We start from the raw sequence: 72089 nt of genomic DNA on the forward strand, positions 1-72089 counted from the left end.
ATGGGATAAAGATATGAGTAGACATTTTTTCAAGGAGCAAATACAGATGGTTAAAAAACACATGGAGAGATGCTCATTTTCATTAGTTTATAAGGAAAATGCAGATCAAGACTACAATGAGATACCACCTCAACACCTGTAAGAATGGCTGCTATTAAACAGGAAACTACAAATGTTGGAGAGGATATGGAGAAATTGGAACACTTATGCAGTGCTTATGGCAATGTGTGATGGTACAGCCTCTATGGAAGACAGTTTGGTGGTTCCTTAGAAAATGAAATATTAAGTTGTCCTTTGACCCGCAAATACCACTACTTGATATATATCCAGAAAAGCTGAAAGCAGTGTCACACACTGGTGTTAATAGCAGCATTATTCACAATTACCAAAAGATAGAAAGAATCCAAGTGTCAAGAATCCAAGTGTCAAGAATCCAAGAATCAACTGATGAGTGGATAAACAAAATATGGTATATGCCTATGATGGAATACTATGCAGCAGTAAAATGGAATGAGTTCCTGAAGCATATGACATCATGCATGAACTGTGAGGCCATAATGTTGAGTGAAATAAGCCAGTCACAAAGGGATAGATACTGTAAGATCTCGCTATTATGACCTCAGTTTATAATATAGAATATAGGGAACCTAGAGATACACAGATGCTAGCGATGGGTGAACAGTTAGCTAATGAGGTTGAATTTAAATGTAAGGGAATGGATAGAAGTGAAGGCAGTTCATTATTGGATTTATAAGTAATATTGCCATATTGAAGGTGAACATGACTGAAAGGGGTTGTGTAGAGCCATGTATTCCATTGATTAACACTACAAATACAAATAAGTTCTTGCATGAACTACTTCAAAGGTAAGAATCTTGTATATAGAGTCAATAATAAGGAGGTACAGTGGGAAAACTACTATTGCATGCTATGGTCTATATTTAAAGGAACACATCAACAGTACCACAGCAATACCAGGGGTATTGCAAGAATTACCAAAATGTGACACAGAAACATGACATGAGCACATTCTATTGAAAATATGATGCTGATTGACTTGTTTGACACAGATTGTCACAAACCTTCAATTTTTAAAGACACAGTATCTGAAAAGCATAGTAAAGGGAAGTGCAATAAAACGAGGTTTGCCTGTCTGTACCTGTATGTGGTTGGGCCTTGCTGAACCACAGCTTCTGCAGAATTAATACAGCCTGAACCCAGGGATCCATCTACAGGTAGGTGTTTTTTTTTTTTTTCATGATAATTTAAAATTCAAGTTCATATTACTAAAATGGAAGAGAGAAGAATATCTTGCTGTGAAAAAGTGTTCATTCTATTTGAAGCTGAAAGCATCGCTGAGATTCTGGCTAACAAGCTAGGCTTTTCCATTTACCCAGTTTGCCTTTCATCTTTGTAGAAAACTCATATTTTCATTTTACTATTCAGAGTGATTTTTAAATTACATACCACCTGTCCAAAGGCAGAGAGACTGTAGTAGAGATGGGAAGTATCATACTTTATAGAAAAGTAACAGCTCAACAATCACCCACCAGACAGCCACAGTGAACCCAAATATGCCTGAATCTAACCAAGCAGGAACTCACAATTGTAGAATGATGTTTTGGGTTATTTTCATCAGCAGCAGAGAGGTTGGTTCTTTGCCTTTGGAAGATAACTTACTCATTTATATTACAGCATAAAGTAATTTTCTGATAAGAGAGTAAATGAAAAGCTTAAGTCCACGTGTCAGTAGGAGCAGAATGCACATAAGGCATAGGGTGTAATCCAGCATCTGGACTGACTGGGTGGGAGCAGTTTTGAGAGAGAAGGATTTAATTAAGTCTCATATCCCCACCCACCCCCGCCCCAATCCTCTTTGCTGAGATTTCTAAAAGCATGTTTTTTGAAGCACAAATCTACACAGAAAGAGAGCAAGATAAATTTTGGAAACACAGTTTGTTGTCATCCCTTTCTTAGAGATTCATCATGTTCATAATACAGACTGAAAAGACTCAAACAGTAGAGAAATCTGTCAATTTTATTTCACCTAGCATTTATTTCTCACAAAATTGTAAGAAATTAGCATTAAATGAAATGCATGTTGTAAAACACTCTTTTTTTGCCCACTTGATTTTGTTAAATAGAAAGCTTTAATTAATTTACAGTACATTCTCTGGCAGTTACTCTGTTAACCTCAGGTCATGAGCTTAACCTGACTCTTACTCTTCGTTTTAACCATCATAGAAAATATTTCCGTTCTGATCCTTTTTGTATTTTATACCCATCACCAGAAGCCACTCCTGTCATAATTCTTAAACTCCTTCCAAACATCTGACACCTTTGCATCTACTTAATATATTTTCGGATGATGATTTTCTTGTCCTTAGAAAAGAACATTTTAGAGTTCACAGAGAATAAATCTTTGGGCACAGTATTTAAGTCAATTTGTAATATAAAATCTGGGTTGAAGGGATCATAAAAATACTTTCAAATCCACTTTCATGTGGCAGCCCTCTGACTACCTCTCTACTCATGCAATCTTATTGATCATAGGTCCATTGGCTTTTGTGGCCAGTAGAGAACTCATGGTGAGCTGGTCCAGAGGCTTGTGAAAGTGCTGAGGGTCTGTCTTACCCCCACATCACTCTTCTACCCATATCTGTGGCCACGTGTTTCCAACCTTCAGGTTCAACTGTTGCTCCGAGTATCGTCACCCTAGGATATACATTTTTAAAACACTGTAAAAATTTAAACAAAAACAGAATAAAGCAACCACACGAAAAACAACGTCTAGCTGACACTAGTTAAATGAGTATCTCTGGGAAGTAGAGACTGAACAATATGTTTTGCTTTTTAAAGTTCCCTAGGTGATTTTTAACAAGCAGTGAAGGTTGAGAAGCTTTGAGTTAGATAATCAGTTTAATACTTAATCAGGGCCAATTAGCCATCCCTGAGGTACAGTGTGCTACGGAAATCAACATCCAGTAACTCTGCTTTTCTTCTTGTTCCTTTGTCCAAGCTCTGATACACTCTCTTCTGCCATACCTCTGTGACTCAGGTTGTACTCGCCACCCCCAACCCAGTGGTCCTCCTGAGACCTGACTCCATGCGGTGATAACCTTCCCAGGAACTGACCTCTCCTGACCTGGGTTATTGTCTTGCTTTTCAGTTTTCCCGAAATGTCAAGTTCTGTGCAGGAACACGACTAACCCAGCACATTCTGCTTGTCCTGTCCATGCCTCTCCCCTCTCCACTGATCTGGGGAGGAAGGTGACCTTTCCTTTAGTGCGTTACAGAACTGGTCTTGCCAAAGGCCTTTGCCGTGTGTTACTCATCTTTGCATCCCTATCTTTCTTATAATTCTTTTCCATTTTAGATAATTGCAAAGATTTTGGACCAGTGAATGATTTAATAATAGATAATTCTTTTATGAAAAAACTGCGGATTAATTGAAATTGCTATAGGAATTAGACATAGGAAATCTAATGTCTAGTTCTGCCACTGCCACTAGCTAAAATCTGTGCTTCAGGTTCCTCATCTGTTACATTCACAAGACTTGTCAGAAAGAAAACGAGGTACTCGGTGTATAACTGTGTTGGAAAAGTTATGAATACTATAATATGGAAGCTAGTTTTCTTGGCATTGTATCTCCAACTCCAGTATTCCTTGGCTTCTGTGTGAACTAAAAGTTTCTATATTACCATAGCATCAAATGCCAAGGCCATATGATTGGGTACCATATGATAATACAAACACAACCAGCCCTCAGAAGAGTAGTGAAGAAAATTCTGTGTGTCACTCTACTCTTTTGTTGGATTCTTCCTATATGGGCAGTTTCCTCTCTTGGAAGGAAGCAATTTGAAAGCTTTATATGAAGGAAATAACTAGGAATTCAGTGTACTGCCCTTATTTCATGAAGAAAGCAATTGTTAACCGGAAAATAAATTATTAAAAGTAGAATTCCAGCCATTGACAAGGTGTTGAAGAGGGCTGGAGAAAGCTCATTAGCTTTCTTACCTAGATATCTCTTTTATTACATGTTAACACATTTTACACCACTATTTAACACTCCCATTTTACACATAAGGAAACAGACTTATTAAAGTTGACTTGCTCTGGCCACAAAGATTACTTGACAAAGAACCAGGATGTGATATCTGTCTGACATAAAACCCACGTTCTCTCCCCCATATTCCATGACATAGTGAGTGTTCAGGGCCACAAACTCTCATACTGCCAGATAATTAAAGATGCAAATGATTTGGTGAATTCTTCGTTCTTCATTTAGTTGTGAGTTGTCAAGAAATCAGAATGTGCTTGACTCATGTAAAGTACTGTCCAGTACAAATGAAATGTGGGTTCTAATAAAGAATATCAGAAGATATAGTCATAGAGCATTTATGAGCAAGGGCTATGTAGAAGAGTGCTCTACTCTGGACTCTGTAAATTATTAACTGTGTATCTTGAGCAAGTTATTTCAACTTACTATGCCTCAGTTTCCCATCTGTAAAATGGGGATAATGATAGTACCTACCTTTTAGCTTTGTATCAGGATATAAATTAAAACATTTCACTTGTCACTTGTTCTGTCACAGTTGGTTTGGAAATTGGAATTTGGCCTAATGAGATTGCTGTATCAGGGAACATTTTGAGCATTAAATTTTGCATTTGCTTATGCATGATTTCATCCATGAGAAACACAAGATGTATGCAGAAAATTGCACTCAGCTGGACCAGGCAAGAATAAACAGAACATGCATGCAACATATTTACACACACATACCCCTTGAATAACTACCAGCTACCTCAGTTCACCCCATGTGTTCTGAGTCACACACATCCACATCTGGTGTTTTAACTTGCAGTCCCATTTCAGATAATCCCCCTCCCACCGCTTCACAATGTCTCACAAGCTGTAACCCTGCCAACACCCACTTCCACCAGCAAACTTCAGGCTTTTTGGTTGTTGTTGTTTTAAGATAAAGTGCCACAGTTATTGTAACATTATGTGTTTCTTTACCATCACGAAAACTGTGCTACTGGTTTCATTAGGTTCCTTTCTTTTTAAAAATGTGTCACTACCAAAGTTTTTACTGTACTTTCAAGCTCATTTTTCCCCCCACAAGTCACTTTTATTGCACAATTCTGAATAGAATGCTCATTTTTTGGATGCAAATGTCATGTAACAGAGAACTGTTTTTAGAACAGTGCCTGGTATATGATAAAATGTGCAATAAATCATAGCTGTTATTATGCTAAACAAGACCAAGTCTTAAATCTCTGTTTCCTATGAAGCTGAGATGCTAACATATTTAAAATCATAGTTAGCGTTCAATCACTTCATATTCATTAAACAAATAGTAGCCATCACCTCCTAGGTGGATTCAAAACTAGGTGAAAAAGCCTCAGTCAGTGTCCTCGCAGCACTAAAGGGCTAACCCAGGGGACAAACAATTAAACCAAGCAGGTAGACATGGGTGCTGTGTTAGCTAGTACAGTATAGGAATAATTAACTTAGTCTAAGAAGATGTCCTAGAGGAAATTAACACTAAAATCAAGCACAAAAGAATAAGAAGGGCTTTTCCAGAGACTATGGGAAGGGATGTGGGTTTGGTCTAAGTATAGCAGCACCTAATATGAAGCCCTGAGAAAAGATATACCGGCACACTTCTGAGGAACTGAGTGACATTCTATGACTTTTGTGCAATGTAGAGCTGGGACTGGTTATAAAGGAAGAAGACTCAAGGAGAAGGTAGACACATATTAAGAAGTGCCAAGTAAAATCTGCTAAAAAATTTGAACACTATTCTAAAGGCAAGGGGAGAGCTTTGAAAAGTTTTAAGCAGGGGATTCCAATGATCAAATCTGACTTTTAAAAATATCTCTCTGACCATAGGTGAACAATGGATTGAGGAGGGGTAAGGCTCAGGACAGATATATTAGTTTTAGGAGGCTATTACACAAATATAAACACAAAATAATGGCTAGACGGGCTACAATAATTATTGCAGTGAGAAATATTAAAAAAATAGTTGGTGGGAAAACAGGAGTTGGTGAGGCAGAAAGGAGATGAGTGAAAAGGAAGTCAGGGACGACTCTCAGATTTTGGGTGCGGCAATGTGAGAAAGGAAGTGTCGTTTTCTGAGAAAAGGAAACTAAAAGAGAAAAATGGATATGGAATGGAAGATGAGTTTTGAGTAGACTGGGCTTGAATTATTATGTAGAATTACTACGGAGCCATAGAACCACACAGGATGGAAAGGTTTAGGTCCATCAATTCCCCAGAGCTCAGGCGGGACAATGAATTTCAGCTAGAATTAAAATCCAGTGTATTTAAATTCAATTACATTTGACAAAACATGGCTTTATACTTCTAAGGAGAAGACATCTGGTAGAATCTGCAGAAAGAATGTGGAATCCAAGTGTCTTTTACAAACAAGAGTGGTTCAGTTTTATTTTAGTCGATCCGGAGTCAAGATGTGAAAAGTTTGATGAGAATAAGTGTAAATGAATCTGATGTAAGTGTTTACACTGGTCATTTAAAAAAGGCAAAGAAAAAGAGTTTAGGATGAGGTACAATCTGAGTTTCTCTGAACCTAAAATATTTTTACAAAGAGTGTGAAATGTGTGAAGGTAGCCAAACTGACGTCCATCCATCTTGCATTGTAACCAGAGTCGTACCTTAAAAGAAATCAAAGCACATAATTCACCTTACTTCCTTGAATGGCAATGAAAACTCTTCCTTTTATCTGCTTTCAGCCTTAGTGGGCATCAAGTTGTCCAGGGATGGAAATTACAGCAATTTAATTTCTTTTAGAGATCATTATTGTTTCTGTGGTTTCATTTCTAACTGGGCTATATTTGTAGAACGAACTGGTAGGCTCTGACTCCACTTAGCTCCAGTTTTCAACTGGATAGCAAATAAACGAGTGAAAGCAACATTGCTATAATTATGGTCTCTAAATGTGTATGGTTTTAATTATGGTATCTAAATGTGTATCATTATACAGTATGTGAAAGCTGAAATAAACAGGGATTTCTGAACACAAGATCTTACAAAACAAGTAATTGCAATGTAATTTTGTTCTACTTGTGGGGTTTGTCTTAGAATATGCCAACGGACTTCTTATCTATATAAAGATCCTTTAAAAAAATTTACTTTTGCCATGTCTGAAAAGAATACAGTAGCCACATAAAGGTATAGTTCAGCTAACTGCATTTAATTTATTAGTATGTGTGTAGAGAAGAACTGCTAAGGATCAGAGATATACAAATATTAAAACGATTTCCCATCTTTAGGAATTGTCCATATTCATGATTTTAAGTGAAAAAAAAAAAAGACACCACAACATATGTTTCTGATTTGTGGGTAAGGGGAGTCATGGGTGGCACATTACCAAAGCATTCACAAGGGCAGACTAGGACAGACAAGAAAACCTGCCCCAAACACTTGAGCAGAGGTGGGCAGAAGGTTGTATCCTCACCAACCACTCAAATACAGCTACAGGCGAGACTGCCTCTAGGAGAATTGTTCCATGTAAACCTTACCATATTTGAAGTGCTGGAGACTCTGTTTCTCATCAATGGTTCTCCTCTGGAAATGAGAAATTGTTAGTCCTTGTTCAACCACTCTTGTCTCATGTGGAGAGAACTCGAGCCCTAAGTGTCAGGGTGTGTGTGTGTGCACATCTGCATGTGTGTGAGCACGTGTATGCATATTGTGCATGCACGTGTGTGTGCATATGTGAGTATGTGTGCCTGCATGCGTGTGTGTGTGCGCTAAGGTGGAAATGGTGGAGGGATGAGAGGGCAGGTGAAGTGCAATGCCGCAGGTTTTGAGAAGGGTTCTTTATAAAAAATGCCAATGAATATATACACACTCAGATGTAGGAAGAACATAGTTAAGTTTGTAGCCCAGACTCCTAGGCCTGGGTGGATAAAATTATGTGTTTACATCATGACATACCCAAACATCACCACTTCAAAGAGCTCCAAGAGACCCCTGAGTTGAGAAAACACAAGACTTGTACTGGGGCCACAGGGCAGAGAGGTCCCCCCAGTGCTGTCAGGGCCATAATATAGTGGGTTTATATTGATTTAATTATAATAAACTTAGAACACTGATCAGTTTTATTGTTTGCATGATAATGGCTAACATTTACATGGCATTTGGCAGTTTTCAAAACACTTCTCACTTAATCCCCCCTCAAACCCTGAGAGGTAAATAGTATCATGTTCCCCATTTTACTGACAAGGAAGTAAAGGCCCAGAGAGGTTTTAAGCATGCCTAAAATCACACATTTAGTAAACTTAAGAGTTGGGTCTTGAATCCAGGTCCCTAGCTCTATCTTATACTGTCCATTCTTGCTACACCAAGATGGTCCAGTAGTTCAAGACTCCAAGCCTTAAGGAGAGACCAGATTCCCAGTCACCAAAGAGCAGATACTTCCTAGATGGAAACACCTCTTACCTTCCAAGCTCTGTCCTCTCTCCATCCACCCATCCTCTCACTGCCCTTCTTATATGGCCAGGGCGACCAAATAACATGGAAGGAGGAGATAGAATCCATGAATATCATTTATTTTCTTATTTTTTAAAAGCCACAATAAAAATATTTTGATAATTTCAGATCAAATGTATTTTTATATTGATGAAAACCAAAGGAAATAGAAAAAAAAATTGCAAATGCCACAGGATATGCAAGTAAAGGCAGCTAGCTTTCACTTGGGATTCGCTGTTACATGGGAAGGCACGCAGTGACACCTGCTGGCCTTCTCTCCTGGCTTCTGGGTTCCAACGGCTTTCCCTGGGGTGGTTCCTCTGTGCATCTCCAAACATCTGGGCTGAGCTGCCAAGTGCTGAGATGAGGAATGCTGAGCTGCTGAGCTCTCTTAAGCTTCCAGCTAATTAAATGAAACCTCACTCATTGTGGAAGGCACTCCCCTCAGCCCGCTGCAACTGTAATTAGCCATAGATGAATTTCACATACTGATGATTTAAGTCCACAGAAACAGAACAACAGGGCATCACCACTTGGCCAAGTTGACCCCTGAACCTGACTATCATAAGCCTCATCTGTGAGATTTGATGTCATGATTTCTTTATTTACTAAATAGTCTGTAACTACAGTTTTTATTTCTGTTTTTACATTTGTTATTAAAATAATTCATGATTTATTTATTTAAATTTTTGCATATTTCTGTGCTCAGAGAATATGGCATGTGCAAATTCTGAGTGGTATATACTGAACTTGTGACTTAGTATAACAACGATAGTTAACATTTATGAAAAATTTACTATTTAATGATACTTTAAAAAAGCCCTTTATTTGCATGTTTTAATTCTCACAACAATCATATTGTGTAGGTATCATTATTATCCTAACTGTAAAGAGGAGGACACCAAAGTTTAGAGGGGTTGAGTGACTTATCCAGGGTCACCAAGTTTAAGAGCCAGGAGGTAAGCACAGGTCTGCCTAAATTCAAAACAGAGCCATAGCCAACTGATACAATGATGTCCTTAGGAAAATAGTGAATGACTCAGGGTAACAAGGTAGAAAGGGTGATCAATGTTTATAGAAATAAATTGAAAATAGGTTTCCAGGTAAGTCAGATTTCCTAGCAGACCTTCTTAAGTAATTGATACTGCATCAGCAAAATGGACAGGGCTTTGCAACACAAAACAAATGAGCAAAACTCCCCTCCAAGGCTGTTTTGTCTTTTTTTTTTTTTTTTTTGCAACAGGCATATATGCAAGTTATTGGATCCAACAATGGGCAGTACAAACTATCTCTGGAATTGGCTAGTTGGTTTGTGCCTGATACTGGCCACTGCGTTAGATAAAATTCTGAAATCAAATGTAATGAATTGAATAGCACTCCCCCCAAAATCCATGTCCAACTGGAACCTCAGAATGTGACCTTATTTTGAAATAAAGTCTTTGCAGATGTAATTAAATTAGAATGGGTCATGCAAAATTAGAGTGGGCCTTAAATCCAATGAGACTGTCCTTATAAGAGAAAAAAAAAGACATCGAAACATTGGAAAGAAGACCATATGAAGACAGCAAAAGATATTGGAGATATGCTGCCACAGGCCAAGGGACTCCAGGACCCTCCAGAAGCTGAAAGAGAAAAGGAGGGAGTCTCCCACAGAACCTTCGCAGGGAGAGAGAGGGGTGGATGTAGATCTGTCAGTGCCTTGATTTTGGACTTGCAGCCTTCAGAACTGTGAGAGAAGCCACCCAGTTTTGGGTAATTTTTTTTACAGCAGCCATAGGAAACTAAGACCCCCAGTAAGTAAAGAACTTTGAAGTGCCACTCCCATTCTAACACTGAGGAAAAAGTTGAACAAATTAAACACAACTCTTACTAGATCAGTCATTGGATTGAGGTCACAGGGCAAGTCGCTGGCCTGAAAACTGAACAGAGGCAGGTAAAGAGAATCACAGCTCACTTGAGAAGAAGTCCAGGAGCGGAGTCCTCTGCTGGAGTCAGTATCCATAGCAACACAAACTCCAGGTGAAGAATTGCTGGAGGCTCAGTGAGGACTAGCTTGAGAGTTAAAAACTCCTGGGGACCCACTACGGGTGTGCCTACATGTTCGTGTGCTTTACCTTCAAAAACACCACAAGCTTCCCACTTTCTTAAATTGGAGGAAAATGCCCTTGTGTTTTCAGCAGGAGGAGGGAAAATGACCATTTTGAAATATGCCCAGAACATTCTGTTCTCCCTAACAAGAGCCTGTCCTCAAGGGAAACTAGTTTACCAAGGAGGGTTTTATTAGTGCCTAACCAATTTGGAGGATGGGAAATACCCAACTCTACCCCTCATCTAGGCTTCTTGTCTCACATATAAGGAGAGAAAAAAAAAAAAAAAAGCTGAGAAACACTTGTGAAGGTGAGAGCCTAGGGGCAAAGGTTCACTAAAGACTCAGACCTTTAGTGAAACTTTGGTCTCACTAAAGAGACCTGTTTGGACTCCAACAGGATTATAGTATATTCCTCTTTCCCCACATCTTTCTATCACATCAGCAGAGCTCTTGTGGGATAACAGAATACAACTGAAAGAACTGCAAGGCTCAACATTATTTAACAAAATAATGTCTAGGGAAACCCAAAGGAAAGGGGAAGAAAACCAGGGCAAACAAACAAACAAACACCAGAGTAACTTTTAGCCTTTGATGTTTACAGCTACAGTCAACAGTAAACACAACCTAACTCCTAGCCAGAAAACAAACAAACAGCTTCACACTAACGTCCTGTTTATCTTTTACCTCATACATCAATTTTGGCTTGCAACAAAAATTACAAGGCATGCTAAAAAGCAAAAAACCACAGTCTGAAGAGATAGAGCAAGCATCAGAACCAGGCTCAGATATGGCAGAGATTTTGGAATTATCAGACAAGGAATTTAAAATAACTATCATTAATATGTAGAATGTTACCTTTCATGTGGGAAACTGGGTTCAATTCCAGAACTGTACACCCCCTGAAAAAAGAATGGAAAAGTAAATGGATGAAAAGGTAAACCATGAAAAACTTAAGTATAAGAACTCTGGAATGGTTATACTTATATTAGATAAAATAGATTTCCGGACAAGGGGTGTCACCAGTGATAAAGATAGGAGTTTTATAATGATAACAGGATCGACTGAACAAGAAGACATAAAATTGGCAATGTATATAAACACAATAATCAAACAAAAACTGACAAGACCTAAATAGAGAAATAGACTCCACAATTACAATTATTGAATTACTATATGGCTCAGCAATATGGTACTACTAGGTATATTCCCAAAAGAATTGAAAGCAGGAACACAGATATATGTACACTGATATTCATAGCAGGTTGCATAAAATGGAAGCAACCCAAGTGTCCATCAACCAATGAAAGGGTAAACAAAATGTGGCATATATGTACCATGGAATAGTATTCAGCACTGAAATGGATGAAGCTCTGATTTATGCAACAACATGGATGAACCTTGAACACATCATGTTAAGAGAAATAAACCAGATGCAAAAGGACAAATATTGTATGATCTCACTGATATGAAATAATTAGAATAAGCAAACTCATGGAGTAAGAATCTAGAATATAGGTTTCCAGGAGACAGGGTGGAGTCAGAAATTAGGGAATTAATGCTTAAATGTTACAGAATTTCTATCAAAATTGAAAAGTTTTGGTAATGGGTGGTGGTAATGGTAGCATGATATTGTGAGCGTAATTAACAGGCATGATTTATACATGTTGTTCTAGTTTGCTAGCTGCTGGAATGCAACACACCAGAAACAGATTGGCATTTAATAAAAGGGGATTCATTTTGTTAGTTCTTCAGAGGAAAGGCAGTTAAGTTTCCACTGAGCTTCTTTCTTACTTGGGAAGGCACAGGATGGTCTCTGCTGGCCTTCTCTCCAGGCCTTTGGGTTTCAATCAACTTTCCCTGGGGTGATTCCTTTCTGCATCTCCAAAGGCCTGGACTGAGCTGTGAGTGCTGAGATGAGGAATGCTGAACTGTTTGGGCTGTACTACGTTGCGCTCTCTCATTTAAGCACCAGCCAATTAAGTCAAACATCATTCATTGCAGCAGGCATGCCTCCTAGCTGACTGCAGATGTAAATCAGCAACAGATGAGGTTCATGTACCATTGGCTCATATCCACAACAACAGAACTAGGTGCCTTCACCTGGCCAAGCTGACAACTGAGTCTAACTACCACACCTGCCATGCCAGAGACCCAGGTTCGATTCCCAGTGACTGCCCATGCAGGAAAAAAAAAAAAAAGTTAAGGAGAAATCTTTTCATTGGCAAATAACAATTGAGAGAATTTGTGACCACCTGCCTTGCAAGAAGGACTAAATTAAGCTCTCTCGGGAGTGCAAAGGGAGTTCTTTCCCACCATGTGGGAGACGTGGGTTTGATTCCCAGTCCATGCACTTCCTGCAAAACAAACAAACAAACAAAAATTCAACAAATGGTGCTGTAATAACCCTCATACAGCATACAAAAAAAATGAAGTTCTCCAGAGAGACAGAAAATGATATAGGTAAGAAATATGGATCTATATAAAGAAAGATAGAGTTTTCTAGAAGATAAATAAAGGTAAAATAAAATCATTTTTCTTTTTCTTAGTTGATCTAAAAGATAACAATCTGTTCAAAATGTTAATAACAACATTGTGTTGGATGATTGTACTTTATGGATAAGTGAGAAGAATGAAACAGCGTTATAATGTATGAGAGGGAGAAAGTGGGAATACTCTGCTATAGTGTACTTAGACTACCCACAGAATGTTATTAGTTGAAAGTGGATTTAGTTTAGTTGTAAATATCTTTTGCAAGCTCTGGGACAACCACTAAAAAGTTGTGAAAAGAAGTATAAATTATATGCTAAGAAAGAAGGAAAAAATGAAATCATGCAAAATTCTCAATTAAAATCACAGAAGGCAGAAAAAGAGTGGAAGACTAAAAAGAAACAAAGAACAAGAATAATGAACAGAAAATGGCTGGAAATACGGTAGATATTAATCCAGTTATATCAATACTCACTTTAAATGTGAGTGGTCTACCCAGCCCACGCACTTCCCCCCCAAAAACAAACAAGCAAACAAAAGAAAGAAAAAACAAAAAATAAACAAAAACTTAACAAGTAGTGCTGCAACAGCAGGATACTCACACAGAAAAAGAATGAAATGTGATCACCGTCATACAGCATACAGAAAAAAAAAAAAGTGAATGGTCCAATTGTGCCATTTAAAAGATAGAGACCATCTGTTCTAGTTTGCCAGATGCCAGAATGCAATATCCCAGAAACAGAATGGCATTTAAAAAGGGGAGTTTAATAAGTTGCTAGTTTACAGTTCTAAGGCTGAGAAAATATCCTAATTAAAACAAACCTATAGAAATGTCCAATCTAAGGCATCCAGGGAAAGATACCTTGGTTCAAGAAGGCTGACGAAGTTCAGGGTTTCTCTCTCAAGTGAGAAGGCACATGGCAAACACAGTCAGGGTTCCTTTCTCATCTGGAAGGGCACATGTTGAACACGGTCAGGGTTCCTCTTTCATCTGGAAGGGCACACAGTGAACATGGCATCATCTGCTAGCTTTCTCTCCTGGCTTCCTGCTTCATGAAGCTCCCTGGGAAGCATTTTCCTTTTTCATCTCCATAGGTCGCTGACTGATAAACTCTCTGCTTCTCATGGCTTTGTCATTCTTTACTCTTTCAGAAATCTCTCTCATTCTCCAAAATGTTTCCTCTTTTATAGGGCTCCAGAAACTAATCAAGACCCACCAAATGGGTGGAGACACGCTTCCACCTAATCCAGCTAAACAACCATTCTTGATTAAATCACATCTCCAGGGAAATGATCTAATTACAGTTTCAAACATTGATGCTGAAGAGTGATTAGAAGAAATGACTCCCTTTACAAAATGGGATTAGGATTAAAACATGGCTTTTCTAGGGTACATACATCATTTCAAACCAGCACACTATCTTAGTGGAGAATAAAAAAACCCAACTATATGTTCTCTACAAATATAAAAATGCAAATAGATTAAAAGATGGAAACTATATACCATGCTACTACTAATCAAAAGAAAGCTGAATTAGGTATATTAATTTCAGACAGAGTAAATTTCATAATAAGAAAAATTATCAGGGATAAAGTGGGTATAATGATAAAGGACTTAATTATCCAAGAAGACATAGTAATCTGTACTGTGTATGTGCCTAACAAAAGAGCATCAAAATACATAACACAAAAACTGATAGAACTGCAAAGAGAAATAAACAAATTCATTATTATTGTTGGAGATTTCAGTAATTGACAGACCCAGTAGGCAGAAGATCAGTTAAGGATATAGCAAAATTGAACAGCATCATTAATCTATGCCCACAAATTGGATCTAACTGACATTTATAGAATACTTTAGTTAACAACAGCAGAATACATATTCTTCTCAAACTCACCTGGAATTCACCAAGGTAGACCCCATCCTGCTTATAAAACACACTTGAACAAATTTAAATGAATAGAAATTTTAAAAATACTCTCCAACCAAAATGGAATAAAACTGGAAATCAATAGCAGAAATACACTTGGAAAATCCCAAAAGATCTGAAGATTAAACAACACACTTCCAAAGAACACATGGATCAAATAAGATGTCTCAGGAGAAATTAAAAATATTTTGAACTAAATGAAAATGAAAAGATTTGACCAAAATCCGTGGGAGGTAGCAGAAAGCAGTGTTTACAGGGAAATTTGTAGTGTTGAATGGATAGATCAGAAATGAAGAAAGGTCTAAAATCAAAACCTAAGCTTCCAATTTGGGAAACTAGAAAAAGAGCAGTAAATTAAATCCGAAGTAAGCAAAAGAAAGGAAATGATAAAAACTAGAGTAACAATGAAATTAGAAACAGGAAAACAATAGAGAAACCAAAAGCTGTTTCCTTGGAAAGAGCAATGAAGTTGATAAACCTCAAGGGAAAAAGAGAGAAGCCACACTAATATTGGAAATGAAGGAAGGACTATCATTACTAGTCCCATGGACATTAAAAGGATAATAAAGGAATATTAAGAACAACTCTGTGCCCAGAAATTTGATAGCAGATGAAATTTGAAAGACACAATCAACCAAACTTAGAACAGGAGAAATAGAACATCTGAATAGGTCTATATCTATTAAATAAATTGAATCAACAATTAATAACCTTCCAAAGGAAGACACCAGGCCCAGATGGTTTCACAAGTGAATTCCACCAAACATTTAAAGAAGAAATGATACCTATTCTCTACAGTCTTTTCCTGAAAATAGAAGCTGAGAGAGCACTTCCTAACTTATTTTAGGAGACCAGCATTGCCTTAATACCAAAATCAGACAAAGAATTTACAAGAAAGGAAAATTAACAAACTATCTCTCACATACATGATGTGAACATCCTCCACATAAAATGTTAGTATATTATTTGTCAATATTTATTAAATAGTGAATCTAACAATGTATAAGAAGAACTATACACTATGACCAGGTGGAATTTGTTCCAAGTATGCAAGACTGAGTCAACATTTGAAATCAGTTAATGTGATCTGTCACATCGATAGGCTACAGAGAAAAAATATGATTATATCAATAAAGGCAGAAAAAGAATATGACAAAATCTAACACACCTTCATGATAAGAACTTTCAGCTAACTAAAAAATGAGGGGAACTTTCTCAATTCGATAAAGAACATCTATGAAAAACCTGTGCTAACATCCTATTTAATGGTGAGAAACTAGATCCCTAAAATTGGGAACAGGACAAATGGCTCTGAACAACTGGTAGTAAGACACTTACCTTACAAATCTCATGAAAATTAACTCAAAATGGATAATAGTTAAATAATTTGTAGTTGAAAAAATTGATAAGCTGAATTTCATTAAAATAAAACATATCTGTTCTGCAAAAGATCCTGTTAAGAAATGAAGGGACAAGTCACAGACTGGGAAAATATTTGCAAAACACACATCTGACAAAGACTGTGCATCCAAAATATACAAAGAACTCTTAAAAGCTCACAAAAAGAAAACATAGAAGTCAATTACAAATTGGCCAAAAATCCGAGCAGACAGCTCTCCAAAGAAAACATGCATATGGCAAATAAGCATATAGAAAAATGTTTAGCATCACAATTATTAGGAAATCAAAACATAAAATGAGATACCACTGAACGCATATTTGAATGGTTAAAATAAAAACAATGAAAACACCACATGTTGACCAAGATGTGTGGGTAACAAGAATTCTTATTCACTGCTAATGGGAAAGCAAAATGATAGCTTGGTAGTTTCTTACAAAGTCAAACATATGATCCAGGAACTATGCTCCTAGGTATTTACCCAAATGAGTTAAAAATTTATATCCACACAAAAACCTGCATATGAATGGTTCTTGCAGCTTTATTCATAATTGCCAAAATTGGAAACAACCAGGATGTACTTGGATGATTGGTAAATGAATAAACAAACTATTGTTTACTTGAATAGTATGGCATAACTATTCAAGGGACTATTATTAATTGATAAGAAAAACTGAGCTATCAGGCCATGAAAAGATACAGAGGAATCTTTGATGCATATTGCTAAATGAAAGGAGTCAGTCTGAAAAAGCCAAATACTGTATGATCCAACTATATGACATTCTGGAGGAGGTAAAACTTTAGAGGCAGAAAAAAGATCAGTGCTTGCTAAGCGTTCCAGGGGTGGTTTTGGTGGTGGCAGTCAACAGCTATAGTATAATCTAGTTTTAGGGCAGTGAAACTATTCTATATGATAGTGTAATGGTGAATACATGCCACTATGGATTTGTTAAAACCCATAGGATGGGCGGTCCATGGTGGCTCAGCAGACGAGTTCTTGCTTGTCATACCGAAGACCCGGGTTCAGTTCCCAGCGCCTGCCCAAGCAAAACAAACAAACAAACAACAACAACAACAACAAAAAACCAGAACTGTGCAGCACAAGTGAACCCTCAGGTAAAACATGGGTTTCAGATAATCATCATGTATAGATATTGGTTCATCAATTGTAACAAATATACCATGCTAAGTGTAACAAATATACCATGCTGGTATAACAAATATACCACCTAGTTTGCTAGCTGCTGGAATGCGACCACCAGAAATGGAGTGGCTTTTAAAAAGAGGAATTTAATATATTGCTAGTTTAAAGTTCTAAGGCCAAGAAAATATCCTAATTAAAACAACTCTGTAGAAATGTCCAATCTAAGGCATCCAGTGAAAGATAACTTGGTTCAAGAAGGCTGATGAACTTCACGGTTTCTCTTTCAAGTGGAAGGGCACATGGCAAACACAGTCAGAGTTTCTCTCTCATCTGGAAAGGCACATAGTGAACATGGACAGGGTTCTTCTCTTATCTGGAAGGGCACATGGCGCCTGGAAGCATCATCTGCTAGCTGCTTCTCCTGGTTTCCTGTTTCATGAAGCTCCTGGGGAGGCATTTTCCTTCTTCATCTCCAAAGGTTGCTGGCTGGTGGACTCTGCTTCTTGTGGCTGTGTCGTTCTGTTCTGCTCTCTCTGAATTGCTTCATTCTCCAAAATGTTTCCTCTTTTATAGGACTTCAGAAACTAATCAAGATCGACCCAAATGGGTGGAGATATGTCGTCACCTAATCCAGCTTAACAACCACTCTTGATTTGGTTACATCTCCAGGGAGATTATCTAATTACATACAGTGCTGAATAGGGATTATTCTGCCTTTATGAAATGGAATTTTGATTAAAACATGGCTTTTCTAGGGGACATACATCCTTTCAAATCAGCACACTAAAGCAAGATATTAATAGGAGAAAAGGAAAGTGGGGAAACAGGGTATATGAGAACTTTTTTGGTTTTCTGCATAATTTTCTGTAAAAATGTAGTCAATTATAAAAAACAATGAATGCAGTATATACCTAGTGGAAATGCACACATTTGTTCACCAAAAGGCAGACCTTGGAGTTTTCATAATAGCATACTTGCAGACTGGAAACATACTGAATGTTGTCAACAAAACAGTGAATAAATAGTATGATGACTATCACAAGCAAAGGATCCCAGACATAAAAGAGTACACATTGTGTGATTTCATTCATATAAGTATCAAAACAGGGACAACTTGTTGGACATCAAGAGAGCAGTTATCCTTGGGTGACTGTTGTGATTAGAAGGGACAATGGGGCAGTGGAGGGTGGTTCTGGGGTGTTAATTATTTGATATATTCAAGTTTATGTCATTTCATTAATCTATACTCTCATGACATGTGCAAGGAAAAGACATAAAAAGGATTCAAGGGAACATGTCAAATATTGAAGATAAACAAAGTAGATTTAACAAACAAATAATAGTTCCTGAAGAGGAAAACCAATGCATCGAAACAGAACCAATATTTAAAATTTAAGAAAAGTTTCCTAAAGCTAAAAAAAAACAAAAAACAAAATGAGTTTGAAAATATATATTGAAGAGCAGATATTGACTGAAATGACCAACACCAAATTTCATCCCGTTAAAATGATTGGACTTTAAAGAAAAAGTAGGCAACATTTTGGGGATTGTATTAGTTTCTGGGGTGCTGCTATACAAATTACCACACACTGGTGGCTTAAAGAAATAAAAAAAATTTCTCTGGAAAATTTCTAGGCCTACCAACCAGCTGTTGGCAGAGTTGATTTTTTCTGGAGGTTCTGAGGGAGGATCCATGCCATGCCTTTCCTAACTTCTTATGGCTGACAGCCATCCTTGGCATTCCTTGGCTTGTAGGTGCACCATCCAATCTCTGCCTGCATCTCCACATGGCCTTGTCCTCTTCTCTTCTAACGACACTTACCAATGGATGTAGGACCCACCCTGATCCAGGATGATCTCATTTTGGGATCCTCACCATAATCATATCTGCAAAGAGCCTTTTTCCAAATAAAGCCCCATTTCCAAGTCTGGGGTTTTGTCTTTTAGGAGGCCCCATTCAATGCACCACAAGTACCTAGGCAAAAAGAGCAAGAAATGTATATGGGAAGCAAATAAAAAGTTAGACATTTGGCAGCAACACTTTATATTAGAAGAAAATAGAGCCATATATTGAAGATACTCAAGAATAGAAAATACGAACCAAGGATTTTATATATGGAAAAACTGACTTCCAAGAACAAAAGTTATTAACAAAATGTTATTAATCTAAACTAGCTCTCTTCTCATGGTTCCTGCCCATAGAATCTTGCAATGAACTTCAGACAACTGAAATGATCACAGACACTTTAGTATAAGGACTGGCAGACATCATCAAATAAATAGTTACTTGAAGAAATAAGACTAGTTAAATTAAAAATGGGAGAATATAGTATGTAATATAGTATATAATGCTGTCTGTTCAGATAGCATGTGGGGAAGACAGGCAGTCTATATGCAGAGAGTAATAATATTTTAAACTGTTTTTAGATTATATTTGTGACAAAAGTTTGGTATTTGCTATTCAGAACGGGTTGTGTGTGATTTGAGGAAAAGTAAATGAGTAATTGCAGGATTTTCTTATTCTGTTAGCCCCTGGGTCTTTGAGTACCAAGATTTTTATAAAGAGAGAAGAAAATAGTTCATATAAAATAAGTTACTTATGGAGATTAACTGGAAAATAAGTATTAACCCATGAGACATTTCATCTAAAAATATAGTTAAAACAGCTATAATATAAATAAATGATGTATTATGTAAATTACATATCATACGGGTGATTGCAGGTAACATACATATATATATATCTATATTTATTTATTTATAGAATGCTGTATGGCAGCGTCCCATTTCATTCTTTTTCCATGTGAGTATCCATTCATTGCATCACAGTTTGTTGAATTTTTGTTTGTTTGTTTGTTTTGGGAAGTGCATGGGTCAAGAATCAAACCTGGGCCTCCTGCATGGCAAGTGAGAATTTACTACTGAACTGTCTTTGCACCCCCAATATATATTATTTTTAAGATGAAATACTTTATGAGTTCATTACTGACTTTAAAATTCAAATAAATAATATAAAAAGGCATAAATTCTACATAATATATAATTACATATTATGTAGATGTCAAATTATATTTTAGGTCTTGAAATATCATTTTCTCTTGGAACTTCTTAGGGGAATGGTTGATGCTAGTCTAGGGCAAGAAATGTACAAGTGGGCTTAGAAGATTTTGCCATAAAAAATATGAGAAAGTGTTGAATAGTTACTTGGATTTGTTTAAAAAGACTCAGGAATCAACGCAAAGAGGCTCCCACTTGCCAAAGATGGGACAATTTGCGTTTCAAAACAGACAATAATTTCAATTGGTAGAAACCCATCAAAAATATTTAAAAATCATGAATTCAATATTTAAAAAACAGGCAAACAAGAAAATAAAAGAAATGGTCATTCATCATATGAAATAGGGAATCAATTCATTATATGAAAACTGGTAAAAAGTAAGGAAAAGGGAAAGAACCATGCATTTATCCTGACTTCCTTTTATGAACTCTAATGCTGAGTAGCCAAATAGTAGAAGAGGGAAAGCATCTCTTTATAAGAGCATTTTAACTAGTAAATCAGAAAAGAATGATGAAATTGGAGGATCACCGTTTCTCAACCAGTGATGAATGAATGGGTCTAGGTATCGGATAGTAACATCTGCTAAAATCCCAAAAAGAGAGTCAACCAGTCAGGAGCCTCCTGATAAAAGTCTAAACCACCCCATAGTTGTGCTGAAGAGAATGGCTTTCAGTCCAATCAAGCCTCTGGATATGCTGACAATTTGCAGTAAATACAGAAGAACTGCAGATGAGTATATGATAAACAGAAGCAAGACTTTGGAATGTTCTATAGGTCAAATCCTCTGGATTCCTCAATACATTGTAGGAAAATAAAAGGGGTGCAGAGGAAACATGTAGGTCAAATAGGCTTAAAATATATTTCTTAAAAAATAAGCAAGGTTACACTGTAGTCTCTAGGGAATGATTTTTGGATGATCTCTGTAAAGTCAGGATGATACTTACCTTTAGGGGAGGAGCGGGGGTTGGGATTGGGATGGGCCACATATCATCATGTGGTGACGATTATAAAAACTCATTAAGCTGTATATGTGGTTGATAGGGCTTTCCATATTTGTGTTTTGTCTTATGATAGAAAAGTATTAAAAGTCAATAAAAATACAGTATTACAGTTTCCTTATTGTTCTTTGAAAATAGGACATCTTGATTATTGGCCTGAATTCATCTTTTCTTTTTTTTTGTTAAGTCATTTCCATATACAGAATGTGCTTTTGCTGTTTTTCAAAAGCAATTTTTGAATTTTACCCTGGCTTGTGAGAAAACTCCATGAGCAGCATGCTGATTTTGTTGTTTAGTAAATGGTAATTGATCTAAAATATCTTCCAGGTGTTAAATGCCACTTAATTCAGCAGTACTTGAAATCTTTTTGCGTATTAATGTTTGTCATCCATCACATTTAAAACTTGCAAATAGGAAATCATTATGTCTGTACAAGAAGGAGGCAGCTAATTAACAAAGGAAAAAAAGGACTTAGAGCAGTTACTTCCGTTAACATCTATTGCTGGAGCAGCTGAAGACATTCCATATCCGCTAGCACTAGATTCCTAGGGAATGGAATGTTACCTGTGGTTGTTATGACTTATGACTCTTGAGAGAATGGGGGGCGGGTGTTTATTAGGTTACAAATTTTCAGTTCTAAGCCCATGAAAATGTCCAAATTAAGGCATGAAGAGCAGGATATCTTCTCTGGGAAAAGGCTGCTGGCATCCAGAAAGGCACACCGTGACATCTGCTAGTTCTGCACTCCTGGGCTCTGGTTTCAACAGTTTCTCTCTCAGCTCCCCTGGGGGCTTTTCCTCTCTTAGCGTCTCTGTGGAAAGCTCTGGATTTTATCTCTTAGCTTCTCTGAACTTGCTCCAAAATGTCTCTGCCTTTTATCCTCTCATGAAGGGCTCCAGCAAGGGGACTAAGACTCACCTTGAATGAGCTGGGTCACGTCTCCATGAAAACAACCTAAGCAAAAGGTCCCACCTGATAATAGGTTTACCCCACAGGGATGGAGTAAAGGAAGATAGGCTGTTCTGGGGTCCATAACACATTCAAACCAGCACGCTCTCCATTCTGGATCCATCTTATTTTGCTTTCAAAATTATTTATTTATTTTTTACAATAGAGAGACAACTCACATATCATAAAATTCACCCTTTTTATTGTTCAATTCGGTGGCTTTTAGTGCATTCATGCTGTTATGCAATGATCACCACTATCTAATTCCAGAGCATTTTCATCACCATAAAAAGAAACTCCCTACATATCAGAGTCACTCCTCGTTACCCCTTTCCCAACCCCTTGGCAACCACTAATCTATTTTCTGTTTCTATGAACTTGTAGCATACACAAAAACAGTTTATAATTTATGCCACCAGGAAAAATTAAATTTCCCAAAGCAAAAACCGCATAACCAACCATTTCTTAGAACAGTATAATAGAATGAGAACTTACAAACCAAAGGTGATGAAAATACTCTAAACAAAAGTCATCTTCTAGTGCAGCAGGCTGGCTGGGCAGAGGAGACATAATAGGCAAGAAGAGTTGCAGAGCAGCTCGGGTGGTGTGTTTGTTTCCTTGGGTTGCTCTAATAAATTACCACAAATGTGGTGGCCTAAAACTACAGAAACTCATTTTCTCAAAGTTCTGGAGGATAGCAATTCAAAATCAAGGTGTGGGTAGGGCTATGCTCTCTCCAGTGACTCTAGGGAAGGAATCCTTCCTTGTTCTTCCAGACTTTTGTTGGTGGCTGGCAATCCTTGCAGCTGTAACACTCTAGTCTCTGTCTCCTTCTTCAGTTGGCCTTCTCTCCTATGTCTCTTCTTCTCTTCTTATAAAGACCGTGGTTATATTGGATTCGGGACCTGCCCTACTTCGGTATGAACATTTTAATTTAACTAATTCTATCTACAAAGACCCTATTTCAAAAAAAAAAAAAAGTCACATTCTGAAGTCCTGAGAGCTAAGACTTCAACATGTCTTTTTCGGGGACACAATTCAACTCAGAATGGGAGGTGTTTGCAAGAGCTGCTCAAGGGCTGCTGAAAAGAACGCGTCAACTCTAAATTCCTGCTATTCCAAGTGTCCTCCCTGGGTCAGGAGTACTGGGCATACTTGGCGCTTGTTAGAAATGCAGAATGTCGGGCCCTGCTACAGTCTCATTGAATCAGAATGTGTATTTTAACAACATGTTCCAGGGACTCATATGAACATTGCAGTTTGTGTAGCACAGTTCTAAATAACCACACAAATAACATGCACTTTCCTGCATGAGCCACTCTCCCCTCAAAAAGGGATGGAAACTCTGGCCACTGAGGTCTGAAATGCCCTCAGGTCATGTTAGGGTTAGTGAGAATAGGCCCAAACTTAACATATTGAAATGAAAGTGGCCACTGAAGCAGTTTACATCCCCCCCAAACTATTTTTCGTTAAAATGAGTAATTATCAGAAAAAAAGAAAGGGTGATATGTCCTTTACATATAAAAAAGGAGCAAGGAACACGTGAATTAAAACCAAAAGACAAATAAAACAAAGCAGGAGGCAAATTTGGCACCAAAAGAGAAGAAAGTCTGAAAAATACATGAGTTGAGAGCAATTAAGGCAATGTGGCTCTTTGAAACGGGTTAAAAGGAGAGGTACAACAGATCAAGAGAGATATAATAAACCAATGAAAGACTATTAAAAAAATGAGTTGGCAGAGTTCAGGAGAAAAATGAAAGAGAAAAACAAAACATTATGTAAATTAAAATCACATTTTAAGGAGCAAAATTAGAATAAGAAGGTGAAGTTCAGAGCACAATAAAATTGAAAGGATTAAAACTAGAATTTGCTCGAATCTCAATACTGAAGGGGTGCAGGATGTCCTAGGAAAAATGTAAACAGGATGATGCAGCACAGAGCCGTGGTCAGGTTTCTGGACATTGAGGGTGAAATAAAAATCTTACTGACACTCAGTGGAAATGGGTAAGCCCTGTTCAAGAAATGGCCTCAGACTTAGTCCCAGATATCATGCAAGGCCAGAGGGCACTGGAACGATGGGAGGAAGAGAAAGTTGGGAGGAAGAGAAAGTATAACCCAAGGATCATCCTCGGATATGTAAGAGCTGAGGATTGGTGCACACATCAATCCTTCTTTACAACAATTATAAAAAGTCAAAATCCAAGCACACCAAGAAGTGAATAAGAGTTAAGAACTCAGAAATGTCAAGATCTGGTAAAGAATGGTTATGTCCATTTAACTCATTCAATTTAGAATTAAAGCTAAACTGCTGTGGGAATTATGATTGCCAGACAGAATCATAAATGTTTTAAACCCTGACAGTGTAGAAAACTAATATATTCAAATAAGCAGAAGGGGACACGGGAAGAGTAGGTGCATAGGGAAAGCTTCCTCCACCCCCTTCCCCAAGCAGCATTTATTTCCCTCCATCATTTCTCCCAATAACTCTCCTTCTGAATACCATGTTTTATAGTCCACAAGACAATGAACTTATAGTTTTCTGTTTATTTGGTAATTACCAGACTCTCCCACCCTAAACAAAGTTCCATGACACAGGGGACTTTGTCTGCCTTGTTCATCATTGTTTCCCCAGATTCTAGTAACAGTGCCTGGCACATAGTTGGTGCTCGTTCTAGTTTGCTACCTGCCTGAATGCAATATACCAGACACAGAATGGCTTTTAAAAAGGGGAATTTAATAAGTTGCTGGTTTACAGTTCTAAGGCCGAGAAAATATCCCAGTTAAAACAAGTCTATAGAAATGTCCAATTTAAGGCATCCAGGGAAAGATACCTTGGTTCAAGAAGGCCGATGACATTCAACGTTTCTCTCTCAGCTGGAAGGGCACACGTCGAACTTGGTGGAGTCTGCTGGCTTTCTCACGGCTCTACCAAAAGGGACTCTCTCCAAAATGTTTCCTCTTTTAAAGGATTCCGATAAGCAACTCCACCTTCAATGGGTGGAGACACATCTCCATGGAAATTATCTAATCAAAAGTTACCACCCACAATTGGGTGGGTCATATCTCCATGGAAACAATCAAAATGCCCCCACCCAGCAATATTGAATGAAGATTAAAAGACTTGGCTTTTCTGGGGTCCACTATAGATTCAAACTGGCATAGTGCTCAATAAATATTGTGAAATATTGTTGAAAAATGGACAAAGGGCATGGACATGCAATTCATAGAAAAGGAAATCCAAAGTGCTTTTGAAAATATAAAACTATGTTCAACCTCATTCATAATTAAAGAAATGCAGATTTAAAAATTGTGAGAGCACTCTTCACTTGTCAGGGAAGATGAAAAACTGAGACGTGACACAATGTTGTTGAGGAGATGGAGAAATGGTCTCATGAACAGTGAGGGAACAGTGACTTTCTCTTTTGACAACTATTTGGCCATTGTCAAAATATATACACTTTTGATGCAGTCACCTGATTTCTAGGACTAGTTTATATAGAACTGTGTTTAGTTCCATGTTTTATATAGAACTTTTACAGGTTCAAAAATCTATTTACCAAGATGCTTGTTGCAGCCTTACTTGAGATTGCAAAATTAAAATTGTAGATGGAAAAATTAAAGAATCATAGCACCCACTGTCGAAAAGTGTATGGAAAAAACAATCTCAAATACTGTCAATGTGAATATAAATTGATAAAGCTGTTTAGAAATGAAGATCCATTGAAGTATATCTGGTTTTCAATACAGTAATTCCATTTTAAGAAATGTATTCTATGAAATCCTTCACAAAAAATATGTCTATAAGCATCCTCATTATGGCAATGGAAGGTAGAAAAGATTGGAAGCAAGCTGCATAGTCTTCAAAGGGTAGAGCTGAGATAAATAATAGCTTAAACATATGGTGAAATGCAATACAGCTGTTGAGAAGAACTGGGGAAATCTATATGAACTGTCATAGAACTGCTTCCAGGGTAAATAGGTGAGAGAAAAAAAACAAGTTGCAAAATAGTCTATGTAATGTGTCATCTTTGGCAAACAAATTAAGGCAATAGAATAGAACTCAGAAACATTTACAAATGACTATAAGAATTTTATGTTCAATACAAAATTTCAGATCAATAAAGACTGGTCAATTAAAGAAATGATATTGATACAAAGGGCTTAACAAATAAGAAAAAACAGAATTGTCTTTTCTTGAAACCATACATACAAATCAATTGCTTTGATATTTAAATGAGAGGGAAATACCATGGAAATAGCAGACAAATGTAAGTGAATATTTGTGTCATCTTGGCAAGGGAGGGATCTTCTTAAGTATGGAAACCAAAAATTATACTATGTAAGAATGTGCCATTAGATTTGACCATGCACAAATGATGAATAAAAATAGCAGCCAACATTGACTGAGTCTTTGTTATATGCCAGGCACCAAGTTAGGTTTCCATGACGTATCACATTTATTATTCCCAATGAGCCTCTTAGGTAACAGTATTTCTTTTATAAGTGAAGAGAGAGAAGTAGAGAAGCTAAGTAACTTTTCCAAGGCCACGCATCTGGTGGGATTCTGAACCAAATTCAGAGAATCTGACTTTACAACTATGTACGTAAAAATCAGTGCTCTTCCTCCCTCCCTCCCTCCCTTCTTTCCTTCCTTTCTTTCTTCTTCACTCTCTTCTCTTTTTTCTCTTTCTCCTTCTCCTTTTCTTTTCTTTTTGGAGGGAGGGGGCGCATGGTCTAGGAAGCAAACTCACATCTCCCACATGTTCCTTTTCTTTTCAACAGAACTAAATTCCTTTATCTGACACGTATTACCTATTTCATCTGCAGAGAAAGCTTTTCGATTTTAACTATTCTTTCACTTCCTTGAACTGCCAGATCATTCATTAGATTCTTCATCATCTAAACCAGTTGTCTTCAAAATAGCTCACACTTACCTTAGAGAATGTGACAAAGAGCTCTTTGTAGGTAAGATGATATCAAAACCACCATGTAAATTCATTGTTATGTATCTTTTACATTTCTGTTTGGTTTTCTATTAAATGCATACAGATATATTCTATACATATTGTATATAATGTAAAATCTTGAAAACCACTGACATAAAGTTAGCTGCTGAATTAAGTTTATTTCATAAGAGCAGCCATCAGAATTTACCCTGGGTATCTGAGCCAGTGCAAATTTATCATCATTTCCTCCATAATTACAAGTGGAAGAATGAAAACAAAACAAATTTTGCTACCCCTAGATCATGCATTTGGGAGGAGATTTTCTTCAGCTTTTTTTATGCTTGGTTTTTATGCTCCTCTCCATAATTCTTTTCATTACTATCTGGGATATCATCTTCGGGCTGGGAATTTTCCATAGGCAATACAGTTGCTTTACCTTCTTCATCCTCATCTTTCCTGAAGGATATTCATCAGTCACTTCTCACAGCTTTCAAAATGTTATCGAAATGCAATACAGGTGGCACACCACTTGGTTTCTGATTTAGGCTGTTGCTTTGTTTGTTTACATTTGCCTTTTGGCCTTGAACATCTGAACGTATTCAAATGCATTTTAAATCTAAAAATATTTTCGTTATGAATTTTAAACACAGAGCAAGCACTGGAGCTAATATAATCAACACCTGGGTATCCACTAGGCAGCCTTAGCATTTGTCTTTTATGTTTCAGAGCTTTAAAGAAAGGAAAGGAAAATAAAAGAAAAGAAGAGAAGAGAAAAGAAAAGAAAACAAAAAAAAGAAAGGAGAAGATCAGAAAAAACACTTATAAGCATAGCAGACGACCCCTACATGCCACATCTCATTCCTTTTCCTCCCTCCTCAGAAGGAACCACTATTCTGAAGTTGAAAAGCAGCAATTCTATATATTCATAACTTTTTATATGAAGTGTATCAGTAAGCAAATTATAGCATTGATTACATGCTTTAACATTCACATCATGCCATATAATCCTCATTGTATCATAAATTGCTTTTTTACTCAATGTTACTCCTGAGATACATTCATATTGGTGCATGTAGCTCTAGTTCAGTCATTTTAACTCTTGTAAGGTTTACTATTGTGTGAAATGACTGAAATTTGGTTAACCCTGCTTCTATTGAAAGACAATTATGTTAATTTTATGTAAATTTCAGTTTTGTTTTTTTTACAGAGAAAGCTATAATAAAAATCATTGTGCTTATCTGCTTGTACACTATGAGGATTTTCAAAATCTAGATTTGGAATCACTGGGTCAAATGGTATATTTAAATTTTACTTAAATTTTACTACATATAACTGAATTACAGTCCAAAGAGAATGTACCAATTAACTTGCCCACCAGCATTTTATGAGATTTCAATTTCTTTACACCTTCACTACCACTTGTTTTTTGTCATAATTTTTAATTGTTCTCCATTTGATGAATGTAAATTGGTAGTTCATAGATGTTTTGATCTTCTTGATTGGTAATGTCATTGGACATCTTTATTTTTGTATTTTAGGACTTATAGATTGCGTCTTCTCTGAAGCCATTTGAAGCCAGAAGCTGGGAGGGAAGGTCAGCCAACATTGTCATGTGCCTTCCCACATGACAGAGAAAGCCAGAGGAAAGCCAGCTTGCCTTTCCTCTGAAGAACTATAGGTTTATAACTTAATAAATCCCTTTAAAACAGCCAATCCATCTCTGTTGTATTGCATTCCGGCAGCCTTGGCAAACTAAAACAGTGTTTTCAGGTTATTAATTTTATTGCTCTTTAATTTGTCATTGTGGTCACACTCTATATGGGTTCAATATCTCTGAATCTACTGGGACCTATTGCATGGCTTAGAATATGGTCTATCTTAGTAAATGTATCATGTACACCTAGAATATATATATTTTGTCTTTGTTAGGTGTAGATTTCAATTAAGTCAAGGTAGTTCACAGTTTTAGTTGTTCTTTCATTTGCTGAGAAAAGAACTTTAAAATCTTCTTCTATAGTTAGAGGATTGTCCATTTCTCCTTTTAGTTCTGTCAATTTTTGATTCATGTACTTTGATTTGCTCATGTATTTATGATTGTTAGCTCTTTAAAATTGAATTGACACTTTTATCATTAAGAAGCTTACCTCTTTATCTCCATTTCTCTATTTTTCTCTAAATCTATTTGATCTGATATTAATATAACCATTTCAGACTTTTAATATTTATTAATATATGGAATATATTTTACCATCCATTTACTTTTAACCTATCTGTGCTTTTATATTTCATGTTTGTATCCTCTAGATAGAAAATAGTTGTGTATTGTTTCTTAACCCATTCTTACAATTTCTGTTTTTTAATTGGAGTGCTTAGTTTATTGTCATTTACTGTTATTATTGACATCGTTTGGTGTGAGTCTATTTTATTATTGTGCTCTACCTGTCTTTGCTGGTTTTTGTTGTAGGGATAGTTGTTACTCCTTTCTGGCTTCTCTTTTGATTATCTGAATACCTTTATAATTGTGTTTTAATTTTCCAGATGACTTTTTAACCATTATTTTTGCATTTTTAAAATAGTGGTTTCCCTATGAAACACAATCCACATCAATAAATTTTTATACGTCCATTAATAAGTCAGCTAATGCACTATTTATTGTAAAATATTGAAATCTTACAGTTTCATTGGCCCATAGTTCTCACTGTCCCTTATATTCTAGGTACTATAACTGATACACTTACACCTGTTAGACAAATTAGAATTGTAGTTTTAACTAATAATATGGTTTGTATAAAAATTAAGAGGAAAAAGTCACCAAAGCAATTTTGCATTTATTCAGGTGTTTATTATTTTTTGGTAGATTCAAGTTGTGATGGTTAAAGGTTATTATATACACCAGAAAAGACCATGCTCTTTTTTTTTTTTTTTTTTTTTTTAAGGAAAGACAGAGAGAAGGAAGGAAGGATAGAAGGAAGGAAGGAAGGGAAACATTTTTAAACATTTTCTTGTTTTATTGTATTCTGTTTCTCCGTTTTTGTTACATGGGCTGGGGCCGGGAATCGAACCGAGGTCCTCCGGCATAGCAGGCAAGCACTTTGCCCGCTGAGCCACCGCGGCCCGCCCAAGACCATGCTCTTTTAATCCCTTCCTGTGGGTATAGACCTATTGTGGGTGGGATCTTTTAATCAGGATATTTCAGTTGAGCCATGCTCTTAATCTTCTTATGGGTGCCCTTTATAAGTGGATAAAAGCCACGGAAAAGGTAAGAGATGAAATTCAGAGAAGCACACAGGAAAAAGACACAGAAGCGGAGAAAGGAAGCCACAGACAAAGAATCCAGAAACTGGAAGCAATGAAACCTGGGAGAAAGGACCAGCAGACGTCGCCATGTGTATGGCTATGTGACAGAGGAGTCTGGATTGTCAGCAGTCTTTCTTCAGGAAGAAGATGTTATCCTGTTGATGACTGAATTTTGATATTTTTCAAGTCCTGGGAACTTTAAATTGTAAGTTAATAAATCCCCGTTGTAGAAGCCAACTCATTTCTGATATATATCATTCTGGCAGCTGTCACAAACCAAACCCCGATTTTTTATCTGCTATCAATTCCCTTTAGTATTCCTAGTAGTGCTGGCAATGAATTTTCTTACTTTTATATGAAAATGTCTTTATTTCACCCTTACTCTCAATGATATTTTTACTGGATATGGAATTCTGGGTTGCCAAGGTCTTTTTTCTGCACCCTAAAAGAAACATTCTTAGGTTTCTTGTTTTAAATACATACCATGTTCCATAGAAGAAAATCTCAACATTATAAGATGTTGTCTTATAACTGAGACTTCAGTACACCATCTAACTCTTCTTTAGAGTTAGCTTCTTTTCTTCAAGCTGGAAAGACCAGTAAATCCCAGGATATCAGATTACTGTCTTCTTCTTCTTCTTCTTCTTCTTCTTTTATATTGTATTTCTGCTATAAAATGATTTCCTTCTTCAAAATCAATATTGAATGAAATCCCATGATGTTGAAGGGAAGGCAAATCTAAATCCAGAGTACGTGTCTGTTCCAGTGAGGACAAATCACTCGTTTCTCCACAAAAGAAGGGGTATGATTTACTCAACCTGCTATGAGGTGGATGGTTTTTACCATCAGGGTATGGTGTGCCACTCAGGGTTGGTCGCCAGCGCTGGCAAAGAGGACACTCAGCAGCCTTGGAGAGGTGAAACCCATGTTGTTGCACATGTCCTCTGTGCCTCTGACTGCTGGACCACTGAAAACTTAACTGAGTTGAAAAATCCCAGTATCTTTTATACATGTTTCATCCTCAGATGTGCAAGTCTTATTAACAAGGCATGTAGAATATCTGCTACTTCCTGCTTTCTAGATCCTATCAACATGAGGTCATGTTATAGAAGACAAGTATGATATTCTGTGGAATGGTGAGAGGATCAAGGTTTGAAGAAGCTAGGGTGCAACACAAAAGTGAAAATTGCAATTACTGAGAAAAATAGTAAAAGCGAATTCTGATCTTTCCTTGAAAGAGCAAATTTCTTCAGGGTTCTCTGCACATTGATATTGAGAAACAAATACTATAAAGCTGATGCATAGATGTACACAACTGATTAACTTCACTATAATTTGTCATCTTCTGATATGTTTCTATATTCTGCCCCAGTAAAGCTGGTGAGTTTAGGTGAGGATGTCATACAAATCACCATCTCTGAATCTTTCGATTTTTTATGGTAATATCATGTTTTTTTAATATGTCCTCACATGACTCTGACCCCTGAACTCTTTTAAAACTTCACTAAGATGAAAAGCTCCTTGGAAATTTTATCTATTTGCATAGAAACTTTGGGGTTATTGGTTTTCTTGGAAGGAAAAAGGAGTTCCAGGAGATCTCAACTGGCTATTTCTATCTTGATAGTTCTCATTGTGTGGGTCAGGGAACCAGGGATTTTTTTTCAGCTGGGCATATAGGAACTGGAGAAGGAAAAGGAAGAAGTTCCACTGGGTCCATCATGAGGTAGACTCCAGCTCAAACTTCATTTGTCAGATACTCTCTGTTCTAGTTTGCTAGCTGCCAGAACGCATCACACCAGAAATGGATTGGCTTTTAATAAAAGGGGATTTATTTAGTCAGTTCTTCAGAGGAAAGGCAGCTAACTTTCCACTGAGGTTCTTTCTTATGTGGAAAGCACAGGATGGTCTCTGCTGGTCTTCTCTCCAGGCCCCTCGGTTCCAGCAACTTTCTGCATCTCCAAAGGCCTGGGCTGAGCTGCAAATGCTGAGATGAGGAATGCCGAGCTGCTTGGGCTGTGCTACCTTGCGTTCTCTCATTTAAGCACCAGCCAATTAAGTCAAATGTCATTCATTGCAGCAGACATGCCTCCTAGCTGACTGCAGATGTAATTAGCAGAAGATGAGGTTCACGTACCATTGGCTTAAGTCTGCAGCAACAAAACTAGGTATGCTCACCTGGCCAAGTTGACAACTGAATCTCACACACTCTCCATAAGCAATACCGGTGGACTGTAGTGAGGTTCTGGGTCCCTAGGTTTGTTGTGCCAATGTTCAATAATCCTTAAAATGTCCAGTTGTTTTCCCTTCCCAGGGTATAGTTTCCCTAGTGAAAGGCTTCAGGTCTCTGAGGAATACTGAGAAGAAAAGCTATCACCATACTTGCAATGCCATCAAGCATCCAACTGCTCCATCTTTCAAAGGTCTCTGAGTTTGTGAGTTCACTCAAGTCTGGGAATTGAGTGGAAGCCTGTGACTAGTTGAGGGATTAAACTGGACTTCTTTGCCAGCCCTAACACTTCCTCAGTTTTACAGAACAAACAGCACTTTAGTGAACTAGTCATCATCTTTGTTCCCAGTGACTTTACTCTCCCTTAACAAAAATGCAAAGGTACTTGTTGGCCCAAACACTTGCTTCCCACACTGGTCAGTCATCATTATGTTCAATTATATTCTGTAAAAGAGCAAGCTGTTGGAACTCCTCTGTGTTGGTTCAGGTAGCACATTTAATCCAATCTATCATCAAAGTACACCCTTAATGAAATATCAGCCTAATCCAAAATTATGTCGTACTCTCAGAATTTATCCCACCCATATTTTTCAGTTTCTCTTGCTATAAAACAGTTCTTATAAATTGTCCCCGCGTAAACCTTCTTTTCTGAGATTTGACTTGTATTTGGCATCCTATGGCTCGCAGGGCTCTGGATCTAGATATGGGTTAGAGAAAATGAGGGGTAAGATGGGAAGACAAATGGAGATTTTAAGAGGTAATTGCTTCAGGTGAAACCATTAGGAGGTCTTTAAGCAAGGCAAAAAGAGCCCTGTCAGATAGGGATGGAAAAGCTCTTTACGTTGACACTGGGACCTCATTGGGTATTTGGGGTGTGAATCCTCCAAAGCCCTATGTTCTCTCCATTCCCATGCTCAGTGTCTTACTCATTCCCCTTAGATTCTTTCATATTCACAGAAAAGATCAGACAACGCTGTGAATTCAATTGACTCCGAATTCAACAAACATTGACTTTGATTTTTGACAACTTCAGTGCTGCAATTGCAGTAATAGATTCTATGATTGATTTCTATGACTGTGCAGAAGAGATTATTTTTACACAGCCATAGAAATCAAGGTAAGAGCCTCATTTTCTGATCATGCTTTAGGTTGAGAAAATGAGAATTTGAACTGATTTTCTTTCTTAAGCAAGTCATCTTAGAAGGAGCCAGCCTACCCCATAGTCCTTGATCTCTATTTCCTTGAATGACTGTTAACTGCAGACACTCTCGAATCAACTACTGCAACGGTTGGGGTTCTAAGTCGCTAAGGCCAGAACTCATTATAGCTAGCTCAAGCAGGAAAGTAGTTTATTAAGTGATATTTGGGGCTCCTGGGGTCTGTGGATCAGCCAGGGAATAATTCCATTAGTACTACAAGCTATTCCAGTGGAAACCTGACTGGTACCACCATGAGACAGGTAGCACCATTCACACTACAATGCTGGTAAGGGGTCCTCCCACTAGAATCTTCTCCCTGTTATCCCTCAACTAACCACTACCACCGTTTTGGTAAGGATTTAAAGGCATCACCTCTTGCATCACTCTAGTATGAATCAGAGTCTTCAATGGGTGCATCTGATTGGAAAAGCTTATGCCACATGCCTGAACCTTAGTTGCAAAGAGGCAGGGAGAGCAAGGATTAGCTTTTACCTTGGGATAGTGGGTAAGGTGAGAAATTCTACAAACATAACAACATTCAAAAGGCACCAGGAAGCCACAGACTCTAACCAATATTCACTGCAAAGACTCAGCTCAAATGTCACCTCCTCAAAAGGGTGTCCCCAGTCTAAAGTGGGCCCCACCTCCAGGTTGCTCTCCATGGCAGCACCCTATTCACTTATTTTGAGGTGTATATCACATTGTTGATATATTTATCTGTTCTTTTCTTTTCTGCCACCTAATTAAAATGTAAGCTCTGTGTGGGCTCAACACAGTGCTTGACAGGTGGTAGGTGTTCTGTAAATATTTGTCGAATAAATGTAGCTGTAAGCGAAGATGTTTTCAATAAATGACTATAATACTGGTTTCCAGGCTGCATGCCCCTTCCTCTCTCCAAGCCTCTGCCAGAGGGGTCGTCCCTGTGTTGGAGCAGAAGATTCAGTCTAAGCAGGGCTCTGGGTCCTCTACCCCTGCTCCTGCTTTAACCAATGTAGCTTTTTTGGTGGAGGGGCTTTGGCATCAGATCTCAGTTGAAAGTGAGTATGAACTTCCAAATAATGTCTGAAAAATCACTTACCTAACTGAAGTTGCTTCAGCTCTAAATTGCATAGCTCTGTAAGAATGGCCTCAATTGCTTTTCTGTCTCCGAACAAGTAGATACCAACTGCAAGCTATATTTCACACTGGCTCTTTCTAGTTCCCTCCCTAATTATATACATGCTCATCTTCTATCTCTCTTTCATACAGACACTACAGTCATATTTATTATAATACAAATGGAATTAGAACATTCTCATGTTTAAAACCTTCAGTGATTTCCCACTATGAACCAAACAATCTAGAATGCTCCGTGTGGCATCTAACCCTGTCTTGTCCCCGCCAACCTCTCCAGCCTCACTCAGTTTCATTCACTCTCTTTACGCGGTCCAGGGAATACAACTCTCTTCCAGCCTAGAGCCATCCCCTCATGCTTATGCCACCTCACTCCCCCTTGCAAGGCTGGTGAATCTGTATCTGTCGGGTATCAGCTTCATGCCACCTCTCAGAGTGGCTTTTCTGAACCACCAGATGCAATTTCCTCTCAGTCTTTCTTCTAGCATCTGCTGTCTTTCATTGACTTTAACCCAACTTTAAATGATATATATATATATATACATATCTTTGTATACATGTACAAACTACACACACACACATATATATGTGTGTGTGTGTGTAGTTTGTATGTAGTATATACAAATATATGTATATATGTAGTTTACTTGTTCTATGTCAATTAAAAAACCCTCAGTAATTTCTAAGTTCTACAAAGACGGAAACTTTCTACATGAACAGACCCCTGAGGTAAGGGGTAAGGATTGGGAGTATAGTAGGAAGTTAATAAATATTTTTTGAGCTAATATGAGAAGTAACATATTCAAATTACAGAGAGTTGAATTTTTTTTTAAATTGAGCAGTTTATCGAGGGAGTATCTGAACGATAAATTAAGGAAAAATTAAAATATGGGGAAGAGGTCATGCAAATCCAAACTCTAGATATTGAATTTAAAAATCCCTGGATTAAATATGTTATGGAAAATGTTGTTTTATTGCCTCTACTGTGTACAAGTTTTACTCAGATTATCACTGAAATTATCATGATTATTATGGAGTAGTTCTTTTTTTTTGTATGCTATATGGTGGGGTCATATTTCATTAATTTCCCATGTAAGTATACCGTTATTGGAGCACCATTTGTTGAATTTTTGTTTGTTTTGTTGCTTTTTTGTTTTGTTTGTGTTGTTTCTTTGTTGTTTCTGGAAAGTGGACTGGGACCTGAACCCGGGTCTCCTGCATGGCAGACAAGAATTCTGCCACTGAACCTCCCTTGCACCCCCTTCACAGAGTAATTTTTATCACCTTTAATTGCATATTTAATGCCCATGACCCCTCTGCAGATATTACTAGCCTAATATTAACCTACAGGGTAGGTTAGAATTCACATTTAGGTTTCTTCATTGTCAGTGAAATAGTACATGAGAGTCTTTTAAATATCATCATATTTCAGTGATATATTGATATTATAAATTGTCATTTCCTTCTTGGGTGAAATCATTTGCACAGGAAAGCTTTGCTGCTGCAAGGTGAATAGTTTTGTATTCCTTAAACCCTCTCCTCAACTAGAATCTTACAGGTCATTTCTCCATTCAGAACTCACAAAGTTTGTCATTTCCTAGGAGACCTCACTTTGTGCTTGAGCCTGCCACAACTTAGCCTTCTCCTATTTTTCCCTCCTGTTTCCTTTCATTCTTCTACATGTAGCTGACATTTTAATCCATTTGTGATATATACACACTCATAGAACTTCAGAAATAGAAGTAGCTTAAAAGCAATCTTGTTAAACCTCTTTTTGAATATATGGAAAACTTGAGTCCCTTGGAGATTAGCTAACAGATACATAGAAGACACTAATAGTTTGTTTACTAAGTAAATTTCCTAAGATTAAACTCCTACATAGTGGAATAGCATTTTTCTAGAGGAATAGCTGTATCTAGTGTTCAAATGCCTACTATAGTCGTAGTAAATAGCATTAATCGAGCATTTACTATGTGCCAGACACCTGCATAAACAAATTTAATACATATAACAGCCTTGCGCAGGAGGACACTACCATTATCCCCATTTGACAGTCAAGGAAACTGAGGCATAGAAAAACTTAAGTAAATTGAACAGAGCTGCACTGTTAGTAAGTGGCTGAGCAGGGATTTGAACTCCAGGAGCTGTGTGTGATCACTGTGCTATTCTGTACCCAGGTCTGCATCCTCCAAAGCCTTGGCACCTTCTCTCATATCATTCCCTTTGTGTGGAACGTTTTTGCCCCATCTTTATCTTCCTGCCTAATCCCCACTCTTCAAGGGCCACCATAATTATTATCTCCTCCGTGGAGCTCCTTTTGATTAACTTCTAAAATATATTATTGTTCTACTGTTATCTTTCATGGCACCTTGTTTGTTTCTGTAATCAAAGCGTTTTCCTGTAATTAAAATATTTCTGGTTCAATAAATTCTGCCTTGATTATAATTAATTTCGCATTTGCCTTTTCCTCCCCTATTTCATAATGAGTTTCTTAACGATGATGGCTGAGACAAATTCATTTTCGTTTGGTTTGTTGTATTTATTATGCCTCTGCTATGGGCCAGGCATCATGCTAGGAAGTTAGATATAAGAACAGTAAGACCTGGATTCTGTCTGGGAGACACTCAGTGTCTAGTCAGTGTGCCTTTGTGTTGCTTGAAGCATCTATAACAGTGCCTTACATGTATTAGAATTCAATACAGGCTGATTGAATTAAATGAAAAACTGGCAGAGAAGGAAAACTTAGGAGGATGCAAATGAGAAAATTGTTTTACAAAAAGTGTCTGAGAGAGTACCGGCCTCTGAGACAAGAGATATTTGCTCCTGATTTAGCAAATCAGGACATTCTGATTTTCAGCAAATTCAATAGTGCTTCTAACCTGTTTAGACAGTGAAGGCAGGGAGCCACAGCCACTCCAAGTCACCCCTTGACTGTTGTGTCTGAAGCATGCACACTGATGCTGCGACGTCACTGGCGGAAAAACATAAAAATCCAGAGGTCTTTTGCCAGATTGTAGCAAAGGCCTTTCATATCAGACCTCAGGCAGTGGGGACTGAAGCAATGCAAGTGTCACATCATCTCCTGCTCTATGGGAATTGACCTTGCTCTTTTATGCCACCTCAAGATGAATGATTACAGGAGACCGACTTTTAAGGTTATTAAGAAAAATCAGTTCCATCATATCTACTCCGAAGTCACTCACTGGTAATACTGAATTGTAAAGTGGAGTGGGGGAGTGATGGGGGAAAAGGAAAGCATTCGTCTATGTTTCCCATCATTGACCTAGCTTGGAATTCTGTCATAAAAACCTGAACATTATAAGTCCATAATCGAAGCTATCCCATCTCTGTTAGGGAAAATATTATATTTTCCAATTATTTGATGAAAACTATAAAGTTATTAATGACTTCAACCTATCCTGAATCATGCTAAAAACAGGTTAGAAGCACTATTGAATTTGCTGAAAATCAAAATGAGAGGTAGGCCAAAGGCCGACTTAGCCGGAATGTGTTTAGAGCTTGAAGTGAGTGTAATGTGAAGGAAGAAAGGAAGGGGAAGGAGGAGAAGGAAGCTAGAAGGAAACGATAACCCTTTTGTGAACCCTTCTCTTATTTAAGGATTCTCCCACCTCTTCTCAGAAACCTTACACCAAAGATTATACCTTCTCCCTCTTGTATATTAACTGGATCCTACCCACTGGCTTTTAAATATGTCCTTCACTAACGTCCGTTTCATGGGATCCTGTTCCATTTCCAGATCCCATATTGGGCAGCTGATGAAAAAGTTGAGGATAAACTGTAAGAAGTAAAAGGGCTGACTGCAGCGGCGGGAGAGAGGGGGTGGATGAGTGGGGCGGTAGAGGGAACATCTACTTCGTTCTGACAAGATTATTCATGTAATCACACCCTGTAGAAAACGCAGAATTTGGGTGATATATTTTTAAAGCACACTCATCACCCATTATACACATGAGAGAATAAAAGACTTGCAAACAGTAATCTTGAGATAAGCTAATTCAGTTGGGGCTTTGGTCATTGAACCCGAAATTTTGTGTGATTTTGGTTCTTTTTTAGAGCAACAAACATTTAGGGACTCTTGATGAAAGAAATATTTGCTAGAAAAAAAGAAACTTTAATTCTTATGGTTTAATGGTACTGTTTTTAAAAATAAGCTGATAAATTGGAACTCCTCTCTCTATTTTAAATCAATGTCTTTATCATCAGCTGTGGAAATTTGCCTGTGTCCTACATTTAATGCTGTCAATGTATTCTTACGCCTTTGACTTCAATCATTTTTTATCCTCACTCAAAGTCCCATTCCTGATCCTCAGGAGATTTGCAGTTTGTGTCTCAGGAAAATCCTGAGCTCCTTAAGACATTGTTGTGAAACAGCCTATTATACTTTTTTACCATTAGCAGCAGATTCTCAGTTCACCCACTATCACCACCACCGATTACTGATTTCAAATCCTCTTCTGACACGTTTTCTGTCTTTTCTAGAGAGACATGGAATCTTACAACATCTTAGCTTATTGGGTTGGTTTATTCCATAGACACCTGTCCCTGAGTTTAGGATGTAAGCATATTTCTGATTATCTATACACTGAACATATTTCTGTAGATTGATTACTTGTTAAATCAAAGAGCAAAAGGGACTTGAGAAATCGTCTTGTTCTATGGTTCTCAAAAAAGACAAAGCTGTCTATCTCTGGGGAGTGTGTTGAAAATTTGTAAAGGTGTTTTGATTATCATAAAAATTAGGGGGTACTTTGGGTATTTAGTGGGAAGGTCAAATGTGCTACAATGAGCAACTTGAGGAAGAGTTTCCCACATCTTATGCAGCTTTTTCAAATGCATTGCTAAGCATTTATCTAGGATTATTTATAATTATCCAAGTCTAGAACTTAATTATGTTTTACATAGAAGCATAAAATGCATTTTGCACTGAATTTGCCATATCATTTGAAGTAAGAGAAGATTGTATTTTGCTTTCTTCAGAACTTCCCAAGATTTTAGAAAATCATATTTCTAATGGCCATCCCAATGATATTTTTGAGACTTCAATGTAACACACTGTACTAATTTATATTTGTAGCTGTAGCATTCGTAGTGGTTCTTTATTATGATAGGTACACTATGTTATTATATCATTTAGAGTAGTTGGATATAAATGTTTATATATTGAAATATATTTTATAATTAATTATAACATTATTTTCATATTATAGATTGGATGGTTTACAAAGCTTTAAAAATATAATAGGAGGCTGCTTATGTTATTTATGAGTTTCATTTCATGGTAATAAGAGGGTACCGCAAAATATTTGTTTAAAAAGGGAGTTGTGATGGTTCTGATTCTATTCATGAGTATTCCGTAATTTATTTAACTAGTCCCTTACTGATGAACACTTAATTATTTCAAACATTTTAATTCTCTAATTAAGGCCACAATGAAGAACCATGCAAACATCATTGTCTTAGTTTCGTTGCTGCTATGACAAATAACACCTAAAATGGGTTGGTTTAATGATTTCTGAGGGTGGAAGGCTTGCTCCTTCCCAGGGTTGATAGCATTCAGGAAGACTAGCAATCCTTGAGTTTCCTTGGCTTCCCCATCACCTGATGATGTTCTCTCCTTTCTCTTCCAGGTTCTAATGGACACCTGGCTTCCTGCTATTCTTGCTGTTTTCCCTTCATAAGGTTTTGGTAATAGTATTAAGACATCCTGATTCAGTTGGCCATAACTTACCTAAAAATAGCATCTTCCAAAGGTCCTATTTACAGGTCCTATTACACACTCACTGGAATAGATTAACAACATGTTTTTTTCTGGGATACAAAATTCTATCTGCCACAATTGTTTAAGATGCTCACAGTGTTTAAATTTGTTATTAGTTTTTACTAACGTTAAAAACATCAGGGTATTTTTCCTATAAAAATCTAGAATTCTGTCTTTTGATAAAAATGAGATACCTAACAAAAGTGGGCTCTACTTAATAATAATGATCTGGAACTGAGAAATAGCTGCCTGTTTTAAACAAGCCATGTATTCTCCCATTGGCCGCACTCTCCACCCCTCCTTATTGTCTCCTGAACACTGACTAGCACCAGTTGCCATTCATGATCACACATGGGCTATTGTATTTCTTATAGTAAAAAGAGGAAACCATAAATAATTATTACTTCTAGGTGTCTCAAAAGGAGAAAAGTCATGAGACTGAGAGGGCCATGAATTTCAGAAAAATGGGGGATGATACAAATTTTGGTTGAAGGAAGAACATCCCTACATGTACATACAGGCAAACAGAATATTATATTGTCAAAAAATGAAACTGAAGAAACCATTATGAAACAAATCACAGAGAGTGCTTCTGCCCAGTATGCTTTACAGAGACACACTGGTAGCAAAATCTTGGGCATACACTAATTTTTTTTTCTGCTCCTTGAAATTGCTCCCAGTCTATAGAATTACCAGTCTTTGGAAAATGGATTGCCTCTCTCTCTTTCCTTATGCATCAAAGACATCATTTAATCTGTTTTTCAGTCTCATAGATACACTGCAGTATAACTGATGAAGCCCAAGGCTCTGTGCTGCTGAGGACTGGAGATCAGCCAGCCGAGGTGCTGCCCTGTCCAACTCTTCAGCTCAGAAGGAAGCCAGGAAATTTGTGTTTGTTCATTTTCTTTTCTAAACATGAGCTTGTTGCTTGTTGTAGTGCAACAAGCTATGAATTCAAAATAGTATAGAAGAGCTCAGTGGGTTATGTTTCAGAAGGAAGTTCAGTGGCCCCAGATGATCTAAATCCAGTGCCACAAAATAGAGGGAAGCGAACACATAGAGAAAAAAAACAGGATTTCTACGTTTTACTGTCTCTAATAGAGTCAGGAATTTTGAGAACAATTTTTAGGGAGTCAAATCAACTCTTTTCAAGGTAAATAAGAGGGATGTTGCAGCATCTGCAAATGCATTAGACAATAGTTTCACCCAATGTAAGGAATGTGAACATGTTTCCTACTTTCCAAGTCCTAGATTTCTTTTTAATTTTTGGCACAGGGAACACAACAAGTAAGCTTTCTTTGAACTGATTTGTAGCAAAGGTACAATTCCAGCTTCAGCGAGGTTGGCCTTTTGTTCTAGGGAAAAATGTTTCCCTTTTACTGGTGTCACTGAGTGTTGGTAGCAGTCCCAGTACCACACCCCTTTCAGTGTGAGAACATTTGCTACAAGTGAAAAATAAAAAGACACCAGCTAGGGAAGTGGTTGCTGTGTCTTGGCTGACATTGTGGTGTTTCAGCAGCCTGCAGGTAACGTGGCCATCATCTCAACTGCAAGGTCATTACTGGAAACGTCATGTATAGTTTGTTAAGTGCTTTATACACTTTTATCGCTTTAATCCTCCAACAACGTAATGAAGGTGGAAGCTATGAGAAATAGATATCCCAGAGCTTAATGTGGCAGAATTGCAACTCAAACTTGGATCTCTTTATTCATTCATTCATTGCATTGCATTCAACAAATACTGAGCTGCTGATATCGAATGTCAAAGCCTATGTTGTTTTCCCCGCCCTTTAAAGATTACTTTAGAGATTCAAACTATGTCAAAATGATGCTTTTAGCTCTCTGGCGATCTCCTTTAGTAGACATGGAAGCTGCTGGAGTGGTTGGGGCCAAAAGACATTCTTAACAGGTCTGGCTAGGAAAAGTCCCTATAATCCATATCTTCAAACCATTTTTTAGGATTTACAAGTTATCTGCCAAAATACAGATCACTTTTATGTACACCACTGGTAGGTTAAAAGGGGAAAGGAAATTCCCTTTCAAAATTCAAAGCAGGCAAAAACTTGTAGTTCTTAGGCTTATTTAATGAGAATCAAAAAGACATTTTGAAGCTAATAAGAGAGAGTTTACATTGGCCTCAAGCGCATTCATTTTCTTTAGCAACAAGAGAATTGAGAGACTTAGCGTACAATAAATTCTTTATTCTTACTTTGCAATTTTTTTATACTTTGCAATCTTAATACCATTTATGCATAGATATTTTTTGTACTTTTTGATAAATAACTTTATGATCCCCTACAGGAAGATCAAATTAAAAATTAATCATCTGTAGATAACTGAAAGCAGATCATTTAACACAGGAAAATCTATCTGATGAAATAATAATAAGTTGACATGCACAAATACTTTAATGTAACAAAGTCAGTAATGATAAACTCTTATTTTCCCTAGGTGTGAAAACAGTGGAGTGAATGAAATTTCTGAGAATCTGCATATTATCCTTCCTAGGGATAGCAAGTTTGTGTCATGCAGAAAGGAAAAGTAACAACTTCTGAGATAATTTGTTTCTGATATTTTGGCAGGGTCTCTAAAAATTATTTTATCTTATTAGTTTTTTCATTTCCTGTTTTTTTTGTTTTAAAAATATTTTTATTGACAAATCTTCACACACATACATTCCATACATGGTGCACAATCAGTGACTCACGATATCATCACATAGTTGTGTACTCATCACCATAATCATTTTTTAGAACATTTGCATCACTCCAGAAAGAGAAATGAAAAGAAAATGAAAAAAACTCATTTATATCCTACCCCTTACCCCTCCCTCTCACTGACCACTAGTATTTCCAACTACCCAATTTATTTTACCCTTTGTCCTCCCTATTACTTATTTATTTTTTATCCATATTTTTTTGCTCATCTGTGCATACCCTGGATAAAAGGACCATTGGACACAAGGTTTTCACAATCACACAGCCACATTGTAAAAGTTATAACTTTATACAATCATCTTCAAGCATCAAGGCTACTGGAACACAACTCAGCAGTTTCAGGTACTTCCCTCCAGACTTCCCTACACCATATGCTAAAAATAGGGGTGTCTATATAATGCATAAGAATAACCTCCAGGAGAGCCTCTCGACTGTGTTTGAATCTCTCAGCCTCTGAAACTTTATTTTGTCTCATTTCTCTCTTCTTCCTTTCGGTCAAGAAGGTTTTCTCAATCCCTTGATGCTGGGTCCCAGCTCATCCCAGGGAGTCATGCTCCACATTGTTGAGGAAATTTACACCCCTGAGAGTCATGTCCTATGTAGCGGGGAGGCAGTAAGTTCACCTGCCAAGTTGGCTTAGAGAGAGACCACATCTGAGCAACAAAATGTTCTCCGGGGGACTCTCAGGCCTGATTTTAAGTACGCTTGGCCTATTCTGGTAGGGTCTTAAGTTCAAATATGAGTATCATGGCCATACCGTGTTTCAGACAACATACCAAATGATACACCCAATTAGTGGATTCTAAAAAAAGAAGCCACAATTATTACTGACTTGTATGCTTGAAGCAATATATAGAAGAAGGCACAGTAAAATGCCCTTATTGGAAAAGGGAGAATTACCATTATTTCACATTTGCATTTCCTTCTTTGACCTTGGAAGAGGAGTGGAAGGTAAGGAGGAAAGGAAAAGAAGACTAGAATAAGGAAGAAACATTTAAAAGAAATACATGCTCATTCTGAAAAAAAAAATTGAAAATTGAGAAATTTATAAGGAAAAACATTACCAAAAATTCATCTCCAAATCAACTATTATTTTTATTTTGGTTCTTTCTGCCCAATCTTTTTTTTCTAACAGTTTTTTTCTTACATTTTTAATCGATTTTGTACAATCACTTTTATTTTGTGTTTATTTGAAAACTAATACGTGAATATGATTTTATAGAAAACAAACAAAAAAAATGAAAACAATCTATTTTCCATCCAGATAGAAATACCCATGGTTATTATCTGAGAGTTTATCAATTTTCGTACTATATACTGAGTGCTTATGCGTTTCAGGTACTCTCTGCTGGATATGCACTATCTCATTTAAAGTGTATAGCTCTGCAGTTGATTAAGCATGATTATTTAAATTCAAACAAGATGAAACTGAGTTTCATAAAGATTAAGCTGGAATATGAACCAGATTAGTGGGACTGAGAAGCCTCTGTCCTTACTTGGCAGTATCTGCCCATGCTTTGCCAGGTGCCTTTCCAACTTTTTTTTTTAACTCACTTAAATGCATAATAGTTACTAAAATAGAATTAGTCCAGTTACTGTTTGTAACTTATCTGGTTTAATTTAAAAATACATGGTGAGGGCAGTGTGACGGTGGCTTAGTGACAAAATTCTCACCTGCCATGCTAGAGGCCCGGGTTCGATTCCTGGTGCCTGTCCATGCCAAAAAATTATATATATATATATATATATATATATATATATATATATATATATATATATATATACAAATACTTGGTGAACATTGAAGGTCATTAAATTTTCTTTTATAAATTCACGATTAATGACTATATAGGGTTTCCATTTATTAGTACATAAATTTATACAATGATTCCCTGTGTTGGGCATGGAGATCAGTTCTAATGGTTGGCTGTTATAACTAATGCTACAAGAACCTTTGTAATTAAATCTTCTTATATGATCATTATAATTTCACACATATAATTACAAATCCATAATTCATAAATAACACATGACAGATGAACAATCATTTATAGAATTTTCCCCAAAGAAGTTTACCACTTTAAGTTTGAATCAGTGATGTAAGAGAATGCATGCATTGCCACCAAAACTATTACCACTAACATTTCCCAATTCACTTTCTGCATTTATTTGATATGAAGTCATTTCTTTTTATTAGGCATTTGTTTGTGATCTTTGCCAACACTTCCACAGGAGTCTTTGCAGTTTTATATATAAACACTCCTTATATATAAAGCACAGTATTTCTTTCCATACATGTTTTTGCAACATTTACTATTAAATAGTTCATTTGTCCCCCACTTGTTTGTGTTTCCAGAAAAATTCTACAATAAATCCTTATATATTCATACATCTGTTTCTAGATATTCTAATCCCTCCCATTAAATGCCTGCCTGTTTATTTCTATGCCAGTGTATGGAATACACTTATTTGCCGACATCCCTTTTTTTGAGGTATCACCTTCTCCTACCACACATTATCAATCATATGTTCTGTCCCCACTTAGCACATAAGGGGACAGGGATGTTACATGGGTCAATAAGAGTTCCCCATACCTCTCACTTCAGGAAATGGTTCAGGAATCAGAATGCGAACTGGGACCCAGGATTTTTAAACTGGAGCAAAGATGAGGATTGTCCCTGGCTTTTGTAATCTGGGTGCTGAGGGAAGTGACAATTTGGAAGGCAGTAATTGCCTTTCCAGCCTCAGGGAGGGAACCCATCTGCAGAAGATGGAATGAGGGCCACACACAGGGACTTGAGGCAAACAAAGAAAGCCAAGAGACTTGTTATATTTGGAATTTTTTTACTTGGTTTTCCTAGTTATAAGAGTCAGTGAATTCTCTTCTTTTTGTATTGAATTGGTTTGAATTTCTGTACTAGTAGGTAATGTCTGTATAAGTGCTTCATAAATTATATAGGGCCATAACCATTTGAGGCAATGATAACATCTAAGAAAAAGGATCACCTCTTCTAATATTAGTCACTACAAGTATGACCACAAAAATAAAAATCTTAATCTAAGTTTCCTTATCTATAAACTGGTGCTCATAATTTTATAGGGTTACTTTATAGATAAGTGAAAATGTCTTTTAATAACTTTAATCACAGATATATTCTAATCACTATATATTCATCAGTGATCTTTTAATCATGGTTATAATTACCCTCCTTAATTTTGCATATCTTATTTCAGAGAAGTTACTATCATACATATCTTTATCTATGTGACAGCCTCATACAGTTTATTATGGTTTCTAAATGTGTTTTGTAATTAGATTTCTACAAGGTCAACCTTATTGAGAAGTATCAGGGAACAGGCTGACTTGTATATTCTGCTTCTTACTCTTGTAAAATTCAAGAAGAGGAAAGACGATTGCTTCAGGATTTTTTTTCACCAAAAAACTGCTCAGTCTAAGCATTATCAATATAGAAATGTCTCAGCTAAATGGTAATTTCAGCTGTCACATCAAACCAAATGACAGCTAAGTGTCAGTGTAGTTCAAACTGCCCAAGCGGTCACTGTATTCAAAGACTGCTTTCATTTCACAATGAGCTCTTTGTGATGGCCCACGTCCTAATAGTTCTTGAAGAACAGTGACAAATTCTGGGAAATGATTATTAAGTTGTTCAATTCTCTACATCAGCTAATAGTAAAGTGTATGGGCAGAATTTCTCTGATCTGCTGAAACACTTACAGAAAGTGATGTTTTGTCTATAGATTCAATTTAATATCACTAGATGTATTGGTTCTGCTTTATGTTCTTGAAAAACATTTTTGAAGCCTGAGTCATAACATCTTGCTGATGGACTCTGTGATATCTTAACATAACATGAATGTCTTTTTTAAATCTACAAAATTAAGCCTTCCTCCCCAAGGAAAGACAAATGGAAATGAGTGGAATCAGCAATGTCAAGTACACAGACAAGAATGACAAGAGTTCCTAGTTCAAGGTCTTGTGGCTGGACTAGTGCTTTTAATTGCTTGCTTGCTTTAAATCTGAGGACTTTTAAAGTTTGGCATGGCTTCCCAAAGGAGAAAATAAAGTTGATACAGTCATGTTTAATGGGAATAACCAGTTTCTCCTCTGCTTTATCTCAGCTGTGGTTGGCCATTAAGGAGGTGTAATTACAGTCATTATCTGTGACTGGCCTGCTATATTGAGATTGAACAACTTTTTTATTTTTTGAACTCTTAAGTGTCTAGAACCATGGTCTCATTTATTTTATCTTACATAATTTTCAAAACAATTTTATGAGATAAGTATTTTTATAGTCATTTTAAGTTTAGGAAGTTGAGGTTTAGAGAGGTTATTTGTCCAAAGAGCCAGTGGTGAGATTATATCATTTGTTCAAGGTCGCACAACTAATGAGTCAGGATTTTAACTCTGGTCTTTCAAATCTACATCATTTGCCCTTTTTAGTATCTTCCTGCTGCTCCCTATAATTTCCCATAATTGAAAGCATAATGGATGATATACGTAACAATGTAGATGAATCTGAAAGATATTATGCTAAACAAAAGAAGTCAGACACAAAGGGCTGCATACTGTATGAACCCATGTATACGAAATCTTAACACAGGCAAAACTAATCGATGTAGACAGAAATCAGGTGGTGGTTGACACTTGTGGGGAGATCTCTGGGACAATATAGGGAATTGACCAGAAAGGAACAGAAGGGAATTCTCCCTGGGGGATGGAAATGTCCTACATCTTCTTACAGGAGTATACACGGTCATCAACACTCACTGAACACTTAAGATCTGTGCATTTCAACGTATGTTAGTTACATCTCGATTTTAAAAAGACTGCAGCATATTTACATGAATTAGCGTGCAGTTACAGATCATCTGTACTTCCCTAGTAATCTGCAACCTTATTTCTGTATTATAACCCTGTTTCTAATTTAGGATAGAAAACAGGAAATAATACTTTTAATGTCATGTTTTTTAATACAACCTTGGCTGTAGCCCCTGGTTTAGGTTCAGTGAGAACATAAGGGAGATTTGAACTACTGGACACTATTCCCAGGGCTTCTGAGTTTCATCAAGAACCTGAGTTTAAGGAATTAGTATATTAATGATAATAAGCATTTATTGAACATTTTCTAAGCACCAGCCATGGAGTTAACTGCACAACTGCATTTTCTCACTTCCTCTGTACAGCAACTGGATGAGACAGTTACTATAGTAATTATCACCCTCTGACAGGTGAGCTCTCCAAGAGTTTGAGAAGTCAGAGAGCACGTCAGATCCCAGAGTTATGTGTTGGAATAGAGACCAAGCTAAGGGTGTCTGACTCTTAGCTCCTGTTCTTAGTACTATGTAATATCACTTTGTGAAACAAATTTAAGGGAAAAACTGAAGGGAATGAACCAAAAAGTCAAAAGGTTAACATTAATTTTTTTCTACTCTGGTGCATTTCCGGTATTCTACAGTGAGTATGAATTACTTTCTAGGTAACAAAAAGCATTCTAAATGTCCAGTAATAGAATATATGTTGAGAGTTGAACCCCAAAACATTTAAAAAATGAGAAAACAATGAAATGTGATTTAAATACTCTGTTTCAGCATGGCGGACTAAAATTATGTTTTATATTTCTTTGTACCTTAGAAAGCTCATTATAAACATATAGCAGGTTGTCTGGCTTGATGGAAAAAATCCAAAGCCAACTCTACTTCGTAAAAATTCGCACTGGAAATGAAGCTAATTTATTACTATGACTACGCCTATTTGACCTTTTCCCCTCAGGTCTGGTGCCCTGGGTTTGAAACCTGATAGAATTGGATTAGCAGGTGTGACAATGTCATCTGAAGTCCTAAGGGATAAGCCTTTTGGAGGAAATAGATAATTCTGCAGTAGAAATCCTTGTTTGATGGTTTAAAATGAAATACTATGAGACTACCCACAACACTTGCCCTGCTCAGAATTTAGGCAAGGAAACAATTAACCAAACATCTAGCGCAGATACCGTTTCCAACTATATTTGACTTTGATGTAATGGTTTAGTGTCAGTGTGAGGTTATTTCCTAGAAGTACACTTTACCAATCATAAAAAATGTCACAAAGTTTAAAGCTAAATCACAACCAGAAACCCATCCCTTTCTTTTGTTGCCTCCTACCCACTCTCCCACTCAATTGAATCCTCTTTTTTTCAGTTAATCTAATACATTCAAGCTTTTTGGTTATCGTGTACTTTTTGTGGCAAACAATACAAAAATAGTCCATACAAATCCAACATTTCAGATTCTCATGATTTCTAGATATTTTCAGTCCTCATCCAAATTATTCTGTTTCAGCCTCCCTCTGGTGTGCTAATTCTCATGTAGAAAACTTCAAATAGTTTTTATTTATTACCCACCTTGACATATATATACATGTGCTTTTTTGGATGCACTCTATTTCCTCTCTTTTCTAGGATACTTTTTCCAGAGCGATTTCAAAGACCGTCTCTGTGCTAATCCTTCTGAGGCCACATACACATAGGGATAGTTTTATTATGCATAAACAAAAAGTTCAGCTGAACAAGAAACATCTAAATTCAAATTTATTTTTTTCTTTTAAGGTCTTGAAAATATTAGCCTAGTGGCATGCAATAGCATTTTCGGCAGTCTGATATCAACCTGATTTTTATTCCTTTGTATCAAGAATTTTCTCTTTGATGGTCTTAAATGTCACTAAATTTGTCAGGTGTAGGTTTTTCTTATTTATTCTGCTGACACTCCCTAAATCCAACCTGTGGTCTTTTTTCTTTAATTATAGGAAGATTTCAATCATTATTTCTTCAAATATTTCTCTCCACCTCCATTTACTACATTATCATTTTGTGGGACTTCCTCTTTCCTCTCGCTCAACTTTTCTTTTATATTTTCCTCTTTTTATGCATGCTGGATGATTTCTAAGAGAGTTCCTTTACATGTTTTTTTCCAGTTTACAAGTCCTTTCTTTGATTACATCCTTTTTGATAGTCAATCTAGCTATTGGGTTTCTTATTGTAAAGATAACTAGCAATTACTTCTTCTTTACAACTCTTTGTTCTTGATTCATATTACTATTATCGTTTTGAAATATAGTTCTTTCGCTTATTTTGAATTAATTGTGTTTTGCCTTGAGTCAATTCTCCAACTCAATTTTGGACCTTCATGATTTTTCTCTGTGCGTTTATGTTACCAATGTATTGTCAGTCAGCTCCGCCGGGAGATAAAACAGCACCTGTTATCTGTTCTCTCACACCTGCTGGGCTAGGGTCCCATGTTGATGTTATACATCCTTGGCTCCAGTTTTAGGCTAGAATTCAGTTTTCCTTCCTCCAAGTGAGCAGGGCTCACCAAGATCGTTTTGGGAAGAGAACATAATTGAACTAAAGAGTTCTCCCTCTGCCTCTCTCTTGTCTGTGACTTCTGACCCTCCTTCAATCTGGCCTGCAATTCCTACACCTTAACCAACTTCTGATGTCCCCCGGTATTTTTTACAATCTTTAAATGAATTAGCCAGGTCCATCCATCTCACTACCACTTCTGGAGTTTTTCCACATTGGACTCTGGGAGAGAGATGATAATGATACTTGCTTGCAGTCTTGAAAATCTCACTATTTAGTTAACTAGAATGTTATGGATTGCCAAGCCAAATCACACTACCAGCTTAACCCATTCTTTCCTTCTTCCCAAGAAGGTCTCCACTACCCTGAAGTTGGTGTGTCGTTCCCACGCATGTTTTTGTACTTGTGCTTTTTGTGTATACATCTATAAACATTATTTAGTGTATTTTGTTTTTAAAAGTTTACATAAAGAGTATCATACTATAAATTTGGAAAGTAGTTTAACTTCTTTAATATTGAAGTTTTTATATTCAACTCCTTTCCAAACAATAAAAGGATTTGAAGTTCCTTAAAACCAAAGATACAGCATTTGATAAAATAAAAAATAGAAAGCTAGAACTAAAGAAAAAGGAGAATGCAGACACACTAAGGAAAGGGTTAAAATAGTTGCTATGTTGGAGACTTAAGCATTGCTTTGACTGAAAGATCATTGCACCTATTTTTTTTTTGGTAAAAGATCAGTCTTTTGGAGAATTATATTTTGATTCACAGAATGTCACTCAGTATTATCTACTTAAATACAAAGTAAATCAATTGACCTTCTATTTATTCCAGTTACCAGAAGGAGGCAGAAGGCCTGCAGTTTGACGGAATGATTTTATAATACCCACACTGTGAAGGCTAGTGCCCTTTAAAGCTTGAAATAGAAGCCAGAAGCAAAACAAAACAAAAAATATATACAGAAGCTGATCTAATGTGCTTTGTTCTGAGAATTAGTTTAAGGCATCCTGTGTCTTTACAGTAACATATTGCAGCATAACTTGGCTGTCCACACACTGTGAAATGATTTTAAAATTTGTTGCCATGATTTTAAACAGGAAAAGCCATTATTTTCTTGTTTATTGGACAAAGCAATTGGCATCTAGGCTGACCGGAATATTTTAGGGAATAATGAAACAATTGCTAATATTTCTGTCCTCCACTGGATGCTTTAGAACATCTGCTAATAGTTTTAAAGAAGGAAAATATATGGTTTTAAAACTCTTAAAATACAATATTATTCTACAGTGAAACATTGATTTTTAAATCTATAGATATGCTTCCATTTTTATCACGTAGAGAAATATGCATATATTCTTAGACAGCTGTACTTTTTCAAGGCTCCTTATTTCACTGTGGAATGAAATGACCCAAAAGTAAATTTGCCTTCAGATATAGTTAAGGAAATTTTAAGTTATTAGATCATTTAAAAAAATGTAAAGGAGAATGTCACTCTCTGTATCTTCATTTTATGGGTAAATTTAGAGTAGACAAGTTTTGCTCACTAACAACACTCATTTCTCCACCTCTAGTTTCTCAACCACTTCATTCACTTTACAGATACTTTTTGACCACCTACTGTATGCCAGACACTGTGCTAGAAACATATGGAGAAAGGAAAGAATGGGTTCTTGACTCATGGAGTTTATAGTGTAGACATTAAGCAATCACACAGTGAATTACCATTTTGCTGTGACATGAAATAAGGGCACAGGGTGCTAAGAAACCATTGGGGGTGGGTATCCAAGTTAGTCAGATGTGAGAAAGGGTATTCCTGAGGAAGGGACATTTTTGCTACAAACACACGAGTGAGTAGAGTCTATCAAAGAGAGGAGGGCAGAAGAAAGAACATTCCAGACTAGAGGACAGGGCACAGGTGATCTCTGAGGGGGTCAGAGATTGGCATGTTTGAGACTTAACAAAAGGCAAAAGGGCTGGAGTTAAGGAAACAAGGGAGTGAGGTGAGTTATATTGAGCTAGAGAAGCAGCTCAGAGGTAGGTCACACAGACACTTGTTGGTCACACAAAGAATACTAAGTGACCCAGTGGAGAGATATGATCATATTTATCTTTTAGAAAGATCAACCTGCTACCTTCTGGTGAATGGATTGAATAGCTAGAAAGCTAGGTGAACAATTCAGCCAGGGATGGCAGTGACTGGGACAGATAAGACGGGTAGCAGTGGATCCAAAGCATAATTAGGAAAATGAATCAGCATGATCTGATGAACAGTGAGGGTGCAGACCAGGGTAACTAGACAGGGATGACAGTTCAGGAGGTGGTAGATGATCTGATGGGCACGTATTTGGCCAGTGACTGAGGTTTACAAGGCTGTGAGGTGGCAAAATGGATCTGGAGGCCGGTGGCAATGGGACTTACTGGAATTCTACCGTGGCTTGGAAATGAAGCCCAGGACATTCTACTTCCTTGTGGCCACTAGGTGCAGGGATCTGATCTGGGCTGTGCATGGAGACAGTGGCCACCAGTCCCCGGGACCTCTCCCTCCCAGCATATGACTCACACGTCAGGTGTGGGGTGGTGTATCTGAAGGGGGACTCTGAAGTCCCAAGGGACTCTCCTAGGTCCCTTGAGTTTAGAGTTTGAAGGTTGATATTTTCAGCTATGTCCCAAGTGTGTGGACATCTAGAGATGGACTGAAAGAGATATGGGAAGAAACATACGAAGACATTTGTGAAAACTACTATAGAACTGTTTTTTTTTTTTCCCAAAGACTTGTTTTGCTGCGTTCAAATTCTTTTAAAAAATTCATTTTTTTTGTTCAGAAGCTCAGAATAAAATAAATTAAACAAAACATTGGAGTTGGATGCCACGTCTTCTTGTCAGATTCTGGTCCGCTGTTACCTCCTTGACCTGGTCATTCTGTGTCAGCCACACTGGCCTCCAGGCGCACTCCTGCTTCAGAGCCTTTGTGTTAGCAGTTCCTTCTGCCTAGAGATATTTTTCCTGGATATTTGCATGGCACACTCTCTCACTTCCTTTGGATTTCAGTTGAATGTCACCTTTTCAGTGAGGCCTTCCCCATCTCACTGTCTTAAATGGCCCACCATCCCTGCCCCTTTCACATGCTGGTTTCCTTTTACTTGCATTTTCACTCAGTAGTTATCACCATTTCACAGAATTCTTTTTGTTTGTTTGTTTGTTTATCTCCTTCCATTAAATATAAGCTCTGTAGAGACTGCTGTTTTAGTTATCTATGTGTCTCCAGCTGTTAAAACAAGGCCATTCATGAAGGTCTTAACAAATACTTGTTTAATTATTAAATGATCTTTTAAGTCAGAGAATACTAAAGCTATAGCTTTCAAGCCAAAGCTGGCAGGAGTTGAAGCAATGCTGAGCATAAAGACATAAGAAACTAAGCCAAAGATCATTATCTTTGAAAAGGAAAACCAGAAATTTAGTAGTAATAGATAATAACGCTGGTTAGTGAAAGGAGGTGCCATATTGTTTTTACGCATACTAAGCATTTGAACATTAAACCAGAAATAATAAAATGTGAGAATACCAGAGTATTCTATTTCTTAATTATTTCCATTAATGAAGAACAACAGTGGTGTGGATCATTCAAAATGATTTCCATCTGCCATAAGAAGGCATTTTATACCTGCATAGAAATGCATGTATGTGAGCATATATGCACATACATGTATATATGTAAAAGTGTAAACATATGTTAGTGTATGTCAGACTTACTTTGCAAATCTCATGTTCCTGGCATTGCTATTAAAATGTTTGTCTCCCCCCACCCCCATCCACTAATAATTCCTATTGGATGCCTAAACGCAATTAGAATGACATGGATAATCAATAGTATATTGTTAGTCATAGCAAATCTGACCAGACCCCGAGTTCTGAATCTCTAGGAAGTCACTTTTTCCCATGCTGGACCTCTGAGGGATGTACAGAGGGACATCTCCTGGAAAATAGACATGCTTCATTGCTGCTTGAGTTCCCATTTGAACAGCAGGTCCAGTCTCTTGCTCCGATGAATCAGGTGGAATAGCATGGAAGTCTCAGCTCCGGGTACTCCTTCAGGACAAGGTCTGGATAAGTGTCCAACCAGCCGTGTCTTCTGTTGGTCCCATTTGGTTTATTTGATCCTAGATTGGGAGAGGTCTTGGGCAGTGCATCCCCAGGCCATCCCACCATGCTTCCATCCTTTGGACCTTACTTAGGTCCCTTGGCTATTAAAGAATGAAGGAAAATCCTAAACAGAGGATATTCAAAGCTCGATTTTGCTACATCTGTTTCATGAGAGAAAAGGCAGAGAATAAAATCAAAAGTTGAAAGAGAATTATAATCTCCTTTGTTCCTCCACCAAAAGCAGTATACCTTCTGGTGCCAGAGTCCTATTGTGTTTTTATCTGAGGTTTCTACTGTCCTTGAATCATATTAATATCCCTTCCTGGCATCCAAAATGAGGACTTAAGAGCTTCTTCTGGAATGGGGGCCCATTTCATTTCAAACTGGGGGCCCATTTGGTCTTCTTCCCCCCAAATACCAGCTATGCATGAGATTTTCATGCAATTTTAGAGGTTTCACAGATTCCATGAAACTCATCCAAGAGCATTCTAACACTCATGCTATAGTCAGGATGTGCATATGATAGTTTTGATGCTGACATTGACTAATTATAACTGGGCAAGTGATTTAATCTTTCTTGATTTAAGTTGGGAACCTTCCAAATGTGGAGGGATGGTCCTTTCCACTTTAACATCTGTGATTACATAATTTTTTTTTCATCAGTAAGGTTAATGCTTTGTGAAAGGAAGCAGAGAGGGTCATTTGAAAACTATTTTGGAACAAACAGGTCAGAACCAGTTAGAGTAGCCTGTGCTCCCAGCTAATGCTAGATGAGGATATGGTGGGTAGTTATAGAATTTTGGGTGGTGGCTAAGAGCAGAGAATTCTCCGCAGGCATCAGTCTTGCAATCCCTCCTTAGAAAATAAAATGGTGTTAGCCACAAAGACAAGGTTGGCCTCTCTTGATTTATTTCACTGTAGTGACAAGAAGACCAAGCAACCCACATCATTTTAATTTATTAAAATGGCTCCAGGGTAAAGGGTTGAAATCAGTGACTGCACGGCATGACAGCATAATGACCAATGCCAGCTCCACAGCTGGCTGTGTTCTGTTTCAACTAGGTAATAATCTACTGCGTGCAGCTGGCTGGAATAGATTAGAACAGTGAGTGCAGACACTGACTAATAAGCGAGAGAAATAGGCACCACCCTATCAGAGTGTCCTTCGAGACCTCCCAGGGTCACATCTATCATCCTGAAATCCCCCTCTGCCGAGGGGATGTTTGCTATGCAGGCTTACCCACGTTGGCAAGTATAGCACTTGACACAGCTAAAGAGAGAACTTATCCCACAGCTACAGGCCTGCAAGTCTTGATAAGGCACCTAAGTCATGTAGGTGTTTTAAGGGAATTTGTGCTATGTTCACCCATTTTGCTCTAGGTGAGAAATGAGAGTGAACGGTCTGGATGCTCCTGCCTGGAGCGCTTCTGGTTTGAGCACCCACAAACTAAGCCTCTCGAGGGAGAGACTTGTACAAAGAAGTCAGTTCATGTTTTAAAATCTCATAATACTAGAAGAAAAAAAAGAAAAACAAACAAAAAATCTCATAATACTAAGGGACGCTGTGTCAGTGGAGTTAATGTAGAATTTAAATGAAAACAGATTATGAAGGGACAGAAATTTGAAACAGAAGATTTAAATAATAATTCACAGAAGTGCAAACCTAAAAAGCCAACATCACACAAAAAGATGCTATAATTCACCAGTGGTCAGAGAAATCAAATTAAAAAGATAAGAAGATATAATTTTATATCAAGAGGCTGGCAACAATAATTCCCCAAAGAGTTCTAATATCTATTGCTGGTAAAAATCTGGGCAAAAGGATTCTCTTTCCCACAGCTATTGGGATGTAGTGGTGCAACGTTTTCATAAAGTAATCCGGCCACTCCATATTACAATTATAACTACACAAGTCCTATGACACAACGAAGGAAATTATTCCATAGAACCAAATATGCATAAGAATATACATACAAGAATTCTTATTGCATCGCAGTGATTAAAAAATACTGCAAAGTGAATGTCTATCAGTAAGGAAATACTACAGGGAAACCACAAGCTATTATGCAGCTGTTTAAAGGAATGACTTAGAATTACAGCGCTTAATTTGGAGACATTTCCAGTTATTGAAGAGATAGGCAATTCAGTAAACTCTGTGTAACATGATACCATTTTTCATAAAGCAAATGATGGCCAAACACCTACACCTGTTTTGTGAATGGGGGTGAGTGTGGGTGTATGAGAGAGAGAGAGAGAGAGAGAGAGAGAGAGAGAGGTTATATGTTTACATAAGCATGAAAAAAACATGAATCAAATTAGTTTGTTATGAAATGTGCCCAGTAGTTTATCTGATATAATCACAGTAATGAATTTATGCAAAGATAATTAAGTGTGTGAACAAATAAGTTAAATAAAAATTTCCAAGAGAGACAGGAAGTGAAGAAGATTCCTATTGCAGATCTGTCAGAAGAAGCACACTTAGATGCCAAGGTCTAATGACTGCTTTAATAACGAGCTTTTCCTGAAAGCAGAGGAAAGGAGGAGAATACAAGAGGCTCCTGGACTTTTCCAGGGAAGTGAGAGGCGGTCTGAAGACCTGAGAGTTAAGAAAAATGCACTTGCTAATTTCACTTGTAAATCTAATCACATTGCCCACTTTGAGTAATACCTTCAATGGCTCTACATTTTTCGAAAAAAGCGTCCAGGTTTCCTAACATCACATAGAAGGCTGTTTGCAATCGGATGCTAACCTAAGTTTCCTGCCTCATCTCCCAAGCATGCTAAATTTCTCACTGTTCCCTGAACAGACTTGACCCTTTCATTTTATCTCTGTAATTTTTTCACTCAGTGATAAATGTTGAGCATTACCCATTTGCAACAAAATATTTAATAGCTGTGTGTGATAGTCAAGTTAGTGTGTCAATTTGGTTAGGTTACTGTTATCCTGTGGTTTGGTCACACAAGCACTGACCTGATTGTTACTGTGAGATATTTCACAGACTTAAATTATCAGTAAGTTGATTACATCTATGGCTGATTCCATCTACAATCAATTGAGGAGATTGCCTTCAACAATGAGAGAAGCCTCATCCCATCCATTGAAGGCCTTAAAGGGAGAGCTGATGAGTTTAGCATTTAGAAGGAAGAATTTCCACCTTTACTTCACCCAGCCAGCTTCTCCCGGGAATTCATCAAAAACCTTCACTGGAGACTGTATAAACATACAGCTTTTACAATGTGATCGTGTGATTGTGAAAACCTTGTGTCTGATGGTCCTTTTATCCAGGGTATGGACAGGTAATAAAAAATAAATAAATAAGGATTAAAAAATAAGTAAATAATAAGTAAAGGGTAAAAATTGGGTAAAGATTGAAATATTGTGGGTCAATGAGAGGGAGGGGTAAGGGATATGGGAATGTATTAAAAGCATGATATATAAATTAAAAAATCAACAACCTTCATTGGAGTTCCCAGCTTGCAGCCTGCTCTATGGAATTTCTTTTTGTATGTTGTATGGTGGGGTCCCATTTCATTATTTTTCCATGTGAGTTCCCTGTTGTTGCAGCACTGTTGGTTGAATTTTTGTTTGTTTGGGACATGCATGGACTGGGAATTAAACTGGGTCTCCAGCATAGCAGGTGAGAATTCTACCACTGAGCTACACCCTTGCACCCCTTGCCCTATGGAATTTGAACTTGTCCATAGCGACAATCATGTGAGCCAATTCCTATTAAAAAAAACTTTCTATATTTACATAATGTATATGTGTCTCCTGTTGGTTCTATTTCCCTGGAGCACCCTGACTAATAAAGCCTGTATAGTATTCCACTATAGAGATAAGTTTACATAAAGAGCTAAAGAAATCTCATATTTTTTACCCATCTCATATTGCTGAAAATTTAATACTTCCTGTTGTTTTCAACTCGTTATTGATAAGTACAATAATGCGATGACTGTTTTACTTAAATGTTTGCGCACGTCCTTGTTTGTTTGTTCAGGATAAATAGCTAGAATTGGTTCTTCTAGATTAACAGGCTTGAATATAATAAGATTTTTCATACTTATATTTGGGAGGGATCATTTCCCACATTGTTGCTTACACTTTTATTAGTAGTTTATGGCTTCTTTTGCTACATTAAAATTTTAATCCATCTGGAATTTTTGTTGGCTTATGATATGTCTAATGAGTATTCTCTAATACTCATGCTTACTTTCTCTAAAATAGAAGTAAAAGTCCTGCTTTTTAGCTAAGTTACATGGCCACCTAAGATACAGAGACATTTCCCAGCCTCCCTTGCAGCTATTATCTGGCTGGTGGAATGTGAATGGAAATGTTCGTTGTAATATCTGATTCTTGTTCTCAAAGAGAAGATCCTTTTCCTTTCTTCATCCCCTGATAATGTACTGCTTGCAACATGTTTGTGGTGACATCTTGGCATATGCACAAAGTACCCCACTCTGGTGATGGGGGAGCAATCTGGACACTAGTATTTCACAGCCACCTGAACTTCCTCCACCCAGATTGTGAAATGAGGCAGTAGTAACTTTCCATCTTATTTAAGCCATTTTTTTATGTCTCTCTTACCCAAAACAAAAATCTGTATCCTGAATACCACAGGGCAAGATAAGGGCATGAACTTTAATTTTGTTAAAATGGTTAATCCTTTTTTTAATCCCAAAATATTATGAACAATCCATTGTTTTCTTCTAACAATTTCTGTAACCACTTTTATTATACACTAGATTCACATATGAACTCACATTCTTCATATTTTTTGAAATTTTCTTTAAGTTTGAGGTTATGGATATGCAGAAATCTACTTTGATGTCATTATAGTTCAGTTATTTTCTTTCATAGTTTTATGGATGCTGTGGGACACCATCAAGATCCCCCCTCCCACTTTAAGACCAAGGCATTCATTCCCCCAGCTGCTGAGTCCTTCACAGGGTTGCTCTCTGCTGAAGGCATTTGTCTCACCCAAGGTTAATACTTGCTCCCTATTATCTGTAAAGGTAGAAAAGTCAGATACCTTTGTCTCAATTTGGACAACTCTGAGGGATCACCTTGGCACCAGAGCTCTCCATGGCTTTGGAGGTCTGAAGTCTGTTGTAACTGCATCACTTGTCAGCTTCTCCCTCTGCCCAATCCTGATTCTTTAGCTTTCCCACAGGTATTAATCCTGAAGAAGTTCTCTATCTTCTAGTATTAATGGAGAGCATGCTCCCCATTTTCAAGTGTTTCTTGAATATATGTATTCTTCCAAACTAAATTTCAGGTTTGTAGCAGTCCTTTTATATTTCACTTATAGTTTCATTTGTCTCTCTTTTAATGCATCAAGTTATCGTTTCTTTCTCTGTAGTCTGTTCTCTCCTAATAGACTTTTGCTTCTGTCTTGCAGAGACCATATTTTCTTTAATATTACTGATGATGCCAAATACTTCATTGAAATTTTCTAGTAGCTTATTTAGAGTTGTGTGTGTGTGTGTGTGTTTTGAGTCTTCTTGCTGCTGTCCTCTTTCCTAGAAAAATGTTTCATGCTGGCTCCATTATATTTGCTAGTACTTTTTAAAAACTCTACAAATTCTATGTTTATCAATAAATGGAATACATCTGTTTACACGTGGAACCATTAGCTATTTCATAGTTTCATCTTCTTTTCAGATTTATACCTGGGAGATGAATGGATGAATTCTTAACTGAAATCTATGATAAATAAGCAACTCTCCAATCATACTATTTTGCACTCCGCTATTATGGACCAAAGAAAGAAAGACATAACTCGTGTGTACTGGGGAAGATGTGCTTATCTCTGTCCACCACATACACGTATGCATACAAACCACACCTATTTTTCTTGGAATTGTACTTATTAGAATAGGATGCACTACTATGAACCAACCTCTATAATGAGTTCATGCCTTTCCTTCAATTTCTGTTCAGTTGTTTTCTGGGACTTTCTGTCTGTGATAAGTATAGAAATACTGAAGCAGAAGAGGCATGGAGAACCCCTTTCATATCTCAAAATCAGTACTCAAATGGTTAAAGCTAGATGTCATTTTTCCGGTGCAATCTCTTGGTCTCTTCAGTGGGAAACAGAAGGGGTATATGTACTTCTGTTTTTCATTTCCAGAAATTCTGTGCCTAAACCAAAATCTAGTAATGCCAGGAGATATAGATAGGTTTAAATTTTTGTCCAGTTATATCAATCTTATTGCTAGTGGAGATTGCAATCACATTCTGTAATTAGCTTCTCTGTCAGACTTAGCTTTTGGAGATTTTTTTTTTTTCATTTTTCTCTAGTTTCATAGTGTATATTTTAACAGGGATTTAGAAGAGGCTGAAATGTAGATGCCATCCAGATATTTATATTGCACTGGAATTTCTGACATTATTTTAAAAAATGTAAGACCTCCCGACCTAATATAGAAATGGTATTACTACATTTGGTCATAATCAATATGTTGGGCATCTTCCATGTATCAGGTACAATAATTGAGTGTCTTAGGTAAGGAACTGAATAAGATGCTGCCCTGTACTTACTGGCCAGTCATTAACATAATAAGTAACTACTATATGGTGTGATGTGATACAAATTAGTATGTAGATGATTCAGTGGAACAAGGAGGAGGAAGAGACCATCTGTGCATGAGTAAGAATTGGGGACAATCAAGGAAACTATTACAGCAGTGGTGCCATTTATGTTGATTCTCGAAGGATGAGTAGTTGCTCACTAGGAGGACAAAAGAAGAGAGATATGGAACCCCAAGTGGAGAAAGCAGCACACGCGAAAGTAAAGAAAGTGGAAGACTTTATTTAACAAGCTAAGAAATTTATAAACAATCAAAATACATCAATGTATTTTAGATAAGGAATGACAGGATCATAGTTACATTTAAAAAAATTTATTTAAAAAATTTTAAATGACTATTTTCATTGAGTGACTCATACATACTAGAGACTATGCTAGGATTTAAATAACACCAGAGATCCTTTGATAGATATATTGTTTTAAAAGTGCTTAGGTCAAGAGAACCTAGAATGAAATGTCTGGTTAGTATTTGTCTCTCTTTTGTGCTCAAGATTTAGGCTCTATTTTAGACTGCTATATCTTTTTTTTCTTATCTATCAGACCCATATGCCTTATGATAACTGATTATTTTTTTCTTGTCTGAAAATGCATTTTTTTTTACTTCTGTTTCTGTCCATAAAACATACAAAATATCCTGAAAAACCCTCCTGCTGGAAAACAACGTTACATTCTGAATAAAACATTTAAAAATTCTTGTTAAAGACCTAACCGGGTTAGTAAAGACTGAAAAATCTCAAGTTAGAAAACATAACTAAAGTGTAAATTTAGAAAGTAAAGCTAAGCTGGAACCAGTGTTTTCCTTGAACCTGCAACAGGTTAAAGGATTAATATCCAGAATACATAAAAAAACTCATAAATTATAAAAATGCAAAATCCAGTGATGAAATAGACAAGAGATTCTTAACAGACACTTTGCAAAGAGAAAATTCAAATGTCTAATAAATATGTGGAATGGTGCTAGCCTCATTAGCAATCAAAAATTTAAATTAAAACCAGAATGATATATCATCACACACCTGCTAATTTGGCAAAAAATTTAAATGTGATGGGATCAAGAGTTGGCAAGGATGGAAATCAATAGAAGCTCTTCTACACTGCTGTAGGAGTATAAATTATGATCATTTGTGGAAAACAGTTTGGTGTTCCTCAGTAAAGTTGAATGCGTCACTATTCTATGACCTGACAATTCATTATGTGTGTATATTTCTATGTTTATAACTTAGAGAAATGTAAGTTCTTGTACACCAGGAGATATGTAAACAATTCATAGCAGTATTATTCACAATAACAAATTCTAGTAAGAGCCCAAATATTTACCAATAATAGATTGAGTATATAAACTGTAGTATGTTCTTACAGTAAACACTATTTAACAGGAAAAATGAAATGAACAACTACATGCATTTGCAGGCATGCTTATCACAAATATAATATTGAGTGAAAGAATCAATTATTAGAAGAATATATGCAAAATGATTCTATTTACATAGAGCTATATATCATTAATAAAACTATTTAAAAGGCAAAAATTAGGTATCGATAATATACTTAAGGATACATGGGTATTGTTTGTTTGCTAAGCTAACAGAATGCTATATACCAGAAATTGATTGTCTTTTATAAAGAGGATTTATTAAGCTACAAGTCACAATTCTAAGACTGTGAAAATGTCCAAATTAAGGCATCAGCAAGAAAATACCTTTACTCAAGAAAAGCTGATTGTGTCTGGAGTTTCTCTGTCACATGGGAAGATACATAGCAATGTCTGCTATCTTCTCTGGGCTTCTGGTTTCAAACAGCTTTCTCAGCTTCTGGCATCTTCCTGTGGCATTTCCTTCTGCATCTCCAAATGTCTGTGTTATTTCTAAAATGTTTTTCTCTTAAAAAACTCCAGTAAGCATTAAGACCCACCTTAAATGGGCAGGGTCATATCTCCATGGAAACAACCTAATCAAAAGGTCCCACCCAACAATAGTTCTGCACCCACAATATTGGATTAAAAGACATGGCCTTTCTGGAGTACATAGCAGTTTCAAACTAGCACATTCCACCCTCTGGACCCCCCAAACCATGTTCTTTCCACATACAAAATATATTCATTCCATCGCAATATCACAAAAGCCTTAAATCTTTCAGTAACAATACAAATACAATAGAAAGTCAAAAATAATACAAAATCTCATCAAAATTATTTACAGGTATGATTTGTCCAAAAGCAAAATTCTCTTCTGGCTGTGGACCTGTGAAACTCAGAACAAGTTGTCTGCTGCCAATGCATAGGAGAGATAATCATAGGATACATGCTTCCATTTACATAGGGTGATATTGGAAGGAAAACAGGGGCCAAAGATCCCAAACAGTTCCTAAAACCAACAAGGCAAACTTCCTGAGATTTTAAGGTATGAAAATCATTTATAGAATGACACTTTCTTCTTGGGGCTTGAGAAAATGGCAGTCCCACTCTTTCCAAGGATTTTATACAGAGGTCCCTCTCTCTCCAAACACTAGGGTAAGGTTTTTAATATTGGGGAGACCACCTAGTTCTCTGCTTAATCCCCTCTAATCATTAGGGCTGTACCTGGAATTTCTACCATCTCTTGGGCACATGCTCAACCCCTTCAAAACAATGGGGTGGTTGACAGGCTTCCCTCAATCCCGAGGTAATATACTCTACTCTCTGCGAAGCCTGAGGTGGCAACACTTTTCCTGAGCAATGAAGTGGAAGGCCTGTTCTCTGCTTTCAGGGCAGACTCACTCTTTCTACATTCATGGGTGGATCTGCTCTTTCTGGCCAGAGATTTTCTGGTTCCAGACCTTTCCATGGTTCTGCCTTTAAAGTCAGTTTTCCTTCAATCTGTTCCTTTTTTGAACTTTTTAGTCCAGACTGGCATTGGTACCATTTATACAGATCCTGCAACAATCTTGTTGGTTTTCCATGCAGTATACAGGGATCACAAATCAGGCAATAGGGCTTTCCAAAAATCTTTTCTGAATAACTCCATCTCCAATCTTGGCTTGTCCTGTAATGGCTGACTGGTTCCATGTTTTATTAAATCCTTATGTGTGACAATATTCTCTGTGGGTCTCATTTTCCAAAAGCTCAGAATTTTCCAAACTATCTGTTTCCAGTTTCTTTGTACCCAAGAGTTCAGTTCTCAGCTTATCTCCTTCCTGTTACATTTTACTATAAGCTGCAAGAAAAAGCCACACTGCATTTTCCACATTTACTTTGGAAATTTCCAAGCTTATCACATTCAAATTCTACCTTCCATCTAATACCAGGACTCAATATTGCCAAATTTTCTGTCATGTTAAAACAAGGACTGCCTTTCTTCCAGTTTGCAATGACACATCCATCATTTCTGACTAAGGCTTTATTGGAAGAACCTCTAGTGTTCATATTTCTAACAACAGTCTCTTCAAAACAATCCAGGTGTTTCCTGTTCACTTCCCCACAGTTCTTCAAGAATCTTCCCCTTATTCATGTCAGAAAGCTGTCCCAACATGTTTGGTGTTTTCAAACTGCAGCATCCCCCTTCTCTGGTACCAAAATCTGTTTCAGACTGCTAAAGCTGCCAGAATGCAATATACCAGAAATGGATTGGCTTGTCTAAAGGGGATTTATTAAATTACAAGTTACAATTCTAAGGCCATCAAAATTTCCAAATTAAGGCATCAACAAGAGGATACCTTCACTCAAGAAAGGCTGATCACATCTGTGGTTTCTCTGTCACATGAGAAGACACATGGCAATATCTACTGTCTTCTCCCAGGTTCTGGTTTCAAATGGCTTTCTCAATTTCTAGCATCTCCTGGGGTATTTCCTCCTGAATCTCCAGAGGTCTGTGTTCTCTCCAAAATGCACCTTTCTTAAAGGACACCAGTAAGTGGATTAAGATCCACCTTGAATGGGTGAGGTTACATCTCCATGAAAACAACCTAATGAAAAGGTTCCACACAACAATCTGTCTGCACCCGGAAGATTGGATTAAAATAACATAGCTTCTCTGGGGGTACATAACACTTTCAAACCATCACATATATGTTTGTAAAATTATGAAGAAAAGCAAAGGAATGATTATCATAAAAGTCAGGACAGTAGTTACCTCTTCAGGGCATGAGGATTCCCTTAAGTTCTGGGATTGTAGGGACAGAACATTAGCAGGAATTTTTAACACTTCCTCTCAAAATATGTTTACATGCATTGATGTTTTACACGATGAAACCAATGGAAATAACTAGAAAGTTTGTCAGTTTTCCTCCTTCTCCTTCACCTTACTCATGATTTGCCACTTCTCTCCTTTCCTACAATCTCTGCTTAGTCCTTAGTTTCCAAAATGAAAAGTGCTTTAGTTTTGTGCTAATTCAATTAGGGAGGTTGGAGTAGCAACTTGACGCAAAAACATCATCCATTTAACACAAAGTTTATTACTTTCTCAATAGTAGCTCAGGAAAGTTGTTCAGGACTGTGCATCATCTGTACTTCATAGCCATTTAGAGACTTAAGTGGGCTGAAGGAGACTCTTCTATCTTCATACTTCCTAATTCTTTCTGGTTCAATTGAAAGGGAGAAAGGATGGAGGAGCATGTGCAGAAGTTTTAATGGGCCAGATCTGGAAGTGACCCATGTCACTTCTGTTCAAATCCCGAAGACACATTTCACCTGACTACACCTACCTACAGAGAGAGCTTGAGATGTGTCCGAAGAAGAAAAGGCTGGCATTTGCTTGCCTCAAGACCCAAACCTGAATCTGAAACAAAGGAATTCTTGTATGTTAACATCATTTTAAATGCCTTTTAAACATCCTCTCTTTTTCTATGTCAGAACAGACACTTTTGGGTACAATCACAGATAAATGCTATTTAAAAAAAATGATGTGCAATATCTAACTCTCTGAATCCTGATAACTGTGACTCAGTGATTGTTATTTACTCATGTGTGCATACGTATGTTCTTAGTTTTGGTTCATGTTCACCCTGGGGGTGTGGCCTTTGGGATCCCAGCAATATGGACCAGGAACTTCTATTACACTGCTTATCTTGGGCAGGCCACACACTGTTCCATGGCCACGCGTTCATGAAAACCAAATCTCAAGTTCATCTTGTCCATCAAATCCCTTTGGATCAAAATAGCCTCAGTCCCCTGTGTGCCTCTTTAAGTAGTTACTTTCATGTGAATTTTACTTGAAAACTCCCTTTCTCCTCAGGCATCGGTGCTATAAGAAGATTCTTCTTTTCCACTTTAACCAAGAATTTTCATTGCTTTTGACAAGAGGTCAGTCCAGATAACTTGCCTGCTATATAACTGGCAAAGGAGACTTGACTTTCAATCTTGGGTGATTAGTACTTAGTGCTATGTTTGCCTTAACAAGGACCAAGTCAGATCTGTTTCTGTTGCTATTAGAAGCCCCTCTGCAGCTGCTACCCTGAGAACAGGGGCCTCATACTGTGTGCTGAGTGCCTTGTAGGAAATTCTGTGTTCAGAATAGATATCACGAAACATTTTTTGGATGAATATCTGAATGGCTGAACATAAGAAGCGAGTGATATTGCTGTGATTTTCCCCTTAAAATATAGGTATACAAACACAAAGGAGAATTCATATGTGAATAAAGAATTACTACTGACAAACAATGTATTTTCCCCTATATTACACTGCTTCTTCTTCCCATATAATGTTAAGAACTACTTTTTCCCTCTTGATGAAAACTCAAATCACTGGTTAAGAAAAACAAAAATTCTATTACCACTTTATGTGATTGTGTGTGGAAGCCAAACTAGCAGAACACAATGAGAAACAGACAAATCTTTTTCTCAACTTCTCTCTTTCTGCCCTTAATTTTTAATTTAATCATTTTAATAAATCATCCTTCTATTTGTTCCTTTTCCAAAAGAATTCTTGGCACTTCATCTCCTTATCTACTGCCAAATGTAGAGGCATGGTCCACTTTCCAATGATCTCATGATTCAACTGCATCTTTCCCTCCATTTTTTGGTACATGAGCAAGAATCATTTTGCTAACACAAAACAAAACATCTCCCAGAAAAGCTTTAAGGGTCTTTGTCAGCATTCACATTTACTACTTCAGAAATTAAGAGTAACAGAATTAATGAGTATTTATTATGCCCTGGATATTGTGCTGAACACTTTAAATGCATGGTTTCAACTATTTCTCCCAATAAACTATGGTATAGATATTTATAGATCTCCATTTTACAAGAAGGATAACCATGGCTTAGCCATTAATTTGCCCCAAATTCTTCAGATGGTGAGAGATGAGACAGAGCTGGAGTTAAAGGCTGACTTGTGGGCCCCAGTTTAAAGGTTTCCTTGGTCTTGGTTTGCATGCTGGTGGGTGCAGACCCATCGAAAATAAGATCTTTTCAAGATGTCACTTCAGCTAAGGTGTGGACCAACTAAATCAGTTTTGGCTTTAATCTGAATTACTAGAGTCCTTTGTAAGATGAGTAAAATTCAGATGGAGACAGAAGCTATGGGGAGTAGCAAGAAGCTACAAGTCATTGAACTCAGAGGGAAAGGAGAAAATACTAGAATACACTGCCATGTGACAGAAAATCCAAAGACAAAGGATCACTAGCAACCAATCCTAGAATGCCATAGTCTTTAGGAGAGAGAATCACTGTGCCCATTGGAAAAGACTTATGTACCCTAAAAAAAGCCATGTTTTAATCCTAATCAGTCTTGTGGAAGCTACCATTTCTTTAAATCCCTTCTCAGTACTGTATGTTGGAAACTTGACTAGGTTATCTCTGTGGAGATGTGACTCACTCAGTTGTGGACACTAACCTTTCATTAGAGGGAGATGTGACTCCACCCATTCCAGGTGGTCTTGGTTAGTTTACTGGAATCCTTTAAAGGATGAAAAAGCTGGAGTACCATGAGAGAGCCCCGAGAACTACCAGAGCCCATGCTGCTGAGACCTTTGAAGATGAAGAAGGAAAATGCCCCTGGGGGATCTTCATGAAAGGAGAGATAGCTAGCACACATCACCATGTTCGCCATGCACCTTTCCAGTTGAGAGAGAAACCCTGAACATCATCGGCCATCTGAAACTAAGGTATCTTTCCCTGGACTCCTTAACTTGGACATTTCTTTAGGCTTGCTTTAATTTGGACATTTCCACAGTTTCAGAACTTTAAGCTAGCAACTTATTAAATTTCCCTTTTAAAAAGCCATTCCATTTCTGGTGTATTGCATTCCAGCAGCTAGCAAACTAGAACAATCACCTTGCTGATGTCTCCAATTTGGACTTATAGCTTCAAAACCATGAGTCAATAAATTCTCATTGTTTAAGCCAACTCATTGTATGGGGTTTCATTTAGCAGCTGGAAACTAAAACAAAGGTCCTCCCTGATCCAGCGCCTACCTTCATCCCCCCTCTCTATCTCCCTTGCTAGGCTCCAGCCACACTGATCTTCTTAGTTTCTCAAACACACTAAGTTTTCCCCTGCCACAAATACTTTGTGCACATGCCTAGAAAAATTTGCCTCCAGCTCTTGATGTGCTTGAATCCTTTTGCCAGTTAGCCTCAGTTGTAACCCTACTTCCTCTGAGTCATTCTTTCACCATTAATCTACTGTATATTCCTCCAACCAAACCCAGTCACTCTATCATGTCATGCTATTTCACTTTTCTCATAGCATTTATCACTGTTCAGCAGTATTAGGTTAATATATTAATTGACTTGTTTAATGTCTTCTTTTCTCTAGAGTGTAAGCATAATGAAAGCAGGAACTAGATCTCTTTTGTTTACATCTGAATCTCCATAACCTAAAAGGATATCTATCAAATATTTAATGTTCAATAAATATTTGGAGGATGCATGAATGGATGTCTATCCCATGGCCACTATTCTTTCCTAACAGGCTATCCTGATGGAGGCAGTGCCTCCACTGAAGGTAGAGGACATCAGGGTAAGAGGGGCACCTGCAGAGCTACCAGATGGTACATCATCTGATACCTGAAGCTCTCCACAGGGGCAATCAAGAGGGGTTGTAGATTACATAACATAAGAAATAAAAATATCCCTATCTCTGAATCCTCACCAGGGAATTCAAAATCCTTCCTTTCATTTCCACATCATTTCATCTCACGTTGGACACCAGTGGTGGCTTGGGAACCCTCCTTCAAACAACCAAGTGCCTACTAACTTGTCACTCCCCTAGGCCATTCTGCCTCCAGCTGGCATCTTCTCTGTGGCTCTCTCCCTATTGATATGACTTACTCTTTAATGGTCCCACTACTAACTTCTTTAAGGCAGCCCCTGAGTTGAGTCTCTTCTTGCCTTGAGAATGGGTCAGTGCTCCATCAGTGTAGGTTACTTTTTCACTTGCTGTTGCTGCCTGGCTAGCACCACCATTCCAGACCTATTTGGGCAGTGGATCGACTCAGCCGTTTGACAGTGGACTCACTGGTGTCCCACTTGTGATCACCCTCTTTTCCCATTGAAGACTGCTACTGTCCTCCATGCTGATTTGACACCAGGAGGTATCTGGGGGAGGCTGGTGTTAACTCTCGTTCTAAAAAAGAGCATGTTTCTCCTTCATGCAAACAGTGAGACCCTCTGCAATTTCTCCCTTTTTTCTCTGGGCAAGATCCTTTTTCAACACATCCAGATTTCCCTTGTTTGTTCTGCAAATTAATTTTCCCTACCTTATGGAGAATATCAATGTACCATTAAGATTCTTTATATCATTTTTTAGGTTCTTGTATTTCCTGTTCCTCATAATTTTTTTGCAAAAGCTTAAGAGATTAAATCACATTTTCTTTATCTTCAGTATTTTTCCTATTGAGCAGAATGCTTAAAAAAACCTTTATTTATCAATTAAACAAAAGTCATCAAAGCCTACTATTTCTGAAGCATTATTCTAGGTACTTCTTATGGTAGGTATTATGGAAGGACTAACACAGTGCATTAAAATATTAAACATTTTGCAAAGCTCTATAGTAATAAAAACATAAATGGCTGCTTTTTGGCATTCTTAGGTGCTCTAGTTTCCAAATCACAACTCTGGTATGTTTTTCTTTTTAATTACCTTAAATCTTCATTGCCTAGAGGATGCTGAAACAGTTGAGTCAGTCTTCTAAATGCCAACTGAGACTATTTGAATTTAAGGAAAAACAACAACAAAAAATGCGAGGTCAGAGGCATGAAAACCAGCACCCTATAGTGGCTGCTATTCATCATTTTCTGACAAATTTTAGAATCAAAATGAAGGCTGTTCAGAAATTCTATTGATGCTGTATTCTTCATTGGCACCATCAAAAAATGAAGTCAGGGAACCAGGAAAATCAGAATTGAACTATTGAATTTATTTGGGTGTTTAGTTTAGATTAGGTTGCAAATCATATAAAGACACAGTTTAACGTATGTACTAGGGAAATGCTTCTGACAGATAAATGTACCTGTTCCTTACCCTTACACACTCCAGAAGACAACTATCAGCTGATGTAATCATCAGAAGGTATCTAAGTCTGATTCATGGATAACTGTCTCATTCCCAAGATGAAAATTGGATAAAGGCAGCTGAATTTGCAACTCATTAATTCTGTTACTTAAGAAACATTTATGAAGTCCTTAACCTGTGCCAAATGTTGAGTTATATGCTGGAACTATCAAAGGGAACATGGACGCTGTTGTTTTTTGAAGGGTGATACCCACATGCATATTGAGACAAAGTCATCGAGGTATGAAGGAGAAACGCTGGGACTCCCCTGGAAAGAATGAACAGAAATCCACAGGCTGGAAGAGAGAAATGAAATGAGCCTCAAAGGACCAGGGCTCAAAAGAGATCTTGGGCAGAGAGGAGAAAAGTGATTCTATTACTCCAGGGGGCACCAGTGCAGGCAGACTGAGGATTACCTTTGATGGCTGAGAATAACCACTTGAGAGGACCACGAAGGCAGATTTTGGGTAAGACAAGGAAGGGAAATGCTCGATTTATCCCCAAACATTTAATACATATGCTTTGAACCTCTACAATAGGCATTATGGCTACAGTGAAGAAAAACTTCCTGACCTTATGGTGCCTATATTTTATTATTCTGAACAGGGAATAAACATGTAAATGAATAATAGAATTTTACGTAATGATCAGGGCTATGAACAAAAATAGTAAAGGCATGGAAAACGGATAGAGAGTAATGG

The 72089-nt window shown here is 37.2% G+C and overlaps 1 long non-coding RNA gene across 1 annotated transcript; it reads left to right on the forward strand.

Moving 5' to 3' along the window:
- Positions 1-603: 603 nt before the first annotated feature.
- Positions 604-29213, forward strand: LOC143676003 (uncharacterized). The gene is made up of 2 exons (XR_013171752.1): positions 604-866; positions 29039-29213. It is a non-coding gene; the product is annotated as an uncharacterized LOC143676003 (long non-coding RNA).
- Positions 29214-72089: the final 42876 nt, after the last annotated feature.

The sequence above is a fragment of the Tamandua tetradactyla genome, chromosome 3 (assembly GCF_023851605.1).
Source record: "Tamandua tetradactyla isolate mTamTet1 chromosome 3, mTamTet1.pri, whole genome shotgun sequence".
Taxonomy (NCBI): domain Eukaryota; kingdom Metazoa; phylum Chordata; class Mammalia; order Pilosa; family Myrmecophagidae; genus Tamandua; species Tamandua tetradactyla.